The sequence below is a fragment of the Triticum aestivum genome, chromosome 3B, assembly GCF_018294505.1.
Source record: "Triticum aestivum cultivar Chinese Spring chromosome 3B, IWGSC CS RefSeq v2.1, whole genome shotgun sequence".
Classification (NCBI taxonomy): domain Eukaryota; kingdom Viridiplantae; phylum Streptophyta; class Magnoliopsida; order Poales; family Poaceae; genus Triticum; species Triticum aestivum.
Window position 1 is genome coordinate 597836894 of NC_057801.1, and position 72089 is coordinate 597908982.

At 42.3% G+C, this 72089-nt stretch overlaps 2 protein-coding genes and 1 pseudogene across 2 annotated transcripts; 1 reads left to right on the top strand and 2 right to left on the bottom strand.

Annotated features, from left to right (window-relative positions):
• Positions 1-21763: 21763 nt before the first annotated feature.
• Positions 21764-23600, bottom strand: LOC123065831 (uncharacterized). Its single transcript, XM_044489040.1, has 3 exons — positions 23324-23600; positions 23112-23179; positions 21764-22189 (listed from the first exon to the last, which is right to left on the bottom strand). The coding sequence occupies exons 1-3, from the start codon at positions 23415-23417 to the stop codon at positions 22046-22048; spliced, it is 306 nt and encodes a 101-aa protein (XP_044344975.1). The 5' UTR covers positions 23418-23600; the 3' UTR covers positions 21764-22045.
• Positions 22196-23098, bottom strand: LOC123065832 (uncharacterized; annotated as a pseudogene).
• Positions 23601-59057: 35457 nt separating the features above from the next.
• Positions 59058-61893, top strand: LOC123071183 (E3 ubiquitin-protein ligase At3g02290). Its single transcript, XM_044494694.1, has 5 exons — positions 59058-59364; positions 59555-59906; positions 60502-60874; positions 61342-61451; positions 61572-61893. Exons 2-5 carry the CDS (start codon positions 59778-59780, stop codon positions 61596-61598), a joined length of 639 nt encoding a protein of 212 aa, XP_044350629.1. The 5' UTR covers positions 59058-59364; positions 59555-59777; the 3' UTR covers positions 61599-61893.
• Positions 61894-72089: the final 10196 nt, after the last annotated feature.

The window sequence follows — 72089 nt, forward strand, 5'->3', positions numbered from 1 at the left end:
GAGATTGTTGCTTGGTATGTGACTCCTCCATTGGTCCAATTAGTTTTTGTTTTAGTGCTTTATTCATTGCAAATCCTTGCTGTCTTGGTGACCCTGTTCTTGAGCTTGCATGTTAAATGTTTGAGGTTCCAAGTAATTCTAATGCATGATATGGGCTCTAGGCACTTGTAGGAGTAGTTGCTATCAATCTTGTTTAGTTTTATGCACTTTTATTTTGAAGTTACTAAAATTTCAGAAAATTTCAGAAAATGTTGAGGAAACTTTTGAGGGGCTCTTCTAGCCAAAGCTCCCAAGAAAACAAGCTAAAGAGAAGGAAAAGGCCAAGTATAATCTGCCTCGCTTAACGGAAGTACGACCGTGTGAATGGCCATATGATGATTTCTTGAGAGAGGCTGGAATTTATGAAGACTTGTATGCTTTAATCGAGACTACAGGCCTCACCGGTTTTATCAACGACTGAATCGATCAGTATCTCTTACTCACCAATACTTTCATGCAAAACTTTCATTTTTATCCTAAGAAGTCACCGCCTGAAGTATCATTCTATTTACATGATGAGTTCAAAGAAATGTCTTTACGTCATTTTTGCACAGTATGTAGGATACCTTATGAGGGAGAACTAGAAGAACCCCATCGTGAAGATGTGGCTGGCTTTTTTAATATTATTGTTGTAGAAGAGCCAAAGAAGGGTTCCGAAGCAAAAGTCTCTAGCATACACTTTCCTGTTTTATGCTACTTTGCCATATTTGCTAGTAGATGCTTGATCGGTCGTGGGAATAGTGGAAACTTGAGTGTTCCTGATATTATCATTCTTCAACATGCTTTGCTTGGAGACAATAGTTTTAATATGGGTGCCGTCGTTGCTAAACGGCTAGCCCTTAATTGTACAAAAGGCCCCATATTTGGAGGTATCTATGCTGCACGTCTTGCTAGACATTTTCAGATACCCATTAGGCACCATGAGGAAAAGGAGACAAATTGCCTCCTCACATTTTAGATTACAAGAGCATGGTAGCACATAAGTTTATTGTTGACAACGAAGATAGGATGCTCTTGTATAAACTTAGATTCAATAAGAAACACTTTGAGATTATTATCTTGCCTGCACCTCTGTTGTTTGATTTGCTTGCAGAAAAATTTCTTGTCACACCGGAGGCGGTAAACAATCATCGAGCTCAAGCTTTTACTCCAGAACCTGGACCTGAACCGGAACCTGAGCTGGACTCCTGTCGTGCATCATCTGTCCAGTGGGATCCGGAGATGACCAACCAGTGGTATCCTGATTACACCTCTCATTACACCGGAGAGAGTAGCGGTGGTCCTTGGTATTAAACCAACTTAGGCCAAAAGCCTAAGCTTGGGGGAGTACGTATTTCTCACCGACTTTACATTCATGTTCACACACTAGTCGTCGGTGCTCATACTCTTTCATTGTATTATCCATGCTAGTTTAAATTCCTTTTTCTAGTTTTCTTCTTGTGTGTTTGATAAACCTTGAGAAAAATCAAAAAATTAGTTAGTTTAATTTCCTTGCTTGTAGTAGAAATTAAAATGAAAAACCAAAAAGATTTCTCGTTCTTCTTTTACTTGTTGGGAGCTTTCCCGTATAAATAGTTTTATTTTCTTTTCTTTCCTTTGGGGGTCGAGAAGACCATATTGAAAATGCTTAGTGGCTCTCATATGCATGATTGTTTATTTAATTTAGAGCCCATATTACTTGTCTTCTCTCTTGAGTTGAATGCTTGCAGATTCCAGCTTAGTCCAATGCACGTACACTCTTATTATTATACACATCGTTCGGTCGTGTGAGTGAAAGGCAATAATGACGATATATGATGGACTTATTGGGATGAGAAAAGCTGGTATGAACTTGACCTCTCTTGTTTTTGTAAATACGATGATTCATCGTTCCTGAGTCAGCTATTATGAAGTAAACATATTTGCAATGACATTTAGAGATTATAGTTACTTGTGCCATGCTTGATTAGCTATGAGTTATAATGGTTTACCTTGCGTGCCAACATGCTATTAGAATGATTATGATGTGGTATGATGGGATGGTATCCTCCTTTAAATGAATTGAGTGACTCGACTTGGCACATGTTCACGCATGTAGTTGAATCAAATCAACGCAGCCTTCACGATATTTATGTTCATGGTGGATTATATCCTACTCATGCTTGTACTTGGTGTGAATTAATTTTAATGCATGCTTACGACTGTTGTCGCTCTCTCAGTTGGTCGCTTCCCAGTCTTTTGCTAGCCTTCACCTGTACTAAGCGGGAATACTGCTTGTGCATCCAAACTCCTTAAACCCCAAAGTTGTTCCATATGAGTCCACTATACCTTCCTATATGCGGTATCTACCTGCCGTTCCAAGTAAATTTGTATGTGCCAAACTCCAAACCTTCAAATGAAATTCTGTTTTGTATGCTCGAGCAGCTCATGTAACAACTAGGGCTGCCTATATCTTCCATGCTAGGTGGGTTATTCTCAGAGGAGTGGACTCCGCTCCTCATTCACGAGAAAGGGCCGGTAACCGGGATGCCCAGTCCCATGATCCAAAAAGATCAAAGCAAATCAAAATAATTAAACAAAACTCCCCCAGGGCTGTTGTATGTTGGAGGCACTCGTTGTTTCGAGCAAGCCATGGATTGATGCTTGTTGGTGGTTGGGGGAGTATAAACCTTTACCATTCTGTTTGGGAACTGCCTATAATGCATTTAGTGTGGAAGATACAGCCATCTCATAGGTGTTGCGTTGACAGCAAAAGTATGCCGCTCAAAATGTTATTCAATCTCTATTTTAAAATCGAGCTCTGGCACCTCTACAAATCCCTGCTTCCCTCTGCGAAGGGCCTATCTATTTACTTTTATGTTGAGTCATCACCCTTCTTATTAAAAGCACCCGCTGGAGAGCGCACTGTCATTTGCATTCATTATTATTGGTTTATATTGGGTATGACTTGACTGGATCTCTTTGACCATGAATTACAATGTTTAGTCAGTCCTTGATCTTTAAAGGTGCTCTGCATTTATGTTTTGCGGTCTCAGAAAGGGCTAGCGAGATACCATTTTGTTATATCATGTTATGATTATTTTGAGAAAGTGTTGTCATCCGAGTTTTATTATTATGACTCGCTAGCTGATTATGTTATTGATATGAGTAATTGTGAGACCTATGTGTTATTGTGAGTATGGTTAATTCGTAATATTTTCTGAAACTTGAATGCTGGCTTTTCATGTTTACAACAACAAGAGCAAACAGAGTTTGTAAAAGTTTTTCTTTATCACTTTCAGTTTATCAACTGAATTGCTTGAGGACAAGCAAAGGTTTAAGCTTGGGGGAGTTGATACGTCTCCAACGTATCTACTTTTCCAAACACTTTTGCCCTTGTTTTGGACTCTAACTTGCATGATTTGAATGAAACTAACCCGGACTGACGCTGTTTTCAGCAGAACTACCATGATGTTGTTTTATGTGTAGAAAAGAAAAGTTCTCGGAATGACCTGCAAATCCACGGAGGGACTTTTCAGAATTAATAAGAATTTTTGGCGAAAGAATCAGGGCCAGGGGGCCCAGGGCCTGTCCACGAGACAGGGGGCGCCCCCCCTATGGCGCGCCCCCTATCTCGTGGGGGCCCCCGGACCTCCTCCGACCTCAACTCCAACTCCATATATACCGTCTCGCGGAGAAAAAAATCAGAGAGAAAGTTTCATCGCGTTTTACGATACGGAGCCGCCGCCAAGCCCTAATCTCTCTCGGGAGGGCTGATCTGGAGTCCGTTCGGGGCTCCGGAGAGGGGGATTCATCGCCGTCGTCATCATCAACCATCCTCCATCACCAATTTCATGATGCTCACCGCCGTGTGTGAGTAATTCCATCATAGTCTTGCTGGACGGTGATGAGTTGGATGAGATTTACCATGTAATCAAGTTAGTTTTGTTAGGGTTTGATCCCTAGTATCCAGTATGTTCTGAGATTGATGTTGCTATGACTTTTCTATGCTTAATGCTTGTCACTAGGGCCCGAGTGCCATGATTTCAGATCTGAACCTATTATGTTTTCATCAATATATGTGTGTTCTTGATCCTATCTTGCAAGTCTATAGTCACCTATTATGTGTTATGATCCGACAACCCCGAAGTGACAATAATCGGGATACTTCTCGGTGATGACCGTAGTTTGAGGAGTTCATGTATTCACCATGTGTTAATGCTTTGGTCCGGTTCTCTATTAAAAGGAGGCCTTAATATCCCTTAGTTTCCAGTAGGACCCTGCTGCCACGGGAGGGTAGGACAAAAGATGTCATGCAAGTTCTTTTCTATAAGCACATGTGACTATTTACGGAATACATGCCTACATTACATTGATGAACTGAAGCTAGTTCTATATCACCCTATGTTATAACTATTGCATGAGGAATCGCATCCGGCATAATTATCCATCACTAATCCATTGCCTACGAGCTTTTCATATATTGTTCTTCGCTTATTTACTTTTCCGTTGCTACTGTTACAACTACTACAAAAACCCAAAAACATTTATCTTTATTGTTGCTACTGTTACCATTACTATCATACCACTCTTACTACTAAATACTTTGCTGCAGATAATAAGTTATCCAGGTGTGGTTGAATTGACAACTCAACTGCTAATACTCAAGAATATTCTGTGGCTCCCCTTGTGTCGAATCAATAAATTTGGGTTGTACTTCACCCTCCAAAGCTGTTGCGATCCCCTACACTTGTGGGTTATCAATGGCTTCTTCTCTCTTTTTGGATCTCAAAACAATGTTCTCCCCCTCTCTTGTGGAGATCTATTCGATGTAATCTATTTTTGCAGTGTGTTTGTCGTGATCAGATGAATTGTGGGTTTATGATCAGATTTATCTATGGATATTAATTGAATCTTCTCTGAATTCTTTTATGTATGACTGAGTTATCTTTGCAAGTCTCTTCGAATTATCGGTTTGGTTTGGCCTACTAGATTGATCTTTCTTGCCATGGGAGAAGTGCTTAGCTTTGGGTTCAATCTTGCAGTGTTCTTACCCAGTGGCAGAAAGGGTTGCAAGACACGTATTGTATTGTTGCCATCGAGGATAAAAAGATGGGGTTTATATCATATTGCATGAGTTTATCCCTCTACATCATATCATCTTGCTTAATGCGTTGCTATGTTCTTATGAACTTAATACTCAAGATGCATGCTGGATAGCGGTCGATGTGTGGAGTAATAGTAGTAGATGCAGGCAGGAGTCGGTCTACTTGTTATGGATGTGATGCCAATATACATGATCATGCCTAGATAGCGTCATAATTATTCTCTTTTCTATCAATTGCTCGACAGTAATTTGTTCACCCACCGTAATACTTATGCTCTCGAGAGAAGCCTCTAGTGAAACCTATGGCCCCCGGGTCTATCTCTTATCATATTTGCTTTCAATCTACTTTTATTTGCATCTTTACTTTCTTGCATCTATATCATAAAATACCAAAAATATATTTTATCTTATCATACTATCTCTTTTAGATCTCACTTTCGCAAGTGGCCGTGAAGGGATTGACAACCCCTTTATTGCGTTGGTTGCGAGTTCTCAGTTTGTTTGTGTAGGCGCGTGGGACTTTTGAGGAGCCTCCTACTGGATTGATACCTTGGTTCTCAAAAACTGAGGGAAATACTTACGCTACACTTGCTGCATGACCCTCTCCTCTTCGGAGAAATCCAACGCTAGCTCAAGACGTAGCACCCCATATCTCGTGGGCCCCTCGGGCATCCACCGACGTACTTCTTCCTCCTATGTATACCCACGTACCCCAAAAACATTAGGGGCGACCATGAAAAGCTATTTCCACCACCGTAACCTTCTGTATCTGCGAGATCCCATCTTGGAGCCTTCCCCGGCGCTCCGCCGGAGGGGGAGTCGACCACCGAGGGCTTCTACATCAACACCATAGCCTCTCTGATGAGTTTTCAGTAGTTTACCACAGACCTTCGGGTCCATAGTTATTAGCTAGATGGCTTCTTCTCTCTCTTTGAATCTCAATACCATGTTCTCCTCGATCTTCTTGGAGATCTATTCGATGTAACTCTTTTTGCGGTGTGTTTGTTGAGATCCGATGAATTGTGGGTTTATGATCAAGTTTATCTATGAGAAATATTTGAATGTCCTCTAAAATTCTTTTATGTATGATTAAGTTATTTTTGCATGTATCTTCGAATTATCAGTTTCGTTTGGCCTACTAGATTGATCTTTCTTGTAATGGGAGAAGTGCTTAGCTTTGGGTTCAATCTTGCGGTGTCCTTTCCCAGTGACAGCAGGGGCAGCAAGGCACGTATTGTATTGTTGCCATCGAGGATAAAAAGATGGGGTTTATATCATATTGCATGAATTTATCCCTCTACATCATGTCATCTTTCTTAATGTGTTACTCTGTTCTTATGAACTTAATACTCTAGATGCATGCTGGATAACGGTCAATGTGTGGAGTAATGTGGTAGATGCAGGCAGGAGTCAGTCTACTTGTCACGGACGTGATGCCTATATACATGATCATGCCTAGATAATCTCTTAATTATTTGCTTTTCTATCAATTGCTTGACAGTAATTTGTTCGCCCACCATAATACTTATGCTATCTTGAGAGAAGCCACTAGTGAAATTTATGGCCCCCGGGTCTATCTTTTATCATATAAGCGCTCAATCTACTTTTATTTGCATCTTTACTTTTCCAATCTACATTATAAAATACTAAAAATATATTTATCTTATCATACTATCTCTATCAGATCTCACTTTCGCAAGTGGTCGTGAAGGGATTGACAACCCCTTTATTGTGTTGGTTGCGAGTTCCTTGTTTGTTATTGTAGGTGTGTGGGACTTTTGATGAGCCTCCTACTGGATTGATATCTTGGTTCTCAAAAACAGAGGGAAATACTTACGCTACTATTGCTGCATCACCCTTTCCTCTTCAAGGAAAACCAATGCAAGCTCAAGTCGTAGCAAGAAGGATTTCTGGCGCCGTTGCAGGGGAGGTCTTCGCTCAAGTCAAGACATACCAAGTACACATCACAAACTCATCTCCCTCGCATTTACATTATTTTCCATTTGCCTCTCGTTTTCCCCTCCCCCACTTCACCTTTGCCGTTTTATTCGCCCTCTCTTTCCCAATCTTCTCTCTCTTTCGCTTGCCTTTTTCTGTTTGCTTGTGTGTAGGATTACTTATCGCCATGGCGCAAGATAATACCAAATTGTGTGATTTCTCTAATACCAATAATAATGATTTCCTTATTACTCCGATTGCTCCTCTTAATGATGTTGAGTCTTGTGAAATCAATGCTGCTTTGCTGAATCTTGTTATGAAAGATCAATTCTTCGGCCTTCCTAGTGAAGATGCCGCTACCCATCTAAACAACTTTGTTGATTTGTGTGAGATGCAAAAGAAAAAAGATACGGATAATGATATTGTTAAATTGAAGTTATTTTCGTTTTCACTTAGAGATCGTGCTAAAGTTTGGTTTTCGTCTTTGCCTAAAAATAGTATTGATTCTTGGAACAAGTGCAAAGATGCTTTTATCTCTAAGTATTTTCCTCCCGCTAAGATCATCACTCTTAGGAACGATATGAATTTTAAACAACTTGATCATGAGCATGTTTCCCAATCTTGGGAAAGAATGAAATTGATGGTTCACAATTTCCCTACTCATGGTTTGAATTTATGGATGATCATACAAAATTTTTATGCCGGATTGAATTTTGCTTCTAGAAATCTTTTAGATTCGGCCGCGGGAGGCACGTTTATGGAAATCACCTTAGGAGAAGCTACAAAACTCCTTGATAATATCATGGCTAATTATTCTCAATGGCACACTGAACGGTCTACTAGTAAAAAAGTGCATGCTATAGAAGAAATTAATGTTTTGAGTGGAAAGATGGATGAACTTATGAGATTGTTTGCTACTAAGAGTGCTTCTATTGATCCCAATGATATGCCTTTATCTACCTTGATTGAGAATAATAATGAATCTATGGATGTAAATTTTGTTGGTAGGAATAATTTTGGCAACAGTGCTTAGAGGAAACTTTAATCCTAGACCGTTCCCTAGTAATTCCTCTAATAATTATGGAAATTCCTACAATAATTCTTATGGTAATTTTAATAGATTGCCCTCTGATTTTGAGAATAGCGTGAAATAATTTATGATCTCTCAAAAGAATTTTAATGCCTTGCTTGAAGAAAAATTACTTAAAGTTGATTATTTGACTTGGAACGTTGATAGACTCTCACTTGATGTTGATTCTTTGAAACTTAAATCTACTCCTCCTAAGCATGATATCAATGAGTCTCTCAAAGCTATGAGAAGTTCAATTGACAAGTGCAAATAAAGAACCGCTAGATTGCGTGCTAAGAAAGATTGCTTTATAAAGGCGTGTTCTTCTAGTTTCCATGAAAATAATGATGAAGATATTAAAGTTATTAATGTGTCCCCTATTAGATCTCTGTTTTGCAATATGAATCTTAATAATGATGGGACTAGAGATGAGTCAACTTTAGTTAAACGGTGTCCCAATAATTCGTAGTTTTTAGATCTTGATGCTAAATTTGGTAAATGTGAGATTGGAGAGGTCAAGACTTTAAATAGCATTGAACCCACTATCTTGGATTTCAAGGAATTTGATTATGATAATTGTTCTTTAGAAGGTTGTATTTCCTTGTTACTATTCGTTGTGAATTTTCCTCATGCTTATAGTCAAAATAAAGCTTTTACCAAACATATTGTTGATGCCTTGATGCAATCTTCTGATGAAAAACTTAATTTGGAAGTTTCTATACCTATAAAACTTAATGATGAGTGGGAACCTACTATAAAGATTAAAATTAAAGAACGTGAGTGTTATGCTTTATGTGATTTTGGTGCTAGTGTTTCCACGATTCGCAAAACTTTTATGTGATATTCTAGGTTTCCATGATCTTGATGATTGCTCTTCAAATTTGCACCTTGCGGATTCCACCATTAAAAAGCCAATGGGAAGGATCAATGATGTTCTCATTGTTGCAAATACAAATTTGGTGCCCGTAGATTTGATCGTTCTTGATATAGATTGCAATCTTTCTTGTCCTATTATTCTTGGTAGACCTTTCTTTAGAACAATTGGTGCGATTATTGATATGAAGGAAGGGAATATTAGATTCCAATTTCCATTAAGGAAAGGCATGGAGCACTTTCAAAGAAATAAAATTAAATTACCTTATGAATCTATCATGCGAGCTACTTATGAATCAAGTGTCAAATATGGCATTACTTAGATCTATCCTCGCTTTTATGCCTAGCTAGGGGCGTTAAACGATAGCGCTAATTGGGAGGCAACCCAATTTTATTTGTGTTTTTTGTTTTTGTTTATGCTTAGTAATAAATTTTGCATCTACCTTCTGTTTAGATGTGTTTTCTTGTTTTATTTAGTGTTTGTGCCAAGTAGAACCTATAGGATAACCTATGGTGATAGTTAATTTGATTCTGCTGAAAAACAGAAACTTTGCGCTCACGAGAAAACAATCAATAAATCACAGAAACGTGCTTTTGTGCTGATTCTTTTTGCTGTAGATCAATAGATAAATTTTCTAAGACGTCCTATTTTTGTAGGATTTTTAGAGTTCCAGAAGTATTCGAAAGTTACAGATTACTACACTGTTCTGTTTTTGACAGATTCTGCCTTTCGTGTGTTGTTTGCTTATTTTGATGCATCTATGGCTAGTATGTAAGGGTAAGGACCATATAGAACTTGGAATACAGTAGGTTTAACACCAATATAAATAAAGAATGAGTTCATTACAGTACCTTATGTGGTGGTCTTTCTTTCTTTCACTAACGGAGCTTATGAGATTTCCTGTTGAGTTTTGTGTTGTGAAGTTTCAAGTTTTGGGTAAAGATTTGATGGACTATGAAATAAGGAGTGGCAAGAGCCTAAGCTTGGGTATGCCCATGGCACCCGAAGATATTCAAGAATAGCCAAAAGCCTAAGCTTGGGGATGCCCCGGGAAGGCATCCCCTCTTTCATCTTCGTTCATTGGTAACTTTACTTGGAGCTATATTTTTATTCGCCACATGATATGTGTTTTGCTTGGAGCGTCTTGTATGATATTAGCCTTTGCTTTTTAGTTTACCACAACCACCCTTGATTTACACACCTTTTGGGAGAAGCCCACTTGATTGGAATTTATTAGAATACTCTATGTGCTTCACTTATATCTTTTGAGCTAGATAATTTTTGCTCTAGTGCTTCACTTATATCTTTTAGAGCACGGAGGTGGCTTAATTTTGAAGAAATTGTTGATCTACCATGCTTCACTTATACTATTTTGATAGTCTCTTAGAACATCATGGTATTTTCTATGGTTATAAAATTGGTCCTAGAATGGTAGGCATCCAAGTTGGGTATAATAAAAACTATCATAGGAAGTGCCTTGGATGCTATGATCAATTTGATACTTGATAATTGTTTTGAGATATGGAGGTAGTGATATTGGAGTCATGCTAGTTGGGTGATTATGAATTTAAAGAATGCTTGTGTTGAAGTTAGCAAGTCCCGTAGCATGCACGTATGGTTAAAGTTGTGTAACAAATTTGAAACATGAGGTGTTCTTAGATTGTGCATCCTTATGAGTGGCGGTTGGGGACGAGCGATGGTCTTTTCCTACCAATCTATTCTCCTAGGAGCATGCGCGTAGTGCTTGTTTTGGATGACTTGTAGATTTTGCAATAAGTATATGAGTTCTTTTGACTAATGTTGAGTCCATGGATTATACGCACTTTTATCTTTCCATTATTGCTAGCCTCTTCGGTACCGTGCATTGCCCTTTCTCACCTTGAGAGTTGGTGCAAACTTCGCTAGTGCATCCAAACCCCGTGATACGAGACGCTCTATCACACATAAACCTCCTTCTTTCTTCCTCAAAACAGCCACCATACCTACCTATTATGGCATTTCCATAGCCATTCCGAGATATATTGCGATGCAACTTTCCACCGTTCCGTTTATCATCGTGACATACATTACTATTGTTATATTGCCTTGCAAGATCATGTAGTTGACATTGTATTTGTGGCAAAGCCACCATGCACAAATTTTCATACATGTCACTCTTGATTCATTGCCCATCCCGGTACACCGCCGGAGGCATTCATATAGAGTCATATCTTGTTCTAGTTTCGAGTTCTAATTCATGAGTTGTAAATATATAGAAGTGTGATGATTATCATTATTAGAGCATTGTCCCTAAAGAAAAAAAGGAAATGCCAAAAAAAAGGAAAGGCCAAAGAAAAAAAAGAAAGGCCAAAAAGAAAAAAAGGAGAGGCCCAAAAAAAAGAAAAAAAAGGGGGCAATGTTACTATATATTTTTCCACACTTGTGCTTCAAGGTAGCACCATGTTCTTCATATAGCAAGTCTCATATGTTGTCACTTTCATATACTAGTGGGAATTTTTCATTATAGAACTTGGCTTGTATATTCCTACGATGGGCTTCCTCAAATGCCCTAGGTCTTCGTGAGCAAGCAAGTTGGGTGCACACCCACTAGTTTATTTTGTTGATCTTTCACACATTTATAGCTCTAGTGCATCCGTTTCATGCCAATCCCTACTCCTCATGTTGACATCAATTGATGGGCATATCCATAGCCCGTTGATTATCCTCGTCAATGTGAGACTTTCTCCTTTTTTGTCTTCTCCACACAATCCCCATTATTATATTCTATTCCACCTATAGTGCTATATCCATGGCTCATGCTCATGTATTGCGTGAAAGTTGAAAAAGTTTGAGATTATTTAAGTACGAAACAATTGCTTGGCTTGTCATCGGGGGTGTATAAGATGGGAGCATTTTTGTGTGACGAAAATGAAGCATAGCCTAACTATATGATTTTATAGGGATGAACTTTCTTTAGCCATGTTATTTTGAGAAGACATGATTACTTTGATTAGTATGCTTAAAGTATTAGTATTTATTATGTCAATATGAACTTTTATTTTGAATCATTTGGATCTGAACATTCATGCCACAGTAAAGAAAATTACATTGAGAAATATGCTAGGTAGCATTCCACATCAAAAATTCTGTTTTTATCATTTACCTACTCGAGGACGAGCAGGAATTAAGCTTGGGGATGCTTGATACGTCTCCAACATATCTATGATTTTTGATTATTCCATGCTATTATATTACCTGTTTTGGATGTTTATGGGCTTTACTTTACACTTTTATATCATTTTTGGGACTAACCTACTAACCAGAGGCCCAGCCCGTATTGCTGTTTTTTTTGCCAATTTCAGTGTTTCGAAGAAAAGGAATATCAAACAGAGTCCAAACGGAATGAAACCTTTGGGAGCGTGATTTTTGGAACGAGCTTGATCCATAGGACTTGGAGTGCAAGTCAAGAAGCTGCCAAGGTGGCCACAAGGGTGGAGGGCGCGCCCCCCTACTGGGCGCGCCCCTATCTCGTGGGCCCCTCGGACGTCCACCGACGTCCTTCTTCCTCCTATATATACCCACGTACCCCGAAAACATCAGGGGCGACCATGAAAAGCTATTTCCACCACCGTAACCTTCTGTATCCGCGAGATCCCATCTTGGAGCCTTCGCGGGCGCTCCGCCGGAGGGGGAATCGACCACAGAGGGCTTCTACATCAACACCATAGCCTCTCCGATGAGTTGTGAGTAGTTTACCACAGACCTTCGGGTCCATAGTTATTAGCTAGATGGCTTCTTCTCTCTCTTTGAATCTCAGTACCATGTTCTCCTCGATCTTCTTGGAGATATATTTGATGTAACTCTTTTTGCGGTGTGTTTGTCGAGATCCGATGAATTGTGGGTTTATGATCAAGTTTATCCATGAGAAATATTTGAATCTCCTCTGAATTCTTTTATGTATGATTAAGTTATCTTTGCAGGTGTCTTCGAATTATCAGTTTGGTTTGGCCTACTAGATTGATATTTCTTGCAATGGGAGAAGTGCTTAGCTTTGGGTTCAATCTTGCGGTGTCCTTTCCCAGTGACAGCAGGGGAAGCAAGGCACGTATTGTATTGTTGCCATCGAGGATAAAAAGATGGGTTTTATATCATATTGCATTAATTTATCCCTCTACATCATGTCATCTTTCTTAATGTGTTACTCTGTTCTTATGAACTTAATACTCTAGATGCATGCTGGATAGCGGTCAATGTGTGGAGTAATAGTAGTAGATGCAGGCAGGAGTCGGTCTACTTGTCACGGACGTGATGCCTATATACATGATCATGCCTAGATAATCTCATAATTATTCGCTTTTCTATCAATTGCTCGACAGTAATTTGTTCATCCACCATAATACTTATGCTATCTTGAGAGAAGCCACTAGTGAAACCTATGGCCCCCGGGTCTATCTTTTATCATATAAGCGTTCAATCTACTTTTATTTGCATCTTTACTTTTCCAATCTACATTGCAGAATACCAAAAATATATTTATCTTATCATACCATCTCTATCAGATCTCACTTTCGCAAGTGGCCGTGAAGGGATTGACAACCCCTTTATTGTGTTGGTTGTGAGTTCTTTGTTTGTTTGTGTAGGTGTGTGGGACTTTTGAGGAGCCTCCTACTGGATTGATACCTTGGTTCTCAAAAACTGAGGGAAATACTTACGCTACTATTGCTGCATCACCCTTTCCTCTTCAAGGAAAACCAACGCAAGCTCATGACGTAGCAGCGCTCTGCTCGCGTCCCTTCGCGCGCGCTCTGCCAGTGGTTGGGCCTGCGCACGATCACGTCGGGGGGCCCATATGCATGTGGTTGCGCCGCGCGCGTTGCCATGCGATGCAGTTACATGCGACATGATGTTGTTACGCGATGCGAATCACAACTGCCATCAGGGCATGCCGATCGATATTCCAGGCCGTCCGGCTTCCCCTTTAATTCCCGCGGCCATTATAACCTTAGTCTCTTCAACCTTTTGATCACACCCCACAACACAACAAGCATACCCACGACGACACATAGAGAGGGGATGTCTAGCGGTGCTCCAATGGAGTTCGACGAGCATAAAGTGGAGACCCACGCGAGGGAGACAGATCTTTCGGTGGTGTACACCATCGACCCTGCCATGATGGACGACTACATCAACACCGTTGAGCAGTTGCTTGCTGGAGACAAGTAAAAGGTGGTTGGCATCGACCTCTAGTACACCGCCGGTCTTCCTGGCAAAGATCAGAAGGTTGTCATCGCCCAGTTGTGCGTGTGCCATCATGTCCTCATCTACCACTACTGCATGTCCACAGAGCCTTGCGTCTGTTTCGTCAGGTTTGTCAACACACGGACTACAAGTTTGCTATGGTGGAAACCACCGATGATGTAAAAGCACTCAGTGTTACGAGCTTGGCCTACAAGAACCTTGTCGAAATCCGTGAGCACTAGAGGGTCTGGGGCAGCACGAAGAAGGACTCCCTAGTTGAACTCGCCTCGGCCATCATTGACCCCTACTACGAAAAGATGAAGAAGGATGCCCAGAGAACAAGTCCCGTATCCTGGCACAGGGCCTGGATGTGGCAACTAGATGAACCGCACCTCAGGTTCGCGGCCAAGAGCGTGTACACATGCTACGAGATGCACAGGCGGATCGTTGACATGAGGAAGTGCCTCGTTATCCAAATCGACGAGTCCAGATCAAGCCACAAGTAGAGCAAGTGTCACAAGCAGTAGATTATGACCAGATGATCGTTTATACTAGTTAATCATGCATGTAATATATACTTTACTTTGGTGTGTGGAAACGTCATGTGTGTAGTAGCCACCTATGTAATTATGCATGTAATAGTTTACTTTGTTGTGTGCAAATGCCATGGTTGTAGTATCCACCTACGTAAGTGGATGTGTAATTTGGTTATGCAACCATGTCTATATATATATATATATATATATATACTAGCAAAAGAACCCGTGCGTTGCAACGGGAGAGAAAACATAACACACACTATTAACTCAACAACCATCACTCAAGACCACAATAGGTCCATCTCCTTTATTTTTACGAGGCATCATATTTGTGTTGCCGCTTATCCTCCTTCTCACCCTCTCCGGCGATGGCCTCGGTGTTCACACAAAACAATAAAAAACGTGTGTTGAATATGGTTAAACCTAAGGCGTCTATCTCTCCCTCTCTCCTTCCTCTCCCTCTCTCTCTCTCTCCCCCTATCTCTCCCCCCTATCTCTCTCTCTTTCTCGCTTTCTCTCACTCTCGCGATGAGAAATCTGTTGTTGTCCCTTGCGACATTTTTCAAAGGTATGCACGTGTAGTTATCGATTTTTTTGTATATGGTTATAGTGGGGTATTTATTTGCAATCCGGATCGCCACCGGTATGAAAAAAAACGGATCTTGCACTATAAATTATAAGTTTGCTTCCATAACAATATTTTAAAAATATTTAACAGGTAAAATTAACATCATATTTAGATTCCACACATTTTTCTAATAAAATTTCATATATAATATGTTAAAAATCGGAGTTATAGTTTAAAAGATACAGATAATTTACAAAATCATTTGGTTTGACTCAAATATATTCCAAAATAATATTTAAAAATACTTCACAGGTAAAAATAATCTCATATTCATATTCTACATATTTTTCTAATTAAATTTCATATATAACATGTTCAAATCGGAGTTACGGTTTAAAAGATATGAATGATTTTAAAAAGCATTTGTTTGACTTAAATATGATCCGCGGATGAATTACCTAAAACATCAGGGGGGTTTTGAAAAATGTAAAATAACGGTTCGGGTGTGACTTAAATCCGGACGGCGGGTTGATTTCAAGAAAAGATAGGGACTTTTGTGTAAAATACGAAAATAACGCTTCGTTTTAACTTAAAACAGGACCGCGGGTTGAATTCTCTGAAATAGAGGAACTTTTCTGAAAAATGCCATGACGGACGAAAGAAACCCAATTTTCTTTATTATTACTAGCAAAAGAGCCCGTGCGTTGCAACGGGACAGAAAAAATACACGCTCTTAGCCCAATGACCACGACTCGAGACCCTGATAGGTAGACGTTCTTTATTTAAAATGGCATCACATTTGTGTTTCCGACGGTGGTCTCACTGCTCACACAATGAATATGCATTTGAATGTGGTCAGTCCTAAGGCGTCTCTCTCTCACACACACACGCGGGCGCTTGCACGCACACAATCGCTCAGAATAAGATGAGAAAAGTGTTGTTTTTTTCCGCGAGATTTTTCAGAGTTGTGTATGCGTGGTTATCAATGTTTTTTTCCACTCAATCTGGTTTTAATGTGTGTTTATTTGCAATTTGGATCGCCGCCCGTGCGAAAGAAAAATGGACCATGCACTATAGATTAAGTTTGCACCCAAATTAATAGTTTAGAAATATTTAACAGCTAAAAGTAACATCATATTTAGATTCTACACATTTTTCTAATCAAATTTCATATATAATATGTTAAAATCGGAGTTACGGTTTAAAAGATATGGATAATTTTGTTTTAGATAAACTACGGATTGATTAACTGAAAGGTTAGGGGGTTTTCTGTTAAAATACAAAAAAACGATTTGTATGACTTAAATATGGACGGCGGGTTGATTACCTGAAATCTCAAGGGGTTTTCTAAAAAAGTTAAAAAACGGTTCGTCATGACTTATAGATGGACTGCGGGTTGATTTCAACAAACTATAGGGACTTTTTTGCAAATAGGGGTGACGGACGATGGAAACCCACGGCGCCTTATTATTAGGTAGAGATATATATATGTTGTTGTTCTCTATGCAATCCCATCGCACAACACACACGTCTTATTAGCAGCAATCGTCTGTGTTATTATCGGTCTTCGAACACATTTCTGATTACAGACCTGTTTGCCGCGTATCACACACATCTTGTTATATTGAACCGTTTATGTTCTTTTATCTCAACACAAACAGTTCATCCGAGTGAACCGCATGTCGTATATCGCACACATCTTGATCTGGCTGACCATTTTTTTGTTGCCTAATCACAAACAGCTCATCCTAGTGAATCGTATGTTGTATATCGTACACACATTCACTTGGCTGCTTGTTTCTTTTGTTGCTCCTCATCGCAAACAGTTAGTTGCCCTGAACCGTATGCCCTGCATCATACACGAAACTAAAATCTGAACCGTGTTTGATGCATCCGTCATCGCAAACGTTTTGCACCTTTTTTGACGGTTTTTTACCCCATCGTTTGCGATTAATGCATCACACACAGTTTCGTCAAAGGGTCTCTGATCATAGTGTCGCGTTAGCAGCATCCTACACTAGTGACACCTACACAGTATGCAACGGAAAATAAACTGTGCTAGACAGGTCATAGTCAAATGAACATTGCAAGGTAAGCACGATGACAAATAGCTGCTAGGTAGAATAGAATAGAACATGAAGACAGTGTGAAGCCCAATATGAATCAGAGAGAATATATTCACACGGTGAAGTCAAACAGGACAAGCAAGCAATGACTTCATGAAGCTAAACTGAAAGTAAAGGGTGAAGGGATAGGACCAGTAGTTTGACGAAGACAAGGATTTGGTAGACTAGTTCTAGTTGTTGTGACAAATGTACGTCTGGTTAGGGAGGCTGAGATTGAACTCAGAAGACCATGTCTTCACCTTATTCCCCTTGAGCTAAGGACACTTAGTCCTCACCCAATCACTCTGGCAAGTCTTCAAGGTAGACTTACAAACCTTCACAGACTTTGTTCACCGGCGATCCACAATGACTCTTGGATCCTCAGAACGTGATGCCTAACCAACTGGAAGATACACAATCTTCAAGTGTAATAGGTCTTCAGATCATGCGGATAGAAATACTTCAGTGATGCCAAATAGTCTTTGGGATCTGGGTGTTTTGGGTTTTGTCCTCGCAAGGATTCCCTCTCAAAGGCTTCAAAGGTGGGTTGCTCTCAAATGACAAAAGCCATACACTAACTCTGAGCAACCACCAATTATGGTGTAGGGGTGGGCTATTTATAGCCAGGAGGCAACCCGACATGATATGTCCGAAATGACCATGGGTCACTAAGGTACTGACACGCGTCCAACGGTCAGATTTCAAACACATGCGACAACTTGACTTGGGCTACAAGCCAAGGTGACTCATCCAACTATGGATAATATTTTCTCTCATTGTCTTCACTCAAAGATATAGGATTTGGGTTGAGCATCACACTAGTTTCTCTGACTTTGTTTACTTGGACCCTACTTAACAGTTCGATGATTCCTATGACTCAAGAAGAAGAAAATGAAACTACGAAAGAAACTATGTCTTCGCACCCGTTGTATTCAAACGAATGTCTTCACACGTCATTATCTTCGAAGTGAGTGTCTTCGCGAACCACCATTGTTTTTAATGTCTTCATACATTTCTAGGGGTCATCTCTGGTAGGTAAACCGAATCAATCAGGGACTTCTACCTGTGTTTTCCTGCGAATCTCACAAACACATTAGTCCCTCAACCACGTTTGTCGTCAATACTCCAAAACCAACTAGGGGTTGCACTAGATGCACTTACACCAACACTTAGAGAAGGCACAATGAACAAATTCAGAAATGTGACTCCAAGTCAAAATAATGCTCTTGTTTTTTTTCTTCCCAACCAAGTTATTTTAGGTTTATGTCATAGAATAAGAGAGTGAACAGATTATAATTCCAAAATGACAGATCTTGTCCACCTATCGGGTCCACGACCTTGTGCAGTTAACTAACCAATGTCTATTTTTATACGTTGAAGCATTAGAAATGTTGTGCTTGTCAAATGACGTACTATGATTTCTTGAGATTCTCTAACGCATGAGGAGTGATATTTTGTTGTATTTTTATTCTTTTTAATAGTGTACAACGCACAAAGGTTGCATGATGCCAACGTATTTCGATGATTTCCTAAGCCAATGACCTAATCCTCATATTTATAGTTTCGTAGCAACACGCGAATTGTGCTCGTAGGAGTAAATCCATACTTGTGGGATTCTAGATACACCTTGTAATGATTCCACCACATCAGAAAATTGCAGCCATTTGGGTTGTCCTATAACGAAAAACAAAACTAAGAAGAAACAAAATCTCAAATATTTCAACATGACACAAAAAAGTAAAAGAGTTAGCACTAATTGGGTTGTGATTCAGACATTGATTGAGGTTGTGAAGGAAGTTGTTGTTTGTCAATGAAATCACCATCTTCGCCACTCTCCACTTGCAGCTATGGAAGTTCATAAAACGTACGCGAGGGGATGTCCGCCGTTTCCTGCTGCTCAATCCTATGAACGGACACCAGAATCAGCTGTCAAATCGAGGGAGATGAGATTCATGGTGATCAACTTGGGTGAGCAGTGAGCTTATTGAGAGATTTAGGGGAGAGCAACCAATGTAGGATTTGGGCAAGAGGGTCATGGCTGGAAATTTCAAGAGAGAGGAATGCTTCTCAACTTTGGGAATGTGATAGAGAACGTAATTGGATCATTAATTTTGGAGGAAAATGTGGGGAGGATTGGATAGCCAAACACGACATCTAGGATCTAAGGTAGTCACCATATGGGGGAGTCTATGAGCCTCCTCAATACAAGTGTGCCGCTCATGGCCAAATTCACAGGCCTAAAAATGTCGAGCGAGTAAGGATGTTCAGAATCATGCAATTGTCTCCTAGTTGCCCCATGGCGTGAAGATTTTGAATCACTCTCGGATAGTCAGAAAGTAATTCTCACCTCTCTCAACAAAAGATCTTATGCAAGCATGAGTAAGGGTTTGGGCCTGTCACCCCTTCAAACACACCTGTTAATGCACCAATGTAGCAGCCCTGCATGACATAATAGACCACCCTATAGCTCCCTTGTTTGTGGACTTGGCAATAGTTCCATCGACATTCATCTTGGCCACTCTAGCCTCAGGTAGGATCCATCTAGGAGGAGTTGTCGTCGTGGGCGCATCCCTGTCGACTCATCATTCACTCAACGCTACATGCACGAACTCGTTGTTAGTAAGCACGAAACCCGAAAGCTTGGCCCAAGCGTTTATTTTCGGTAAGAATTCACCCAATAAGCCTAAAAGCCTGACTTCAAACCGAAATCTCATCCCGAAAGCCTCAAACTAGAAGTGTGTGGCCCCACTTGGTTTTTACGGGCAGGACATGAGGTGCATGCCCGGGTTTACCTTTTGTGCATATGGAATCGACCACCGAAGTACTGAGAATGCCAAATTCGCAAGTCAACGGCGCAGCCGGATGTAGGGTGGGACGGGCCCCAATGTAAGATTTTGACCCAGCCCATATATCCCGTAAATAAGAATAAAAGCCCAGCCCAACTCCCATCCGCCAACCTAGCAAATCAGGCTAGATCTAGGGACCTCCTATTTGACGCCCTTTGCGTGAAATAGATTGACGTTTTTTTGCGTCAAATAGGATGATGGCTGCACAGTGGGCGTCCTGGTGGGCCGACCCATGGCGTACACAGCAAAGAGACGCATGTGCATAGTCTGGTGAAATGTAGTGGCTATCCACTGGAGTTGTCGAGCTTTGGTGTCTATTAGGCATCACAGAGATATAAGACTATCAGCAGCAACATAGCTATGCATATTTTTTTTGAAAATTTGAATATTTTGTTAACTGAAATATTTTTTGAAATTCGAAAATGCCCAAATTTGTGAACATTTAAAAAAAACTTGATCATTTTTTGGAAATCTCGTACGTTTCTTAACCTATGAATAATTTTTTAAATGAGATTGTTTTGAAATTTTGAACAGAATTTGAAAATGTGAACATTTTTTGAGACTCCAAACATAATTTTTAAAAATTGAACAGTTTTCTGGATCTGTTCACAATTTTTGAAAATGCGAACTTTTTTGAAACACCGAATAAATTTTGACAACGTGATTTTTTTCTTCCAAATTTTATTAAAAACACGTTTTTCAAATAGTGAACATTTTAAAAAGACAGTAGCAAAATTTGAATCCTTATTTTTTGTTAAATTTTAACTTTTTTGGAAACTGTGATTTATTTTAAAAAGAAAAAACAGGAGAAACAAAAATAAAAATAAAATAAAAACGAGAAAAATCCATTTTCATATAAACTAAAAAATAAAAGGAAAAGGAATCCAGTTAAGAATAAAAAAGAAAAAGAAAAAATGGAAACCCCGTGGAAAGAAAAAACAGATCTTAGCTACTTGGACTGACCCATCCCCGGTTTGCTCGCTGCTCGCAGGGGCAATTTGCCACAGTTAGCGGTATATAGGATTTCTCGTCCATGCTTATCACTCTGCTTATCTCCAAAGGAACGCCCGCAGCGATCCAGATTTATTTAGCTTCTAATCGTCCGACCCCTCTGTTCCCATATCAAACCGTACACCCCTTACAGATCTGTTGATATATGTTGACACCGCACTACTGTTCATTCTTAACTTCATTAGCTATCGGCCGACTTGTGCCATGTTGAACTCTACACCCGTGGTTGCACAGTTTGCAGCCCTTGTTGAACTGTTGATCACTATCACAGTTGAGAAGGTGCTTCAAGCACGCAACGGAATTAACTGCGGAAGTCGACGTCGGCTGCATGAGAAATGGAGTATCTTCTTTCTTCTTCCTTCAGCTCCTTTCACCTCCCATAAAATCAACTTATCCAAATGCAAATTCAGTCAACTTACAAATAGGTAATGTGTCACTATTGAGGAGCATAGGATTCTCCCGAACTGAAATAGGTAGCCAAAGAAGCAAAGGTAGAATTCTGCCCGCTCGGTCCTGTTCATTTCGTGTCACTGAGTGCAAATTGACAGACACACGTGGCCATACTCAATCAGAAAAAGAAAAGAAAAACATGGGCATAGACCATAGAGGCACACGCATATACTATAGGAGTAGTTAAAATGGCTCCGTCCTTTCTCTCGAGAGTTAGCAGAGACATGTTTAACCCGTTGGACTCACCACCAACAGTGCTATCTAGACTAGACTAGCTAGACCCATTACTAATCTCCCTATACACGGAGGCTCCGCAGGTCGACTTCACCCCCTCCCGGGGCCCCTGGGCGGCTCATGGCGGCCGTTGGCGCTGGATCCAGGGTAGTCGTTGACCTCGATGTCCATCCGCGCCACCACTTCGCCGACGACGCTTCGCTCCTCAGCGGCCGCGGCCACGGTCACCACGCCCTGTATGAACAACAAAAGCCGGGTCAGTGTCACACACTTCAAGCTGAATATACATACAGATGCATGTACTCAGTTTGCAACTTGCAGGCGAACACCACGCCGCACCGGGAATGTTCTTGTTGCACGAGCGAGGTGGACCTTTCGATGGTGTGGGTGGGTGCAATACAACTACTCCCTCCGTTCCTAAATATTTGTCTTTATAGACATTTCAAATGACTACTACATACGGATGTATGTAGATATATTTTAGAGTGTAGATTCACTCATTTTATTTCGTATGTAGTTATTTGTTGAAATGACTAGAAAGACAAGTATTTAGAAACGGAGGGAGTATACAAGTATATAGTACAGCAAATGGTTTGTGGGGAGTACCGGAGTGGCCACGCATGTGGGCTGCACTGCGGCCGGCCGGCCCGGCTTATCTAGCCGTGCGTGCATGTGACTCGACATGGGATCAGTGCACTGGCAACCGGCCGACACAGCTTCGTGAATGCTCTTCCGGGCGTCCAAAGGTCACATGCGATTTTGTGATTTTGTCAAACTGTGGGTGCCGCGTCAGTGAGTGGCTGACTGATGAGTGCTCTATGGTGGACACCAGCTACAGAGAGCACTTGACTTAAACTCTCAGTGTGAGTGCGCTACCTCCCTCCCTAGTCAAATGGTTAACAGAAATATGTTATGCCTTATGCGATAGCTTCGAGCCTCTGAACGACTGAACAGACAAGGGAACAGGCAAGCCATCCATGGTGACGGCTCCGGCCACTGGCAAGCAGGAAGCAGCCAGAGCCAGGTACGTACGTATGACTCTGTACAAGTAACATTCGGCATCTATCATCAAGGCACAACTAATTTAATCCGCTTAAGGAACAGAGATATACATCTACAAGAACGGGAAAGGCATCAGGTAGAGGGAGAGATTGACCTGAACAGGCACCGCCTCCGGAGTCAGACTTGAAGCTGAGGCTTGATGATTTTCCAAGGACACGCTTCCTGCATCCAAGAACAAGGATACATAAATGCATGCACGAAAGTAGTAACATGCATGCACAGACACATGCCAAGAAAGAAGATGAACTGATATTAAGGTCCATGCATGCGTGCATGAATGCATGGGGTTGGGGGTCAAACACTTACTCGACACGGGCACGGAGGAGACCAGCGGAAGAAGAAGATGGCACGACAGCAGCAGCACGAGAGCAAGGACGGGCTTCATCTTCCTGCACTCCATCGCCCTCTTCCCCACAACGAGAACGAAGAGGGAGCACCGTGCGTGCTATGGTCCACCTCCAAGCTCCGCCTCTCTTCCGTCAAGCATCTGGGCTCTCTCGCTGGCCGGCTTCCACACAAGTATACACCGCACTTGGCTACAATCGAGCTGCTGCGCGCGACAATGGTGCCTCGGGTGGTGGGTGCGAGGGGGATTTTATACGGCGGGGAGGGCCGCTCCATCGTCCCTCCCTCTCGCTCAAAAGTCAACTTCACGCGCCATGGTGAGCTTTTGTCTCTGCGTGCGCACTACAGTGCTTGTGATGCTGTGCTGGGCCTTCTCGCTTCTCTGGATTTTTCCGGCTGGATCCGTCCGCGTCCGCGTAGTGCTGTCATCCGTCCGAGCTGGGTGACACTGAGACCTGCGGCGGAGTGCGAGGTGTCGCGTGCGCAGGCCCGGTGCGTCGACGAGTGCGCAATGTGTCCGGCAGAGTGGGGGCGATGCGCGTGCGGAGGCTGAACATCATGCGTGCTCCCGTATGATTGGGCTATGGTGGTCAACGACGCAGCAGAATGCGTCCGGGGTCAGAGAACTCAGCTGCGGTGGATGCTCGGTAGATCGGGCGTCGGCAGTCGGCACCACACATGCTTGGATCCAGGGGAAATATCAGTAGCTAGTAGAGGTATTTTTGAGTGTACGGCATGGGCGAACCTATACCTCGCTCGACGCGAGCTCGATCGTAGCTCACCTGAAGCGAGCGCCATACTGGCCCGGCACAGGCGCGCGGGAGTCCACTGAATCGTTCTTTTTCTGGGTTTTTTCGTTATTTATTTTTTTATTGTTGTTTATACTTTCAAATATTCTAATTATATATATCACAAACATAACCTTTACTTATATTTTTGAATTTTTTTAACATTTTTGAAAATGTTATTCAAATTACATATATATATTTGGTAATTTTAAATATGTATAGAAAAAATGTTTCCAATGTATAAAAATAGGGGCGTGCCATGTGTCCACCGGCCAATCTTTTTAAAAGATCGGCCCGGTCACGACCTGTTGGATTTGGTGCATGGAGCGGTCTGAGTGCGCTTTCACTATTGTAACAGATGTCTTGTTGCATAACTACTTCTGCAATATAGTTATTGATGCAGATTTTTTTTTTTTGCAAAGACAGTTTTGTTGAAAAGAACTGCATTTTTTTGCAACTGAGGTCTTGTAGCAGAAAATTTCTGCAACAAAGGTTTTGCTGCAAAACATAGATCATGTTGTAGACCATTGCAACACCACATATATTTCAAAGACATAGTTCTTGTTGCAGAAAGTGCGTCCGGCTAAGGACGGCATGCGAGCCTTCACTTACACACGTGGAGGCGGCCGTTGCAATCTGTGGGACGATGGTAAACGTTTCCCATTGTTTTTTCATTTATTGTGTTGATGATTACCAACCGGGCGTTGCTATGTTTGAGTGGTCAAGCATCATCGTGTAGCATTGCAACATATGTCGTGTTCTAGAAATTTTTTGCAACACATGTCATGTTGCAGAAAAATTTACAACATAGGTCAAGTTGTAAAATTTTTTTTGCAACAAAGGCCTTGTTACAGTTTCTTTTCCTTGCAACAGAGGTCTTGTCGTAAAACATTTCGTGACAGAAGTCAGGAAATTTGCAGAATTTTTTCGCAACAAAGGTCTTGTTCAGAATTATTCCGCTGCGGAGGTCTTGTTGCAGAAATTTATTGTCTTTTCGCAACCGATCCCATGCGAACCGAGGCACTGCAACTGTTCCTGGGTGAGACGAGAGCGATAGATCGTGATGTTTCTGGGGGAAGGAAACATGGACAACGGGTGGGGCCACATGGACATGTGGTAGACGATAGAGACGGTTGATGTCTGGGAGCAACCCGCCGGTGGATGCTAATCATTTCCCATAAAAATATCCAATGAGTATGAACAAAATTATACATAAACATATAAGTTTTCTAAAATTTTAATTATTTATTGAATTTTTTTAAACTTATATGTCGTTTTTCGTAATGTATACAAAAAATTATAATGTGTATGGAAAAAAGTAGACATAAATATATGTTTAAAAATGTTAATCATCTGTTTATTTTTTCCCCGATGTATAAACAAATGTAGAACATGTATCAAAATAATTGAACCATAAATTTCTAAAAATATTGACCGTGTACAAGAAAATGTTAATCATGTATTTAAAAAATGTTAAACATGCATAAAAAAGTGTTCCTGATGTATACCAAAAAAGTACAATGTGTACAAAAAAGTAGTCATCAAACTCAAATATTTGATAAGAATGTTAGTCCTCTATTTCTCAAAAAATGTTCAACATGTAGAAAAACATGTTCGTGATGTATACGAAAAATGTAGAGCATGTTTTAAATTTTTTGAATACGAATTGTTTTTAGAAAAAAGTTAATAGTGTATAAAAATGTTAATCATATAATTAGAAAATGCTAAACATGTATTAAAAGTGTTCCTTATACCGAAAATGTACAATGTATATGAAAATACTAATAATCAAACATTAAATTTTGTAAAATGTTAGTTATGTATTAAAAAATGTTAAACATGCGCAAAAAATGTTCCTAGTTTATACCTAAAGTTTACAAATGTGTATGAAAAATTTAGACTTGTGTTGAACAAAAAACAATGACAAACAGTGAAAACCAAATAAACGAAAGAAAGAAACAAAAGAATCCCCTGAGAAACGAAGAAAATTTTTAAACCAAAAGAAAATTGTGAAACCCATGAGAAAACAAAGAAAAGCAAAACCAAAGACAAATGATGAAATCTAATGAAACTAAGAAAGAACAAAAAAACAAAGAAAAATAAAGAAAATAGTAAGTAAAAAATCAAAGAAAGAAACAAAAGAAAACCGAAGAGAAAAGGGAAACGAGAAAATTGGAGAAAATTGTGCAAATAAATTAACACCAAGGAAAACACATAAGAAAACCAAAAAAAGAAAAGAAAACAAGAAAAATGATGAAAAATAAAACCCCCAAATAAAATGCAAACAATATATACAAAAACGAAGCCAAAACCAGAGAAAAAATCCACATAGAAAAAAATAGAAGAAAACCAAGAACTAAACCCAACGAATGAAACTCGACGAACCCCAACAAAGCACAACGAATGGAAAAAAACGGAGGAAATGGGCCGACCCAGTAGCTACATTGCAGAGACAAAGCTTGAGGCGAGACAGAAGGATGACTCTGACCAAGAGAGATACCGCTCAGGCGTTCGTAGAGGGGGTATTCTAAAATTGGCCATATGGGTCGTCTCTTGCAAACTGGCCTACATGCACGTAATTTTGGCCCGACATGGGCCTGGCAAGGCACATGATAAAAGGGTCGGGTCACGGAACAAGGCGGATCCCCAAGGCCAGGCCTTAAGAACCGACACGGCCCGACCCTTTTAATCACTACAGGAATCAGGAACTTTGTCGACCTTTGCCGCCCGCCAGCAGACAGCAACATGTCCGGTTGAACAAACTACGGCAAAGGGCACTTTGTCGTCTGCCGGCAGACGGCAAATATGCAAAGGTCTTTGCCGTCTGCCAGTAGACGGCAAGGGGCCTGGACAGCGCACGTGGCAGCTTAGGTCCATTAAGGGGTTAACGACGTGCTTTGCCTTCTGCAGGTAGACGACAAAGACCTTTGCATCTTTGCCGTCTGCCAGTGGACGGCAAAGCAACCATATAGGCTAGCCTAGTGCCCCCTAGGTTGCACAGGTAGATGCCACATGGCAGCTTTGCCGTCTGCTGGCAAAGCTCTTTGTCGTCTGTTGGCAGACGGCAAAAAGCCTGTATAGCACCTGTTTTTTCTTAAATTTAATCAATTTCACAGATATATACACACATTTTAAAATACTTTCAACAAGCATACCAACACATATACATACCAAATCATATCCCTACCATATGGATATGATCATCCAACACATATACCAAAGCAAAAGTCCATATGCAACATATATAGCTAGCTAACATATCCAACTACAAGCATACAATGGTTTCATCCATACATACATATATAGGTAGCCAGTTTCACATTGTTCATCCTACAAAAAATAAAAATGAAGCACAAGGAGAAGAGTAGACTCCATCAATGCAAGCTTCCTCATCTAAAGCAAATCTGCAAATTGGGAAAGAAGAAAGTTAGAAGAAGAAGAAGAAGAAAAAGAAGACTAGCTAGAAGAAGAAGAAGAAGAAGAAGAAGAAGAAGAAGAAGAAGAAGAATTTTTCTTCTCTTTCTTTTTCTCCTCTCCTCTTCTTTATCTTCTTCTTCTAACTAAGGTAGCTAAAATGCCATTTTGTAGCTAAGCTAGGTAAAAAAATGCTAAGTGTGGGTCATTTTAGAGCTAGCTAGGTAAATAGGTCATTTTGGAGCTTAGTAAGGTTATTATGTCATTTTCGAGGAAAATAAGCTAAGTCTATGTCATTTTGGAGGTAACCAATATTATCATGACATTTTTTTACCTAAGTATGCTAAGTATGTCATAAATGAATTGAAGAAGCTAAGTATAGGTCATTTTTAAGCTAACCTAGGTAGTTATGCCATTTTTGAGCTAACTAAGCATATTTATTCGTTTTGGAGGACAAAATGGTAAGTGTAGGTCATTTTAGAGCTATCCTAGTTAAAATCGGTCATTTTGGAGCTAGGTAAGGTTATTTTGTCATTTTGGAGGAAAATAAACTAATAATATGACAGTTTGGAGCTAAACCAAGGTTATTATGCCAATTTTGTTTACCTAAGTATGCTAATTATGTCATAAATGAACTAGGTAAGCTAAGTATAGATCATTATTGGGCTATCCTAGGTAGTTATGCCACTTTTTAGCTAACTAAGCATATTAAGTCATTTAGGAGGAAAAAATGCTAAGTATAGGTCATTTTATAGCTATCCTAGGTAAAGTATGTCATGTTGGAGCTAAGTAAGGTTATTATGTCATTTTCGAGGAAAATAAGCTAAGTATAGGTCATTTTGGAGCTAAACCAAAGTTATTATGCCATTTTTTTACCTAAGGAAGCTAATTATGTCATAAATGAACTAGCTAAGCTAAGTATAGATCATTATTGAGCTATCCTAGGTAGTTTTGCCCTTTTTAGCTAACTAAGCATATCAAGTCATTTTGGAGGAAAAAATGCTAAGTATAGGTCATTTTGGAGCTTAATAGGTCTTCTTAAGCTAAGTATTCATTTGTTAAGCAAAACACTTGGGAAAACTTACTATCATCACGGAGGTGAAGGACCAGTGTGACGCCCCCGATTCAATTGTACACTAATCATGCACGCAAATGTGTACGATCAAGATCAGAGACTCACGGGAAGATATCACAACACAACTCTAAAACATAAATAAGTCATACGAGCATCATAATACAAGCCAGGGGCCGCGAGGGCTCGAATACAAGTGCTCGATCATAGACGAGTCACCGGAAGCAACTATATCTGAGTACAGACATAAGTTAAACAAGTTTGCCTTAAGAAGGCTAGCACAAACTGGGATACAGATAGAAAGAGGCGCAAGCCTCCTGCTTGGGATCCTCCTAAACTACTCCTGGTCGTCGTCAGCGGCCTGCACGTAGTAGTAGGCACCTCCAGTGTAGTAGGAGTCGTCATCGACGGTGACGTCTGGCTACTAGGCTCCAGCATCTGGTTGCGACAACCAGGTAGAATGGAAAGGGGGAAAAGAGCGAGAGAAGCAACCGTGAGTACTCATCCAAAGTACTCGCAAGCAAGGATCTACACTACATATGCATGGGTATATGTGTAAAGAGGCAATATCGGTGGACTGAACTGCAAAATGCAAGAATAAGAGGGGGATAGCTATTCCTATCGAAGACTACGCTTCTGGCAGCCTCCGTCTTGCAGCATGTAGAAGAGAGTAGAATGAAGTCCTCCAAGTAGCATCGCATAGCATAATCCTATCCGGCGATCCTCCCCTCGTCGCCCTATTAGAGAGCGATCACCGGGTTGTATCTGGCACTTGGAAGGGTGTGTTTTATTAAGTATCCGGTTCTAGTTGTCATAAGGTCAAGGTACAACTCCAAGTTGTCCTGTTACCGAAGATCACGGCTATTCGAATAGATTAACTTCCCTGCAGGGGTGCACCACATAACCCAACACGCTTGATCCCATTTGGCCGGACACACTTTACTAGGTCATGCCCGACCTCGGAAGATCAACACGTCGCAGCCCCACCTAGGCATAACAGAGAGGTCAGCACGCCGGTCTAAACCTAAGCGCACAGGGGTCTGGGCCCATCGCCCTTAGCACACCTGCATGTTGCGTACGCGGCCGGAAGCAGAACTAGCCCCCTTAATACAAGAGCAGGCTTATGTTCCAATCCGGCGCGCGCCGCTCAGTTGCTGACGTCACGAAGGCTTCGGCTGATACCACGACGTCGAGTGCCCATAACTGTTCCCGCATAGTTGGTTAGTGCGTATAGGCCAGTAGCCAGACTCAGATCAAATATCAAGATCTCGTTAAATGTGTTAAGAATCCGCGAACGCCGAACAGGGCCAGGTCCACCTCTCTCCTAGGCGGTCTCAACCTGCCCTGTCGCTCCACCACAAAGTAACAGTCGGGGGCCGTCGGGAACCCAGGCCCACCTCTACCGGGATGGAGCCACCTGTCCTTTCAGCCCCCTCATCAGAATCACTTGCGGGTACTCAACGAGCTGACCCGACTTTAGTCACCATCTTTATAGTATGTATGTATGTATAGTATATATCCATGATCACCTCCCGTGTGATCATGGCCCAATAGTATAGCAAGGCAGACTGACAAGAATGTAGGGCCAATGATGATAAACTAGCATCCTATACTAAGTATTTAGGATTGCGGATAAGGTATCAACAGATGTAGCAACAATGTCAGGCTATGCATTAGAATAGGATTAACGGAAAGAAGTAACATGCTACACTACTCTAATGCAAGTAGTATAGAGGAGAATAGGCAATATCTGGTGATCAAGGGGGGGGGGCTTGCCTGTTTGCTCTGGCAAGTAGGAGGGGTCGTCAACTCCGTAGTCGGACTGGGCAGCAGCGACATCGGTCTCGTAGTCTACAGCGGAAAAGAGGGGGGAAGAAACAATAAATATAATGCAAACAAATGCATGACGATGCATGACATGACAAAGCGCGGTGCTAGGTGTTCCCTAACGCGGTAGTAGGTGATACTGGCGAAAGGGGGAAACATCCGGGAAAGTATCCCCGGTGTCTCGCATTTTCGGACAGATGAATCAGAGGGGAAAAGTTGCGAGTTTTCTATGCTAGGGATGTGTGGCGGATGAACAGGCTGCGTATCCGGAATCGTCTCATCGTTCTGAGCAACTTTCATGTACAAAGTTTTTCCATCCTTGCTACGGTTTATTTTATATTAATTTTGAAAGATTTAATCATTTTTAGAATTTATTTAATTATTTACCCCTAACATTATCCAGAATAGTGATTGCTGATGTCAGCATGACGTCAGCAGTTGACCTGGTCAACCTGACATGGGGGTCCCGCATGTCATTGCCTAACTTACTAACTAACTGTTTAGACAGATTTATTAGCTGGTTAATTTGGTTTAATAGTTAGTTAACAGAATTAATTAAGTTATTAATTCTTCAATTAATTGATATTATTTATTTATTTATTTTATCATTATTTTAATTCCTTTTTTTTAAATACATTCTGGGCGGGGCCCGCCTGTCATTGGCCCTGGGGCCTTAGCGGGCGGGCTAACGGGCGCGGTTGCTGGGACGGAGCCCCGTGAGTGTGCAGGCGGTTACGGGCGCCCGATGGGGCGGACCCAGGCGTGGTTCGGGTGGTAGCGGGCGACGGGCGCCAGCCTGTATGGGCGCCTGCCCAGGCCAACGGGGGGGGGGGGGGGGGACGACGAGGCGTCACCGGCCACCACAACGGGCGGCCGCAGTTGCCGGGAAGGAAGGGGGCGGCCATGGCGCAACTAGGCGCGGCCGGGCAGGGGCAGCGGGGGCAAGTGCGGCGACGGCTTCGGCACGCAGTGCATGGCCATAGGGAGCAGGGGATAGGGCGGAACCGGCCACGGTGCGGTGGAGGCAAAGGGCGCCGGCGGGGGCTCGCGTGAGTGAGGGAGGTCCGGGACACAGACGATGCGCGGGTGCCACAGGGGGCACCGACAGTGTCGGGCGCGGGCGCGGTCTGGCGTTACTACGCACACAACGGGGGGGCACGGGGAAGGGAGAATGGAGTGGAGATCGGGGGCCTCACCGCGGGGCCGTAGGGACTATGGCAACGGGCTCGACGGAGGTCGGGGAGGTCCGACGAGGGAGATGACGAGGCGGCGGCAGTCCGGCGAGGGAGGTCCGGCGAGGTGGCTCCGACGACGGGCGGCGTTCCGGGCAGCAGCGAACGACGGAGGGCGGGCGCAGGGCGTCGGGGGCAACGCGGCAAGCGCGGCGAGGGGCGCCGCTGAGGGAGAGGGAACGGGGGTGCGAGGATGCGGGAAGGGGCCGGTGAGGCGGCTACGGGCGTTGGCATCGGTGGCCTCCTCCCTCGATCTCGATCCAATCGGGGGAGGGGGCGAGTGGGGCGAGTGGGCGACTATGGTGGACGGCTAGGGTTTCGGGAGGGGAAGTGGAAAATGAGTAGTGGGGGAGGCCTGACGGCTGGGCCTGGTGGGCTGAGGGTGGGTGGCCAGCTGGGCCAAGGCCCAGCGTAGGGGGGGTGGTCTTTCTTCCTTTTTTGTTTTGTTTTGTTTTTTGTTTTTGTAGTTTCTTTTTTTATTTTTTTTCTTTTCTTTTCTGTTTTAAATCATTTTAAATTATCTAGGTATTTTATAAAAATGTGTTTGCTTTATTATAATTACCCAGGCATTTAACTGCACACCCCGAACATTTTAGTTTAATATTTTGAAAACTTTGTCGTTTGACATTATTTGAATTTGAATTTGAAACATTTTCGAATCAACCCGAGATTAACTATAGTGACCGAGGTGACATGGCACCATTAACGTGAGATTACTGTAGCATGATTATCCGGGCGTCACAATTCTCCTCCACTACAAGAAATCTCGTCCCGACATTTAAGAGGGGAGTAAGGGGGAAGTTCTGGTTACGAAATTTTAACGGGTGTCATCGGTCTTGGTTGCTCTTCTCGAAGAGGTCGATCCATTGTGTTGCTGTCTCCATTCCTCTTCTTCAGGGCATCATGATGAAGTCCTCACCCTTTCTTCGGGGGTTCCATCGTACTTACGAAAAGGATAGTGGGTATCTTCGGAAGAACGGACCTTACAAGGTTGACTATCTAGCAGATAACTCAGGGAATGTGCTAGAAAGTAACTCTCGAACAGATACTTAAGAAAATATCGAGAGTAAAGTAAGAAGGTACCCTGAGAAGTTTCAAACGGATAGACAATCATTTGATGTCTGAAACAACATGTGAAAGGGGTCCAAGCAACGAGATTGAATATTGTGTCTGTTACCAGAATAGATCACTAGGACGGTGGCCCGTGAATTACATACGAGGCCACGCGCGAGGAATAACTTTGGGAACGGGTGGTACAGGAGAGTCAGGTTTCGATCCTGGGACCTGTGGGTTATGGGCCCACCATGTGGGTTCAAAGTAGAAAGAGTGGTGACATCTTGCACGGTTATGATGGCAAGGCATGCTAGAGAATAGCCTGTCAGTTATGTCGGCAACAACGTCGGTACCAAGGGCGAGGGACGAAGTGAACCATTTTTCTGCTCGTTGAACGAGGCGGACCAATAGGCAAAGTTCTCGTCCATCGGTGGTTACCGGAATGTCGTCAACAATAGTAACAGGGTCTGACTGATAAGGTGGTACACCGAGGTGTTTCCGTAAGAAGGATAATTTTACTGCTTAGATCTTATAGATCACCAGAGAGGTTAAACCAAACAATGGAAAGGAATATATCATTATCAGATTAGACAGAACAATGGAAAGGAAAATGTGTTAGAACACATATCCCATGGGTATATCTACCCACGGACAAGTAAGGCATGATATGCATGACATGATATAAAGTAGAAAGCCCTTTATGTAAGGGGAGAGAAACTTCATGAAATTACCCATACAACGGTGTTTGGATAATTGATAAAGAAAATTCAACATTGTGCTTCAAATGTTCTTATTGATGATCAGAGTACCACCGACATGCTTCGAGATAGCATTGACATGGTCAACAGGTAAGGATCGGACTATGGATACATAAGGGATCCATCAGGATCAACTTATAGAATAAGTCTTATAATTTCCTCAGGGAAGAATGTTAACCTTGCTAATAAGGAAACTATAACAGCAGGTCCTCTGGCCAGGTGTGCTAGGCATGACATCACCTTACCAGGTCATATAAAGACCAATTTTATAACTCTTGGAAATATGACCCAACCATCATATCTGACCGAGATTCAGATTTGATTGATGTTAGGAATTAGGATACCTCGGACTCAGGATGCCTGAGAAGAAAAGGTGCAAAACAAATTGACAAGATGACATTGTAAGATTCTCGGGAAATGTACTATGGAAGGGAGTTCCAGAACAATAGCTCATCATTAATCCAATGAAGGGATAAGGAGGTAATTGATGAACTCAGTGACAATTCATCGAGATTTCGAAAGGATGGGTTTCCACATTTATGTGAACAAGGAGATAACATTTGTCAGATCAAATGATATAATGATGTATGCTCGAGGAAAGCATACACAATTGAACATTGATTGAAAGGTGCACCCGAAGATGGGCTTAGGTAGCATGATGAACGTTAGAATGGTGGTTCAACAACCAATAGTCTAAGAACGAACTACCGACCATCAACTTCAAAGCAATAGGGTTGTTAGAGGTAAAAATCCATGCAGTACCATTCACTTGTTGGAATCCCGATTAGAATCAACACGGGAACCAAGAAGGGAAGGTTATGGTGAGAAGTATTACTTGCATCAATAATTCATAAGAGGTGGTGAAAGTCTCATGACATTATTGACAAGACAGATGGTAATACTCCAAGGTAAAAGAAGAACAATTGTTGGTTAGCACGGAACTCAAGGTATACACAAAGCATGAACAAGTTTGTGTTAAACGGAAGGCAATAAAGTGGTCGATGATAGCACCAATCATCGAGGGCAAGGATGTTATTTCTCATCATGAACTCAATTGATATCTTGGAAGACCTCAGAATGTTGATGATGATCACGACACATTTGTCGAGAGGTTTCAAGAAGATGTAACCGATCGGCGATGACATCAAGTCAAACGAATGATGAAGCAAAAGTTATTGAAACCATGGGTACGACACAAACTCGAAATCAAGCTTGTTGTTCAAGGACAAATGATATGATGAGGAAGATCGATGTAAGCTTAGCTCATCGTCGAAAGTTGTGCTCCGGGATTAAGGACCAGGTAGCACAGTTAAAATCGGCACGATAATGATATAGCCGAGCAGGCTAGGAATGACGTGATCGAGTTCAAAGTCGTAGGTAATGAAGGTTCCAAGAGTTGTTTAATCGCGGTGCGGACTCGATTCAGTTATCGGTGTCTTTGAGTGTTCAATAACTCAGAGCCCGTGAAAAATTTGGAATCAGTGAGAATGTAGTACTTGATGAAGAACTCATAAGAAGTTATGCAGTTCCGTGATAATCTCGAGATACCAGGGGGTAATACTCGACGACAGATCAAAGTAGAGGTTGGACTGGGGTAATGATCTGCAGAAGACAAGTACTTACACTTGCACGAGAAATGGTATTTAAAGGGGAACATGGTCGGAATCCACGATCATAAAGGATCGAACCACGGATACAAGATGAACTTATAACAAGGGGGTAATTATTTTTATGAGCAGCTTCCATGATAAGTTATACATCGTGTCCCTAGGCATGAACGCAAGGTTCAAGGTCGACTCCCACTTCTTCAATGTATAACCTTCCATTCACTTTTCGCTTTGATAAAGGCATTAGTGATGAAAGTTTTATCTAGTGAAATACCAGATGAGTATGACTCGTGAAAACTTCCGAGTTCACACATATAAAGGAAGGCATAGGTTCAACCCGTCAGGGTATCGTGGAAACATATACCACAAGCTTCAATAGTAAATACGACCAGCTCGAAAGCAGAGCATGGTTGGCCAAGCAGATGATACAATGTACCAAGGGCATTATGTATCAGGTAAAGAACTCACAAGAATTTTGGTTGTGAAGGACAATGTCGGATAATAACCCAGCAATGGTTATGGCGGTCCACAATGGGGCTGATGTGAGTATCGGAACTCAATCAAAGGAAGAAGGAATGCCAAGGCATCGGATTATAGAAACAACTGACTAATTCAAAGCTTAATGCAAAGAAATTTTATGATTTCCAAATCAAGGGATCAGAAGCAATCGTTCTGATCGAAAATGAATAAGTTCAATAGACTTGGAAGCACAAACGATCAAGGCATTGATTGGTCAAGAACCAGCTCATATCCAAATGACGCCTGAGCCGGAAGGATGAATCCTAGGATTCGACTGAGGAATGCGAGCATCCTCAACATATTGAATCAACGGACTTAAAATGATAGAGACAAGGGATGCCAATAAGATTATGAAACTTATGGGATTATCCATAATGCAAGCAAGCAAGAATTTCAAGAGCAACAGGCTGCTCACGATTTTCGAAAGATCGAATGATATTTTGAAGTGTTTGGTAAAACACATGAACAACGGGGAATGAGCGGATACTTGATAAGTGCGAGAATTATCCGTAGGGGTATTCAGGTGACAAAGAACAGCAAGGCAGTAAGCTCAAAGGATTCTCGAAACAACAGAGAGAATTTCGAGGTATCTTGTAATAACAAGATCAACTGGGAAACATTGCATGAATGGCGAGTATACGTGCTTATCCATAGGGGTTTACTGATGGAAGGGCATTGCATAAGTGACCATAAAGTTTTGAGAGAACATCGGTGAGTATCTTCGGATCCTTCTGGTGCAGCAGACGATCATCTATAACAAGGGGCTCTCCGGGAGAAGGCTGTTACGAGAACCTAAAGTCAGATTTAGTAAAATCATTTAACCCGAATAGCAGAGAGATCAGAGTCCCAGAGTATAGATCGAGGAGTAAAAGATCCTAATACCACCCAATGGCGACGTGGGCCCGTAAGGCACACAACCATGTTAGTAAAAGTTTTGCAATGACTAGACTCAACTTCGGCCAAGGAGTGTGGAAGGGGGATTCCTACAGGCAGTCGGCTCTGATACCAACTTGTGACGCCCCCGATTCAATCGTACACTAATCATGCACGCAAATGTGTACGATCAAGATCAGGGACTCACGGGAAGATATCACAACACAACTCTAAAACATAAATAAGTCATACAAGCATCATAATACAAGCCAGGGGCCTCGAGGGCTCGAATACAAGTGCTCGATCATAGACGAGTCAGCGGAAGCAACAATATCTGAGTACAGACATAAGTTAAACAAGTTTGCCTTAAGAAGGCTAGCACAAACTGGGATACAGATCGAAAGAGGCGCAGGCCTCCTGCCTGGGATCCTCCTAAACTACTCCTGGTCGTCGTCAGCGGCCTGCACGTAGTAGTAGGCACCTCCAGTGTAGTAGGAGTCGTCGTCGACGGTGACGTCTGGCTCCTGGGCTCCAGCATCTGGTTGCGACAACCAGGTAGAATGGAAAGGGGGAAAGAGGGAGAGAAGCAACCGTGAGTACTCATCCAAAGTACTCGCAAGCAAGGATCTACACTACATATGCATGGGTATATGTGTAAAGAGGCAATATCGGTGGACTGAACTGCAGAATGCCAGAATAAGAGGGGGATAGCTAGTCCTATCGAAGACTACGCTTCTGGCAGCCTCCGTCTTGCAGCATGTAGAAGAGAGTAGACTGAAGTCCTCCAAGTAGCATCACATAGCATAATCCTACCCGGCGATCCTCCCCTCGTCGCCCTGTTAGAGAGCGATCACCGGGTTGTATCTGGCACTTGGAAGGGTGTGTTTTATTAAGTATCCGGTTCTAGTTGTCATAAGGTCAAGGTACAACTCCAAGTCATCCTGTTACCGTACATCATGGCTATTCGAACAGATTAACTTCCCTGCAGGGGTGCACCACATAACCCAACACGCTCGATCCTATTTGGCCGGACACACTTTTCTGAGTCATGCCCGGCCTCGGAAGATCAACACGTCGCAGCCCCACCTAGGCACAACAAAGAGGTCAGCATGCCGGTCTAAACCTAAGCGCACAGGGGTCTGGGCCCATCGCCCTTAGCACACCTGCACGTTGCGTACGCGGCCGGAAGCAGAACTAGCCCCCTTAATACAAGAGCAGGCTTATGTTCCAATCCGGCGCGTGCCGCTTAGTCGCTGACGTCACGAAGGCTTCGGCTGATACCACGACGTCGAATGACCATAACTGTTCCCGCGTAGTTGGTTAGTGCGTATAGGCCAGTAGCCAGACTCAGATCAAATACCAAGATCTCGTTAAACGTGTTAAGTATCCGCGAACGCCGAACAGGGCCAGGTCCACCTCTCTCCTAGGCGGTCTCAACCTGCCCTGTCGCTCCGCCACAAAGTAACAGTCGGGGGCCGTCGGGAACCCAGGCCCACCTCTACCGGGATGGAGCCACCTGTCCTTTCAGCCCCCTCATCAGAATCACTTGCGGGTACTCAACGAGCTGACTTGACTTTAGTCACCATCTGTATAGTATGTATGTATGTATAGTATATACCCGTGATCACCTCCCGTGTGATCACGGCCCAATAGTATAGCAAGGCAGACTAACAAGAATGTAGGGCCAATGATGATAAACTAGCATCCTATACTAAGTATTTAGGATTGCAGGTAAGGTATCAACAGATGTAGCAACAATGTCAGGCTATGCATCAGAATAGGATTAATGGAAAGCAGTAACATGCTACATTACTCTAATGCAAGCAGTATAGAGGAGAATAGGAGATATCTGGTGATCAAGGGGGGGGGGGCTTGCCTGGTTGCTCTGGCAAGTAGGAGGGGTCGTCAACTCCGTAGTCGGACTGGGCAGCAGCGGCATCAGTCTCGTAGTCTACCGGAGAAAAGAAAGAAACAATAAATATAATGCAAACAAATGCATGATGATGCATGACATGACAAAGCGCGGTGCTAGGTGTGCCCTAACGCGGTAGTAGGTGATACCGGCGAAAGGGGGAAACATCCGGGAAAGTATCCCCGGTGTCTCGCGTTTTCGAACAGATGAATCGGAAGGGAAAAGCTGCGAGTTTGCTATGCTAGGGATGTGTGGCGGACAAACAGGCTGCGTATCCGGAATCGTCTCACCGTTCTGAGCAACTTTCATGTACAAAGTTTTTCCATCCGAGCTATGGTTTATTTTATATTAATTTTAAAAGATTTAATCATTTTTAGAATTTATGTAATTATTTACCCCTAACATTATCTAGAATAGTGATTGCTGATGTCAGCATGACGTCAGCAGTTGACCTGGTCAACCTGACATGGGGGTCCCGCATGTCATTGCCTAACTAACTAACTAACTGTTTAGACAGATTAATTAGCAGGTTAATTTGGTTTAATAGTTAGTTAACAGAATTAATTAAGTTATTAATTCTTTAATTAATTAGTTAATTAATTGATATTATTTATTTATTTATTTTATCATTATTTTAATTCCTTTTTTTAATACATTCTGGGCGGGGCCCACCTGTCATTGGCCCTGGGGCCTTAGCGGGCGGGCTAACGGGCGCGGTTGCTGGGGCGGAGCCCCGTGAGTGTGCGGGCGGTTACGGGCGCCCGATGGGGCAGACCCAGGCGCGGTTCGGGTGGTAGCGGGCGACGGGCGCCAGCCCGTATGGGCGCCTGCCCAGGCCAACGGGTGGGGAACGACGAGGCGTCGCCGGCCACCACAACGGGCGGCCCCAGCTGCCGGGAAGGAAGGGGGCAGCCATGGCGCAGCCAGGCGCGGCCGGGCAGGGGCAGCGGGGGCAAGTGCGGCGGCGGCCTCGGCACGTAGTGCGTGGCCACAGGGAGCAGGGGATAGGGCGGAACCGGCCACGGTGCGGTGGAGGCAAAGGGCGCCGGCGGGGGCTCGCGTGAGTGAGGGATGTCCGGGACACATGCGATGCGCGGGTGCCGCAGGGGGCACCGACAGCGTCGGGCGCGGGCGTGGTCTGGCGTTACTACGCGCACAACGGGGGGGCACGGGGAAGGGAGAATGGAGTGGAGGTCGGGGGCCTCACCGCGGGGCCGTAGGGACTATGGCAACGGGCTCGACGGAGGTCGAGGAGGTCCGACGAGGGAGATGATGAGGCGGCGGCAGTCCGGCGAGGTAGGTCTGGCGAGGTGGCTCTGACGACGGGCGGTGTTTCGGGCAGCAGCGGACGACGAAGGGCGGGCGCAGGGCGTCGGGCGCGACGCGGCAAGCGCGGCGAGGGGCGCCGCTGAGGGAGAGGGAACGGGGTGCGAGGATGCGGGAAGGGGCCGGCGAGGCGGCTACAGGTGTTGGCGTCGGTGGCCTCCTCCCTCGATCCCGATCCAAACGGGGGAGGGGGCGAGTGGGGTGAGTGGGCGAGTGTGGTGGACGGCTAGGGTTTCGGGAGGGGAAGTGGATAAGGAGTAGTGGGGGAGGCCGGCCGGCTGGGCCTGGTGGGCTGAGGGTGGGTGGCTAGCTGGGCCAAGGCCCAGCGTAGGGGGTGGGGTCTTTCTTCCTTTCTTTTGTTTTCTGTTTTTGTAGTTTCTTTTCTTTTTTTATTTTCTTTTCTGTTTTAAATCATTTTCAATTATCTAGGTATTTTATAAAAATGTGTTTGCTTTATTATAATTACCCAGGCATTTAACTGCACACCCCGAACATTTTAGTTTAATATTTTGAAAACTTTGTCGTTTGACATTATTTGAATTTGAATTTGAAACGTTTTCGAATCAACCCGAGATTAACTATAGTGACCGAGGTGACATGGCACCATTAACGTGAGATTACTATAGCATGATTATCTGGGCGTCACAACCAGTCGTGTTTGCGCCAGTGCCAGACGGAGAAGGACCGGTCGGGGTTGGGCCAGTGCCAGACGGAGAAGGATCAATCGATGCTTGTCGGGATGCATGCTACACCAAAGATCATTTGCAATGTCTCGTTAGCATGATGCAACTCAAATGTGAATACTAGTAACTAATGACCATTCAAATGAAACTCATCGTGGGCGCTACACCAATCTGGGGCATCGGCGGAGGGGTCTGACCGGTCTTCTTGCACACGAACTGCACATTTTGTTTTCACGAGTCAGTCATATTAGTTAGTAATGAAACTAACATTATGTGCATGATTTGGCTAAATATGTAGGAGAAACTTACCACGAGGAGCTCGTATAGGGCCCGGTGAGACGCATCATTCCGGTTCCTCTCCGCCTCCAACAGATTAGCCATCCTCTCCTCCATGTCCCTCTTCCTCTCCGTCGCCTGCTTGTTTGCCTCCGCCAGAATCTCCTGGGCCCTAGCCTCGATGGCGAGCTCCATTGGCCGTGCACGAGGCCTTATCTCAGGATCGGAGCTCGTCTGGCGTTTCTTGATATCCCGAAGAGTTCTAGGACAATGTATCAATCCATCCCCAATGGCTACCGAGCCATGGGACCTCCCGCCACCAGATATCATCACCAACTCTGAATCAAAAGGACTCTGGCTTGGGTTAAAGTCCTCCCCTTTCCTCGTCTTTGTAACTCACGAGCTTGTGGTGGGAGGTGATGTTGGTGAAGCTCTGTGGATGATCGAGGTCAGACTCGGAGAATGCCTTGGCCTTCTTGTGCGGGGCAGAATGGGCCATGGCATAGAGGTCGAACAACGGTGGAACCCCCTTCTTGTTGTGTCGCGCCTAAAAGAGAGGAACAAAATATTAGTTAAGGGCTCAAGCTAGCATGAAGAATGAAATTGCATGAATCATGAAGCAAACCACATACCCAGTTATCCCCGTACTCAAATAGGTTGGAGCTCCCTTTATGGTGTGGCACACCTTGCATGTGGGCATGCTTATCCTTGGCCTTGTTGTGCTCGGCTAGCCATTGGGGAGAGCACCAGTCATCCACCAACGCCTCCCAACAATCCATCGTATCCGCACACCATCTCGGGGGCACCTAAGTTAGTCAAGAGAAATTTCAGCGCTACGCCTACGAATCAAATCAAGGAAAATAAGTACAAGGCCTTAAGAATAGGTAATTACCTTCATGTACTTCTCCTTACTCAGAAACTTGACTTGGTACTTCGCCTTGGACCTCTTAATGTTAGTCGAGGCATAGTAGTCTCGAACGGCCTGCACCCGAGCCTCGTGCCGTAAGTTCTGAAGTAGGCGCTTGCACTCGGCTTCGACAACCATAGCAGCGTCCTCCTTGTGTTCCTCAAGACACATGTAGATGGTATGCAATCAAACAAGACAACACTGATTAGTATACAATCACTAGGTAATTTTGATTTTTAATTCTGTAAAGGAGAAATTACCCAAAACATTCGGATCACAATGTTGGCCACCGTCTCGCACAAGACATCGTCGACCCTCATCTTCGGTGGGGCCGAGGCAGCCTGGTACAGCTCCCAGCTAAGTGCTAGCTGTGGAACCTGACCCTCACCGGGCAACGTGACCCACCCCAGGAAGTTTTGCGGGCAAAGCACACCAAGGACCTATTGGGAACGTAGTAATTTCAAAAAATTTCCTACGCACATGCAAGATCATGGTGATGGCATAGCAACAAGAGGGGAGAGTGTCGTCCATGTACCCTCGTAGACCGTAAGCGGAAGCATTAGCACAACGCGGTTGATGTAGTCGTACGTCTTCACGATCCGACCGATCCAAGCACCGAACGTACGGCACCTCTGAGTTCAGCACACGTTCAGCTCGATGACGATCCCTGGGCTCCGATCCAGCAAAGCTTCGGGGATGAGTTCCGTCAGCACGACGGCGTGGTGACAATGATGATGTTCTACCGGCGCAGGGCTTCGCCTAAACTCCGCGACGATATGACCGAGGTGGAATATGGTGGAGGGGGGCACCGCACACGGCTAAGGAACGATCCGTAGATCAACTTGTGTGTCATGGGGTGCCCCCTGTCCCCGTATATAAAGGAGGGAGGGGGGAGGCCGGCCGGCCCTCGTGGGCGCGCCAAGGAGGAGGAGTCCTCCTCCTAGTAGGAGTAGGACTCCCCCTTTCCTACTCCTACTAGGAGGGGGAAGGAAGGGGGAGAGGGGGAAGGAAAGAGGGCCCCCCCTCCTAGTCCAATTCAGACCAGAGGGAGAGGGGGCGCGCGGCCCACCCTGGCCGCCCCTCTCTCTTTCCACCAAGGCCCATGTGGCCCATTATCTCTCCCGGGGGGGGTCCGGTAACCCTCCGGCACTCCGGTTTTCTCCGAAAACGTCCGGAACACTTCCGGTGTTCGAATATAGTCATCCAATATATCAATCTTTATGTCTCGACCATTTCGAGACTCCTCGTCATGTCCGTGATCACATCCGGGACTCCAAACAAACTTCGGTACATTAAAACTTATAAACTCATAATAAAACTGTCATCGTAACGTTAAGCGTGCGGACCCTATGGGTTCGAGAACTATGTAGACATGACCTAGAACTATTCTCGATCAATAACCAATAGCGGAACCTGGATACCCATATTGGTTCCTACATATTCTACGAAGATCTTTATCGGTCAAACCGCATAATAACATACGTTGTTCCCTTTGTCATTGGTATGTTACTTGCCCGATATTTGATCGTCGGTATCCAATACCTAGCTCAATCTCATCACTGGCAAGTCTCTTTACTCGTTATGTAATGCATCATCCCTTAACCAACTCATTGGTCACATTGCTTGCAAGGCTTATAGTGATGTGCATTACCGAGAGGGCCCAGAGATAACTCTCCGACAATCGGAGTGACAAAACCTAATCTCGAAATACGCCAACTCAACATGTACCTTCGGAGACACCTGTAGTAATCCTTTATAATCACCCAGTTACGTTGTGACGTTTGGTAGTACCCAAAGTGTTCCTCCGGTAAACGGGAGTTGCATAATCTCATAGTTACAGGAACATGTATAAGTCATGAAGAAAGCAATAGCAATATACTAAACGATCAAGTGCTATGCTAACGGAATGGGTCATGTCAATCACATCATTCTCCTAATGATGTGATCCCGTTAATCAAATGACAACACATGTCTATGGTTAGGAAACATAACCATCTTTGATTAATGAGCTAGTCAAGTAGAGGCATACTCGTGACTATATGTTTGTCTATGTATTCACACATGTATCATGTTTCCGATTAATACAATTCTAGCATGAATAATAAACATTTATCATGATATGAGGAAATAAATAATAACTTTATTATTGCCTCTAGGGCATATTTCCTTCAGTCTCCCACTTGCACTAGAGTCAATAATGTAGATTACATAGTAATGATTCTAACACCCATGGAGTCTTGGTGCTGATCATGTTTTGCTCGTGAGAGAGGCTTAGTCAATGGGTCTGCAACATTCAGATCCGTATGTATCTTGCAAATTTCTATGTCTCCCATTTGGACTTGGTCCCGGATGGAATTGAAGCGTCTCTTGATGTGCTTGGTCCTCTTGTGAAATCTGGATTCCTTTGCCAAAGCAATTGCACCAGTATTGTCACAGAAGATCTTCATTGGTCCTGATGCACTAGGTATGACACCTACATCGGAAATGAACTCCTTCATCCAGACTCCTTCATTTGCTGCTTCTGAAGCAGCTATGTATTCCGCTTCACATGTAGATCCCGCCACGACACTTTGTTTAGAACTGCACCAACTTACAGCTCCACCGTTTAATAAAAACACGTATCCGGTTTGCGATTTAGAATCGTCCAGATCAGTGTCAAAGCTTGCATCGACGTAACCATTTACGACTAGCTCTTTGTCACCTCCATATACGAGAAACATATCCTTAGTCCTTTTCAGGTATTTCAGGATGTTCTTGACCGCTGTCCAGTGATCCAGTCCTGGATTACTTTGGTACCTCCCTGCCAAACTTATTGCTAAGCATACGTCAAGTCTGGTACACAGCATTGCATACATGATAGAGCCTATGGCTGAAGCATAGGGAACATCTTTCATTTTCTCTCTATCTTCTGCTGTGGTCAGGCATTGAGTTTGACTCAACTTCACACCTTGAAGCACAGGCAAGAACCCTTTCTTTGCCTGATCCATTTTGAACTTTTTCAAAATTTTATCAAGGTATGTGCTTTGTGAAAGTCCTATTAAGCGTCTTGATCTATCTCTATAAATCTTGATGCCCAATATGTAAGCAGCTTTACCTAGATCTTTCATTGAAAAACTTTTATTCAAGTATCCCTTTATGCTATCCAGAAATTCTATATCATTTCCAATTAATAATATGTCATCTACATATAATATCAGAAATGCTACAGAGCTCCCACTCACTTTCTTGTAAATACAGGCTTCTCCAAAAGTCTGTATAAAACCATATGCTTTGATCACACTATCAAAGCGTTTATTCCAACTCTGAGATGCTTGCACCAGTCCATAAATGGATCGCTGGAGCTTGCACACTTTGTTAGCACCTTTTGGATCAACAAAACCTTCTTGCTGCATCATATACAACTCTTCTTCCAGAAATCCATTCAAGAATGCAGTTTTGACATCCATTTGCCAGATTTCATAATCATGAAATGCAGCAATAGCTAACATGATTTGGACAGACTTAAGCATCGCTACGGGTGAGAAAGTCTCATCGTAGTCAACACCTTGAACTTGTCAAAAACCTTTCGCAACAAGTCGAGCTTTATAGACAGTTACAATACTATCAGTGTCAGTCTTCTTCTTAAAGATCCATTTATTCTCAATGGCTTGCCGATCATCGGGCAAGTTAACCAAAGTCCATACTTTGTTCTCATACATGGATCCCACCTCAGATTTCATGGCCTCTAGCCATTTTGTGAAATCTGGGCTCATCATCGCTTCCTCATAGTTCGTAGGTTCATCATGGTCAAGTAACATGACTTCCAGAATAGGATTACTGTACCACTCTGGTGCGGATCTTACTCTGGTGGACCTACGAGGTTCAGTAGAAACTCGATCTGAAGTTTCATGATCAATATCATTAGCTTCCTCACTAATTGGTGTAGTTGTCACAGGAACCGGTTCTTGTGATGAACTACTTTCCAACAAGGGAGTAGATACAGTTATCTCATCAAGTTCTACTTTCCTCCCACTCACTTCTTTCGAGAGAAACTCCTTCTCTAGAAAGGATCCGATTTTAGCAACAAAAATCTTGCCCTCGGATCTGTGCTAGAAGGTGTACCCAATGGTCTCTTTTGGGTATCCTACGAAGATACATTTCTCCGATTTAGGCTCGAGCTTATCTGGTTGAAGTTTCTTCACATAAGCATCGCAGCCCCAAACTTTAAGAAACGACAACTTTGGTTTCTTGCCAAACCACATCTCATAAGGCGTCGTCTCAACGGATTTTGATGGTGCCCTATTTAACGTGAATGCGGCCGTCTCTAAAGCATAACCCCAAAATGATAGCGGTAAATCAATAAGAGACATCATAGATCGCACCATATCTAGTAAAGTACGATTACGACGTTCGGACACACCATTTCGTTGTGGTGTTCCGGGTGGCGTGAGTTGCGAAACTATTCCGCATTGTTTCAAATGTAAACCAAACTCGTAACTCAAATATTCTCCTCCACGATCAGATCGTAGAAACTTTATTTTCTTGTTACGATGATTTTCCACTTCACTCTGAAATTCTTTGAACTTTTCAAATGTTTCAGACTTGTGTTTTATCAAGTAGATATACCCATATCTGCTCAAGTCATCTGTGAAGGTGACAAAATAACGATACCCGCCGCGAGCCTCAACATTTATTAGACCACAAACATCAGTATGTATGATTTCCAACAAATCAGTTGCTCGCTCCACAGTTCCGGAGAACGGCATTTTAGTCATCTTGCCCATAAGGCACGGTTCGCAAGTACCAAGTGATTCATAATCAAGTGATTCCAAAAGCCCATCAGTATGGAGTTTCTTCATGCGCTTTACACCGATATGACCTAAACGGCAGTGCCACAAATAAGTTGCACTATCATTATCAACTCTGCATCTTTTGGTTTCAACACTATGAATATGTGTATCACTACTATCGAGATTCAATAAAAATAGACCACTCTTCAAGGGTGCATGACCATAAAAGATATTACTCATATAAATAGAACAACCATTATTCTCTGATTTAAATGAATAACCATCTCGCATCAAACAAGATCCAGATATAATGTTCATGCTTAACGCTGGCACCAAATAACAATTATTTAGGTCTAAAACTAATCCCGATGGTAGATGTAGAGGTAGTGTGCCGACCGCGATCACATCGACTTTGGAACCATTTCCCACGCGCATCGTCACCTCGTCCTTAGCCAATCTTCGCTTAATCCGTAGTCCCTGTTTCGAGTTACAAATATTAGCAACAGAACCAGTATCAAATACCCAGGTACTACTGCGAGCATTAGTAAGGTACACATCAATAACATGTATATCACATATACCTTTGTTCACTTTGCCATCCTTCTTATCCGCCAAATACTTGGGGCAGTTCCGCTTCCAGTGTCCAGTCTGCTTGCAGTAGAAGCACTCAGTTTCAGGCTTTGGTCCAGACTTGGGTTTCTTCTCTTGAGCAGCAACTTGTTTGCTGTTCTTCTTGAAGTTCCCCTTCTTCTTCCCTTTGCCCTTTTTCTTGAAACTGGTGGTCTTGTTAATCATCAACACTTGATGCTCCTTCTTGATTTCTACCTCTGCGGTTTTTAGCATTGCGAAGAGCTCGGGAATAGTCTTGTCCATCCTTTGCATATTATAGTTCATCACGAAGCTCTTGTAGCTTGGTGGCAGTGATTGGAGAATTCTGTCAATGACACTATCATCAGGAAGATTAACTCCAAGTTGAATCAAGTGATTATTATACCCAGACATTTTGAGTATGTGTTCACTGACAGAACTATTCTCCTCCATCTTGCAGCTATAGAACTTATTGGAGACTTCATATCTCTCAATCCGGGCATTTGCTTGAAATATTAACTTCAACTCCTGGAACATCTCATATGCTCCATGACGTTCAAAACGTCGTTGAAGACCCGGTTCTAAGCCGTAAAGCATGGCACACTAAACTATCGAGTAGTCATCAGCTTTGCTCTGCCAGACGTTCTTAACATCGTCAGTTGCATCAGAAGCAGGCCTGGCACCCAGCGGTGCTTCCAGGACGTAATTCTTCTGTGCAGCAATGAGGATAATCCTCAGGTTACGGACCCAGTCCGTGTAATTGCTACCATCATCTTTCAACTTTGCTTTCTCAAGGAACGCATTAAAATTCAACGGAACAACAGCACGAGCCATCTATCTACAACAAACATAGGCAAGCAAAATACTATCAGGTACTAAGTTCATGATAAATTTAAGTTCAATTAATCATATTACTTAAGAACTCCCACTTAGACAGACATCTCTCTAGTCATCTAAGTGAACACGTGATCCAAATCAACTAAACCATGTCCGATCATCACGTGAGATGGAGTAGTTTCAATGGTGAACATCATTATGTTGATCATATCTACTATATGATTCACGCTCGACCTTTCGGTCTCCATGCTCCGAGGCCATATCTGTATATGCTAGGCTCGTCAAGTTTAACCCGAGTATTCTGCGTGTGCAACTGTTTTGCACCCGATGTATTTGAACGTAGAGCCTATCACACCCGATCATCACGTGGTGTCTCAGCACGAAGAACTTTCGCAACGATGCATACTCAGGGAGAACACTTCTTGATAATTAGTGAGAGATCATCTTAAAATGCTACCATCAATCAAAGCAAGATAAGATGCATAAAGGATAAACATCACATGCAATCAATATAAGTGATATGATATGGCCATCATCATCTTGTGCTTGTGATCTCCATCTTCGAAGCACCGTCGTGATCACCATCATCACCGGCGCGACACCTTGATCTCCATCGTAGCATCGTTGTCATTACGCCATCTATTGCTTCTACGACTATCGCTACCGCTTAGTGATAAAGTAAAGCAATTACAGGGCGTTTGCATTTCATACAATAAAGCGACAACCATATGGCTCCTGCCAGTTGCCGATAACTTCGGTTACAAAACATGATCATCTCATACAATAAAATATAGCATCACGTCTTGACCATATCACATCACAACATGCCCTGCAAAAACAAGTTAGACATCCTCTACTTTGTTGTTGCAAATTTTACATGGCTGCTACGGGCTTAGCAAGAACCGTTCTTACCTACACATCAAAACCACAACGATAGTTCGTCAAGTTAGTGTTGTTTTAACCTTCACAAGGACCGGGCGTAGCCACACTCGATTCAGCTAAAGTGAGAGAGACAGACACCCGCCAGCCACCTTTAAGCACAAGTGCTCGTAACGGTGAAACCAGTCTCGCGTAAGCGTACGCGTAATGTCGGTCCGGGCCGCTTCATCTCACAATACCGCCGAACCAAAGTATGACATGCTGGTAAGCAGTATGACTTGTATCGCCCACAACTCACTTGTGTTCTACTCGTGCATATAACATCAACGCATAAAACCTAGGCTCGGATGCCACTATTGGGAACGTAGTAATTTCAAAAGATTTCCTACGCACATGCAAGATCATGGTGATGGCATAGCAACAAGAGGGGAGAGTATTGTCCACGTACCCTCGTAGACCGTAAGCGGAAGCGTTAGCACAACGCGGTTGATGTAGTCGTACGTCTTCACGATCCGACTGATCCAAGCACCGAACGTACGGCATCTCCGAGTTCAGCACACGTTCAGCTCGATGACGATCCCCGGGCTCCGATCTAGCAAAGCTTCAGGGATGAGTTCCGTCAGCACGACGGCGTGGTGACGATGATGATGTTCTACCGGCGCAGGGCTTCGCCTAAACTCCGCGATGATATGACCGAGGTGGAATATGGTGGAGGGGGCACCACACACGGCTAAGGAACGATCCGTAGATCAACTTGTGTGTCATGGGGTGCCCCCCTGCCCCCGTATATAAAGGAGGGAGGGGGGAGGCCGGCCGGCCCTTGTGGGCGCGCCAAGGAGGAGGATTCCTCCTCCTAGTAGGAGTAGGACTCCCCCTTTCCTACTCCTACTAGGAGGGGGAAGGAAGGGGGAGAGGGAGAAGGAAAGAGGGGGGCGCCACCCCCCCTCCTAGTCCAATTCAGACCATAGGGAGAGGGGGGGCGCGGCCCACCCTAGCCGCCCCTCTCTCTTTCCACCAAGGCCCATGTGGCCCATTATCTCTCCCGGGGGGTTCCGGTAACCCTCCGGCACTCCAGTTTTCTCCGAAAACGTCCGGAACACTTCCGGTGTCCGAGTATAGTCGTCCAATATATCAATATTTATGTCTCGACCATTTCGAGACTCCTCGTCATGTCCGTGATCACATCCGGGACTCCGAAGAAACTTTGGTACATCAAAACTTATAAACTCATAATAAAACTGTCATCGTAACGTTAAGCGTGCGGACCCTACGGGTTTGAGAACTATGTAGACATGACCTAGAACTATTCCCGGTCAATAACCAACAGCGGAACCTGGATGCCCATATTGGTTCCTACATATTCTACGAAGATCTTTATCGGTCAAACCGCATAACAACATACGTTGTTCCCTTTGTCATCGGTATGTTACTTGCCCGAGATTTGATCGTCGGTATCCAATACCTAGCTCAATCTCGTCACTGGCAAGTCTCTTTACTCATTATGTAATGCATCATCCCTTAACCAACTCATTGGTCACATTGCTTGCAAGGCTTATAGTGATGTGCATTACCGAGAGGGCCCAGAGATACCTCTCCGACAATCGGAGTGACAAAACCTAATCTCGAAATACGCCAACTCAACATGTACCTTCGGAGACACCTGTAGTACTCCTTTATAATCACTCAGTTACGTTGTGACGTTTGGTAGTACCCAAAGTGTTCCTCCGGTAAACGGGAGTTGCATAATCTCATAGTTACAGGAACATGTATAAGTCATGAAGAAAGCAATAGCAATATACTAAATGATCAAGTGCTATGCTAACGGAATGGGTCATGTCAATCACATCATTCTCCTAATGATGTGATCCCATTAATCAAATGACAACACATGTCTATGGTTAGGAAACATAACCATCTTTGATTAATGAGCTAGTCAAGTAGAGGCATACTAGTGACTATATGTTTGTCTATGTATTCACACATGTATCATGTTTCCGGTTAATACAATTCTAGCATGAATAATAAACATTTATCATGATATGAGGAAATAAATAATAACTTTATTGTTGCCTCTAGGGCATATTTCCTTCAGGACCTGGTTGGGCCTGCGGACACCACAGGTGTGTTTCCAACCCCTAAAGTATGACAAGGCCAACACGTTAGAGATTAATCTAAAGAAACGCGAATGCAAAATGTTAAAAAAGAGTAAATGCACTTACTTCTCCCCATTAGGCGCAATCAACCACCTCTGATCGTGGGTCGTCGGCACGGGCGGAAGCTTTGTACCACCACGCTGGTAGACCTTCTTGCCCCCTTCAACCAGATCGCCCTCGCTATAGCTATCATCAGAAAAGGTGTCCTCACCAGCATCAGCATGGCCACTAGCCTCCGGAGCCCCTTGGGACGAAGACTCTGGGACCGGAGTCTCCTGGGGTGAAGGCTCGTCGGCCCGAGTCTCAGGAGACGAAGGCTCAGCGGCCCTAACCTCGTCGGTCCAAGGCTCGTGGACCGAAGTCCGAGACGGGTCCACGTCAGACGGGCCTCCCTCAGACGGAGCAGTCCTGTGGTCGGGGGAATCAGCTGGGGGTGGCAGCAAGGAAGGCGCAACAGCCTTCCTACCTCTCCCGCCGCCACGTCCACCTCTAGCACCCCTCTTTGTCTTCCCCTAACCTCTCCCGGCTGAAGAAGAAGCGCCCGCCGGTGGTGTCTGCATATTGTCTAGCAGCACTCTCCGGAGGTGCTGGGGTGGAATGTAAGCACCCCTCCCAACACACGCCGAGGAGAAGGCTCAGAGCGCTCTCGACCCGCACCCACCATCTGTCAACACCTGCAATGAAAAAAAGTAAATGAAAATTAGTACAACATAAAAAAATTGCATACCTGACATGAATAATATGTATATAATTCAAGTGTATCATCATCATGAACATAAGAAAGAATTGAATACCTAATAACATGAACTAATTAATAATATATCGTGTCGGGGTGCTGTGTCGGGGTCGGGGGTGCCGTGTCGGGGTCGTGGTGCTGTGTCGGGGTCGGCGGTGCCGTGTCTGGGTGTTGTGTCGGGGTCCGGGGTGCCGTGTCGGGGTGTCAGGGGTGTCGTGTCAGGGTTGGGGTGTCGTGTCGGGGTCGGGGGTGCCTTGTCGGGGTCGGGGGTGCCTTGTCGGGGTCGGGGTGTCGGGGTCAGGGGATCGGGGTCGAGATGGAAAATGCTCGACCCCTCGGCGACCCTCAACCCCTAGGCACCTCGATCCCTCGACCCCTTTTCCCCTCGACCCTCAACCCCTCGACACCTCGATCCTCGACCACTAGACCCTCGACTCCTTTTCCCCTTGGTCCTCGACCCCTCAACCACTCGGCGACCCTCGACCATCGACGACCCTCTTTTTCTACTTTTCCTAAAAAAATCATCTTCTTCTTCTACTTTTTTCATCTTCTTCTTCTTTCTTCTTCTTCTTCTTCTTTCTTCGACGTCTTCTTCTTCTTCTTCTTCTTCTTCTTCTTCTTCTTCTTCTTCTTCTTCTTCTTCTTCTTCTTCTTCTTCTTCTTCTTCTTCTTCTTCTTCTTCTTCTTCTTCTTGTTGTTGTTGTTGTTGTTGTTGTTGTTGTTGTTCTTTTTTTCATCATCTTCTTCTTCCTCTTCTTATTTTACTTTTTTTTTTCATATTTCTTGTTTATTCTTAAAAAACAAAAAAAACTAAACTAATTAAACTAAACTAACCTTTTTCCTCTTTCCTTTTCCTTTTCCATAACACACTTCACTTCTTCAACCTAAACTAATTAAACTAAAAACCCTAAACTAATTAAACCTAAACTAACTAAACTAAAACCTAAACTAATTAAACCTAAACTAACTAAACTAAAAAACCTAAACTAATTAAACCTAAATTAATTGAACCTAGGCCTAATCTAATATCTAAAAAAGAAAAGAAAAAACAAAAAAATAAAAGGAGGGGTGGCAGGGGCTCACCATGGGGGGGCGGCGACGGGGTGGGGAGGGGGCGGGGTGGCGACGGGGCGGGGAGAGGGCGGCGACGGGCGGCACTCCTCGGGGCGTCGGTTGGCAACCAACCCGCAGCTGTGGCGGGAGGCGGTGGCGGGGATGCTCGGGGGGAGGCAGGGAGGGGGCGGCGACGGGGCGGAGAGGGTGTGGTGGCGACGACGCGGGGTGGCAGGGAGGAAAGAGGAGAGGAGATAGAGAGAGAGGGTGATGGTTGGGGCGCGACCCTGTTAAGTCATTTTTGAAGCTTTGTCGTCCGCCTCTCCTTTGCCATCTCAGACGGCAAAGAAGGGCCCCGTTAGGGTTTGATAGCCAGTGGGACAAACCCCCTCTTTGTCGTCTGCTAGCAGACGGCAAAAAGTTGGCTGATGGCAAAGCCTACCTTTGTCGTCCGTTGCCTCTTTGTCGTATGCTTTCTGGTGGCTAATGGCAAACCATTCTTTGCCATCCACTAGCGGATGACAAAGAGGGGGCATACGGCAGATTTGCTGATTCCAGTAGGGAATTATGGGGCCTTTTTAGGCCTGTTTGTTTTGCTCTTCTGACGACCATGGTGTTTTGGACTTTTTAGGTTTGTTTTAGCTTTTTAACGCAAGCCAACCGACAACCATGAAGTGTCGAGCAGGTCATTTTAACTTGCGTGTCGGGTTGTTCTTCAAACCCAGGCTTTTGGGTTGGCACAACACAACTCTTTTATAAAAAGGCCAACACAGGACGTGTCATGCTAGGTCTTATATAATCAGGCCGGTCCATATGGAATATGTCAATAGTCAACAATTTAGGTTTGAAGCCGATACTCAATAATTCTCGTGGATTGTTTTTAGATAGCATACATGATTGGAAGAATTTCCTTGCAACATTGCAATCGCGAGGCTAATTATGTGGCGCACAATGGATAACATATTCATTTATTTCCAAATGTATCTTCTAGATGATGATAATGTATTATGGGTCATGATGATCTAGTGAGGGATCACTTTCGTCGAATGCATTATATCATGCTTCCTATTATAGGCGCAAATTCTGGATGCACCGAGATCTTTTCAACACCATTGCAAAAGCTAAGGAGAAACATGATCCTTTGTTTCAATCAAGAATAAATACAAGGTAAAAAGCAAGTACAAGTCCATTATTGAAGATTACCCAGCCGTGCGAGTCTTTGCTTTATGGATGCCTCGCCGATGCCATTGATGACTATGTTTGCATTGGGGAAGATCTCGTCCTGGAATGTTTGAGACGATTCTGTGATGCTGAGATCGTAATCTATGGAGTGTAGTACTTGAGGGCCCCCAATGATGAAGATACTGAGAGGCCCATGGCAGAAAATAAAGATATGGGTTGCCCCCTGGATGCTTGAATCAATTAACTGTATGCGTTGGACATGGACAATTTGTCCCGTGGCATGGCAAGGTTAGTACAGAGTGTATTTTCATGATCCAACTAGCATTCTTAAGTCATTTTGCATCACATGATCTCTGGATTTAGTACACATAATTGGATGCCTAGCTCTCACAATGATCTCAATGTCCTCTCACGATTTCCTCTTTTTGCAAGGCTTGTTACTGGTGACATATCCACCTTGCAACTATGTTGTCAATGACAATGAGTACAACAAGGTATACTACCTAGCCGATGACATCTATCATCCATGGGACACTTTTTGTGAAGACAAGCCACCATCTTAAAGGCAACAAAAAATCTCACTTTGCAACTATGCAAGAATTTGATAGAGAGCTTTTGGTGTGTTTGGATGGCGCTTTGTGATTGTCAGTGGGTCTGCTGAGTATTGGAAGTCTGAAACCTTGTGCAAGATCATGACAATATGTGTTATCTTGCACAATAAGATCATCGATGATGAGATATAGGACCCACAGGACTTTCGGTATATTTTCAATGGAAACTCATGGAGCTGGAACATAACCCAAACAGGATTTAAGTGTTCCTCCAATCACATAAACTGGTCGAGAATAGTCAAGCTCACAACCGACTTCAAGAAAATCTTATTGAGCACCATTGGCACCTCATAACACTTGATTCTTGTGATGAATCTTTCGGATTCTTATTAGTTCATTTCGACCATTTATTGTGTTCATATTTGCATGATTATGTTTGAGAACATAAACTTTGTTATGTATTTCAATTGTGTGTACTTGAATTCTGAAGTATTGAACTAATATGTTGTGATAATTTTTAAAAGGGTTGGATGAATTAGAAAATAGTTTTTTAAGGGATTAAGTTTTAGTGGATCTGCTAGTTGAGAAAAAGTTTAACGACCTTTTTTATCTTTCTAGGACAGAAGAGGATGAATTTTGGACTCTTAGGACATGGAATCTGCGAGAGATGCTCCAAATGACGTGAAACTTGTCTGTAGGGCAGCTCCAATAACACCCTTAGGGTTTAGTGCAGTCATAGCAGTACCGAGGCCTTCGTTTCAATAAGAAAACTAGAGCCATAGATTTAAGATATCAATAGGGAGCTCACATTTGCTCCAGGGGTGTTCCTGGCATTCGTAAGCGCTAGAAGGACAACTGGCAAATGAAATTGTTCACTCTAGGAAGCCCTTTTGCATGAAGAGTTCTCCAGCCCCCCGAGTCACAAACACCCCACTCCTGACCTTCTGCATCGGCAAGAAGGTCCTGATACCGGCAAAATGAGATCGTTCCTCTATGCATTGCCACCTCCATGAATCAAATGGTAAAACCGTAGTAGAAAAGCTTCACTAATCCACCTATATGAAATTCACTCCCCTTCTCCTTCTAGCCACTACAAAAATATTTTTAGATTACCTACAATCTGGATTGATTTCTTCAGGGAAAATCACAAAACAATTTTGGGGGGAAATTGTCGTGTGGAAGCTACTTGATATTCACGCAAAAATCAGGGTGATTTGCATGGGCAAGAACACCCGGTTTGCGGCTGTTAGGACAACAAAAAAAGAATGCAATGATGGAATATCTCCTAAACAAAGATCCGTTTCCATGGGAAATAAAGGGGATTTACCTAGGGATGTTAGTAGTGGTAGAAATAATAAAATTTCACATCAATGAACTAGTTGTCCGGTTGAGAAGATGCCATGACACTATGTGCAAATAAACTACTAATAGTTGACATTCACTTGCTGAGAGATTTAGTTGTTATGCTACCAATGGAGTACCCCTATAATGGGTGAAACTGCGAAAGGCAAAACATGTGGATTTTTCCATGGGGAAGGGGGTGGAAGTTGCCATGCTCTAGTTAATGAGACTGCCACAAGATTTGAAACTAATGTGTATATATGTAGTGCTATTTAAGTTTGCCATGGAAAAAAGCATATTAAGTTTGCCATGGCATGTATATAGATGTAGTAAACTTTAAGTTTCCATGGTAAAAACATCTTAAGTTTTGCCATGAAAAAATAAAACTTTGCCATGGCATGTATATATATGCAGTGCGAAAAATAAATTGCCATGGCATGTTTGAAGCTGTAAAATAAATAGATAAATATAGACAATAATATTTGGCATGCTATATGAAATGCAATGGTGTGTATAAAATACAAAATAATTGCCATGGTGTAGATTTTAGTGTGTTACCGAAAAAGAACATGCAAAGTAAAATTTGCCATACAAAGTAAAGAATGTATGTCAGCATGATTTTAAAAGTTGCCATCATTCTGTGGTCAGAACACCCCCTTCAACAAAGGTTAGCACTATCAGAAAATAAGTGATATTCTTTTGATGATAAATTTACCATCTTATGCAAACTAAAATTGCCACCAATCTAATAGACTCATACATAGAGAAGAACACACAAAAACATACATAAAAAGTTGTCATGTGTTCATTAGGAAAAATGGTGTATAGTTTTCTATGTGCCAATTCCAAAAATATAAAAAAACAAAAGTAACCCTTTGAACATGGCAAAAATAGAGGATTTTTGTCCTACACTTGCCATGTGTCAAGAACAGAATTATTATCTATAAAAAGCCAATGTCGAAGTATGTGATATGCATTTTGCCATGGTATATGAAGACTTTTTTGGGCATATTTTAAATAAAATTGCCATAGTATATATAATAGATTTTCCATAGGCAGACGACAAGATTGGCATGGGTACATAAAATAAAATTTACCATGGTGTTTTTATTTGTCCGAATCAATGTGACATTTAAAAGTAAAACTAAAAGAAATAGACATGGAAAATTTAGGGGGAAATGTATTATCGGAAAAGGCATGGAAAATTGTTGCGAAATTTCTAAACTTCGGATGGCAAATTAATAAAAGTTTGAAGTTATCACATGGAAATTTACAAAAATAAAATACATTTTTTGTACCAGTTACATGCCAGATTTACAAAATAAATGTTAAAAAATGGTCACCATGGCAATTTTATGAATTTGATTTGTGTAAAACAACATGACAACTTTTGGAAAAATATTGTAATAATCATTTGGCAAAAATTACAAAAAAAACAAACCACACACAGACAAAAGAAACACAAAAAGTTGCCATGGTCCTAGTACTTTAATTTTGAAACTTGGTTTATCAGAGTTGCCATCAGTGTGCGCTTGGATTTTTCTACGTACGGGGTATCTAGACATGTTTTAGTGTTGGATATATCCGTGTCTAGAAAAATGTAAGACAAGCAATTTGAGATGGAGGTAATAAATGATATGAAAAAACAAATTTGAAAAATGCCATGGCAAAACACATCTCAATTAAGCACACCAATATGATTTAAGTTGCCATAGCGAAACTCATTATCAAGTTAGTATGTCCAACATGATACTCTACTTGCCATGGCAACAAGAAATATGTATGAAAAATATTGTGGCAAGACATCTTAATCTATACCTACTGATAAAGTACGAAACACTTCTACCTTCCAACGTCGCGTCTTTTTTTGCAGACCCCCCCCCCCCCCAACTCTTACTTAAAATCAACCCGCAGTCCCGGTTTACGTGATTCTAGAGATAATGTTTCACTATTTTTGGAAAGTCCCTTGCATTTCCCTCAAAACAACCCGCAGGTTTAAGTGACTCCAGAAAAATTGTGTGTTGTTTGCGGAAAACATCCTGACATTTGGTTTAATTAACCAGTAGTACATACCATATGTTTTTTAAAATAGTCATACCTTTTAAACCGTAACTCTGATTTTAACATATTATATATAAAATTTGATTAAAAACATTGTAGAATCTGAATATGATGTTATTTTACCCGTTAACCCGAACCAACCTGTGGTTGGATGGTTAGAGGAACCGTGGTATCCCCAACCCACCAGGGTTCAAATCCTGGTGCTCGCAGAGACGTTCCCGTCGATGATGAGGTGCTTACGATGACTTCGTAAATTTCAAGATGATATGCCGGTTCAATCTTTCAGAGGTGCTCATAGGGGTAGGGTGTGGGTGTGTGTTCATAGGGATGAGTGTATGCGCGTGTATATGAGCGCTTGCTGTACTGTGTTTAAAAAACCATTTAAAAATGTTATTTAGGGCGATGCCTTAATCATAGTGTAGTCCCGGTTTAAGTGATTCCAGAGATAATGTTTCACTATATGTGAAAAAACCCTTGTAGTTTCCTCAAATTAACCCGCAGTCGAGGTTTGAGTGACTCCAGAAAAACCGTTCGTTGTTTGCGAAAAACACCCTAACATTTGGTTTAATTAAGCCGCAATACATATCATACATTAAAAAAAATAGTTCATATCTTTTAAACTGCAACTTCAATTGTAAAATATTATATATGAAATTTGATTATTTTTTATAGAATTCAAATATGATGTTATTTTACGTGTTAGCAATTAAAAAATGTTATTTTAGGGTGATCCCTTAACCAATAGTGCACGATCCGCCTCTCTTTTGTATTGGTGTAGATCCGGATTGTAAATGAACACCATAGTAATTTTAGATCGGATACAAAAGAAATCATTTGTAACAACACATGGATGCGTCGGCAAAACCTCGCACGGGAAAAAGGAAAGCAAATTTCTCATGTTATGTGAAGAGAAACATTTTAGAATTGACCACATTCAAACACACTGTGAGTGTGTGAGCATTGATGCCACCATCGACGATGATGGAAGGAGGATAAGCGGCAACACAAATGGGATGCTGTTTTCGAATAAATAACATGGATCTATTGGAGTCTTGAGTCACGGTTATTAGATAGGCCCATCTGAACTTCGTGTAGATTTACAATCTTCCGGATCAAAGCCTATGTAAGAGTATTCGCAAAAAAAAAAAATAGCCTATGCAAGAGTACACCATTAGACGGGGCCGAAATCTCTGGAACAAAAGCAGAGTATCCAGAGATAGATAAAAAGCAGGGACTTTGCAAAAGGTAGCGAGGGTGGCCAGGGAAAAATCATAGTCAGCTTCCACCCCCACTTATAACCAGCCGGCAGCGCTAATCTCGTAACAAAATCCACCAATAGGATTCTAAACTTTATTCCGGGAGATTTTTATTCTATCTCTCTCTTTCCGCCGCTCCGCCCGTGCGTTCGGCGCAACAGCAAACCGATCGCAATGCCTTGCGTGCCAGCTCCAATCTCCTAGCCCCGCCGCTGCTCGCTCTCCAACCGCAATCCTCCCCCGATTCTTCCGAGTTCAGTTACCACTGCCCGTACCACCACCACTACTTGAACCCGCCGCCGTCAATCTGCGTCGGGGGTTTAGCAGCTCCGCCCGTCCGTCCCCAAAGGTCCGCCTTTTCTCCTTCACCAACTCGCAGTGAAAAGGAAATTCCGGTTCCATCTTGGGTAGCAGAATTTAACTGGCGCCGCATGCTCGCCGTCGCCGACGATGTGACCCTGTTTTTTTTCTTCTATCGATCCTCTCGCCGGCGGCGCAGGGCCTAAATTTGCGGCGTAGTAACTTGGGTTGTTTCGCAGGTCCAGCGGCGAAGAGTAAAGGAGCCTGCCCGGATTCTAAGCGGCGGGATCGGATTCCATCCCTTGGATAAATTGCCACCGATCGGCTTTTTTCCTTCCTTCCTTCCGCCGGTGTGCCGGTGCGACGGCCGGGTAGCGAGAGGGGAGGTCCGAGGATAGGTGGAACTAGAAGGCCGGTACTACTGGCTCCTCCGTTTGGTTTGCAGGGGAGGGGTTCAGTCAGATGGGGGCCATCATGTGCTGCTTACGCGGCCGCGGCCCCGGCGACGACGCGCCTGGCTGCTGCTGCCTGCCATGGCCTTTCCTGAACAACGATCGCAACAACGACAACAACAACACCAATCACAACTCGGTATGCTTTTACCTATCTGTTTGTTTTGCCCGTCTTGTCTGGAGATATTTGGTGCAGTTGCGGTGATATAGACATGTGATGGATTTAGTCATGGTGTTGGTGAAATGCACGGAACTTGTGTTGCGGAGTGGCAGTTGGTGGGTGGATTTTCCATGTTCGTGATCCTCGCATTCGGCAGTCATGTCCCAGGATCGCATTGCCGTGATCTCAGAATAGCAAATGTTCATTATTGTGTTCATTTAATTGCGTAACTTGTAGCGGCTAACTGTAAATTAGTAGATATAAACCATGAACGGATATTAGTAGTTTGCATGGAGCCTATCCAGTTTTATTACCCTGAGACTTGTTTGACAGTCAGTTCAGAGGTGCTATTCTCAGAAGTTGGAACTGGACAACTCGGTACTGAATAAGTAAGATACTAACACCCAACTACAAATGGTCTGTCCGTGTAGCTTCAAAATTATTACAGTACTAAACAATTTGGTATACTTAATGATGTCACATTTGTCCAGAATAATTGCATGTTCTGTCTGGACCTTCTGTTTCAGTCAGCTGCTATGCACTAGTACCATCTAAATGTTTTATCCCCCCACAGGGCCCTCCTGCTCGTCAAAGAGCGAATACACGGGTTGCGCCTGTTCAGGGAAGGGTTCCTCCTGCGGGTTCACGGCAGGATGATTCAATGAACACCTTCCGCTGCCCTCCTAGGCCTTTGCCTTATGATGATCCTCAATTCAGACATCAAACGGAGCGCCACCCGCTGGTGGCAGGACGTGACAAGGCTTCAACACAATCCCAGAAATCTAATCTACTTGAAGAAAGCAATGATGCTGATACCAGATCAACTTGTGCCGATGAGAAGGCTGATGGATCGTCCCTGAAAGCTGAGTCGGGAGGTAAAAAACTCGGGGGAGCTAAGGTCTGTGTTCCTTCTGATTGTGAGGATGACTGTCCAATATGCCTAGAAGGTCAGTGAAAACAATTACCTGTTTTACAACTCCTTCAATATTCAGAATTGCAGCATCTTGTAGCTCAGTGGGATTTAAAATTTACACTTCGCATATAAAGTACTCCCTCTGTAAACTAATATAAGAGCATTTAGATTACTAAAATAGTGATCTAAACGCTCTTATATTAGTTTACGGAGGGAGTACACGAGAAAGAGAGCATCTGAAACATTCTTGTGTCAGTTGCAAAAATATACGTATTTGTTCATTTTAATCATTATTGTTAATGAATATGTCTTAATTAATCAGTTCTCATTGATAGCTAGTTTGTTACCCTTTTATCAAATTGCTGCCACGTACGTGAATACATCTACTCTGGCAATGGTAAAGGAAAACAAATGTAGCATTCCATAACCCTGATATTATATCCTTGTACTTTGTGCACAGTTGTTCGCTCTTCTTGTCTTCTGATTGTTTCTTATTTGCAGAGTATGATTACGAGAATCCAAAGGTAGTGCTTCAGTGCAACCATAATTTCCATCTTAGTTGCATTTACGAGTGGATGGAAAGAAGTCAATCTTGTGCTGTCTGTGCCAAGGTATTAAACTTCTACCTAAAACCCCTTCTTTCACCTGAGAAGGGAAGCATTAGTTGGTATTTGATCTAATCTGGCAAAAATCATGTCAAACATTTTGACTGCTGAACTGCTCCATTGTAGGTAATGTTGTTTAAAGAGGACCAATAACCATGCTGGCTGCAATTCTTTACACATACTGAAGACCCAGGACTGAATCGCTTAGGTTGTGTACATAGCACGGTGAAATCATGTCGCTAGATTGTTTGCTGAAACCTCTAGCGGTGCGAAGATTCGGCATTTCCTTCTAGAGCAGACAATTCATGTTTCTCTTTTCTCCACGAATTTGATGATTTCTGCCAACGCACACCTGGCATTTTTCAAACTGATGTTACTTTGGTGAACGGTGGGTGATCGCATTGGCTTGACATGCTCAAGTATAATACTCTGGAAACTTCACAAGTTACATCCACTTCTTTGCCAATAGCTATTTTGACATCATTTCAACAGCTTCCATCTAGAACCATGTAGTTCGAGAATCAAGATGCAGTGTATGCTCACCCCTAACATATCGTTATTATTGAATGAGTAGTACATGATTTATCACAAGTTTAGGAAGTTCAAATTCAGCATGATTTATCAAGTAGAAACAGAACTGAGGTTTCTGAGACTTGAAATCACTAATTAATTAGGGGATACCCCTTGGAAAGGTCAATACCACCTCCTCTGGTGGTGACAAGTGGGCATGTGCACCACTTATCGCAACCACGGAGTTTTGGTGGGTTTTCTCACCTCGCGCTCGAGGATGTGAGGTTTTCTGTTTGTGTTTTTTTCTTAGATTTGTTTTTTTCAAAATGATTTATCACTCGAACCGCGTGTCCAAATCATCAACCGCTTTCACCGCTGTGCTTCTCGCGTCTAGGTTTTCAAAACTCGATCCATGTTGATAGTTTTCGATGAACATTTTTTTCTGCAAAATCTATGCTCCAAGCTGTACTAGTCCGTGCTTCAAAACTGACTAAAATGTGCTTCAAACAATACTAAGGTGTACTTCACTTTTTTTGTGACCCACAGTCGCTTTTTCACACGAGTAGCACAATGGGTGCTTCACATGAAAAACCAAAATAAAAGAGCCGGAGATAGAAAAAACTGCAAATAGAAAATACATAAATAAAAAACAAAGATATTGTCGAAAGTATTAAACTTCTACCTAAAACCCCTTCTTTCACCTGAGAATGGAAGCATTAGTTGATATTTGATCTGATCTGGCAAAAATCATGTCAAACATTTTGACTGTTGAACTGCTCCATTGTAGCCTGTAGGTAATGTTGTTTAAAGAGGACCAATAACCATGCTGGCTGCAATTCTTTACACATGCTGAAGACCCAGGAGTGAATCGCTTTAGTCAGTGAAATCATGTCACTAGATTGTTTGTTGAAACCTCTAGCAGTGCGAAGATTCGGCTTTTCCTTCTAGAGTAGACAGTTCATGTTTCTCTTTTCTCCACGAATTTGATGATTTCTGCCAACACACACCTAATATTTCAATTACTTTTGTGAACAGTGGGTGATCGCACTGGCTTGACATGCTCAACTATGATACTCTGGAAACTTCACAACTTGCATCCACTTCTTTGCCAATAGCTATTTTGACATCATTTCAATAGTTTCCATCTAGAACCATGTAGTTTTAGAATCAAGATGCAGCGTATGCTCACCCCCAATCGTATACTAATGGAAAATTACGGTTGTAATGCGTCATTCGAGGTCTCGCAAGAAGCTGTAAATCATGATTGGGAAAAAATTTGTATCACAAGTTCACAACCTGACGATAATGCTTGTGAGCAAACCAGAATCTGAACAGGTGCACAAATTGCAGTTTCTCAACCAATGCCGGCCCATAGGCCGGGCAAAGAGGGGTGGCCGCCCTGGATCCCAAAAGAGGAGGGCCCAAATATTGAACATGATACTAACCACTATACTATATCTGTAAGTTCAAAAGGATGCTACATACAACAACAACAACAACAACAACAACAACAACAACAACAACAACAACAACAACAACAAGAAGAAGAAGAAGAAGAAGAAGAAGAAGAAGAAGAAGAAGAAGAAGAAGAAGGAGAAGAAGAAGAAGAAGAAGAAGAAGAAGAAGAAGAAGAAGAAGAAGAAGAAGAAGAAGAAGAAGAAGAAAGCATTTAGTCCCAAACAAGTTGGGGTAGGCTAGAGGTGAAACCCATAAGATGATGCCTATATAATGATCACTGCATGGATATCGTCATGACTATTTGAAGTTTTATCAATTGCCCAACAGTAATTTGTTCACCCACCGTTTGCTATTTTTCTCGAGAGAAGCCACTAGTGAAATCTACGGCCCCCGAGTCTCTTCTTTAATATATTTGCCTTTGCGATCTATTTTCCTTTGCTTTTTATTTTCAGATCTGTTAAACCAAAAATACAAAAATACAAGATTTCTATATTTAATCCATATAGAACCTTTGATTTTAGAAATTGGCAAGAGCTCTTGTATACACGAGATGAAACCAAACATCAAGATGAGCATACCAAATAAATAAACTTTATGTAAGGATAACTGAATTGGCGATATGTTTATGTTCATCGATGATTGGTGATATTTATCATGCATATGTTTAACTTATTATGGAATCTAACTTGTGACACATTTCCAGATGATACATTTTATACTCAAACATTCTATAAATATGAATATATAATAATACACTAGAAACCGCTATTATTAAGATATTAGTTGAATATTATTCTTTTGAAACCTCTAATATGATATTTAATGAAATTAACCTATATATGAAGCTATACAAATATTTAAAGATGACTTATGCTACATCACTTGATTCTTAAACAAAGTGATCAATGACAAACGTTACAGCCGATAACCAAAAAAATTCATTAACTATACAAACTAAGTTCTATGGTTAATTAAACCAACTAAATAATAAAATTTAACTCCTTAATATTGCAGTATAATAAAAAAGTATAAAAGTTTGGTAAATAAAAATTATTTATTTGATTTCACCCTGGGTCATAATATGTTGACTAACAAAGATCGCACGATCAAAGATTAATAAAGATTAAGAAAGATCACACAAAACTCCGTGTACACGCTTCCCACGATTCCAATCCATAGGACAAGCGGAAAATAAATCGCACAAGCGAATGCATGCGAGCCATCGACCTTGCCTTCCCGCATTCACGCGTCATTGAGGATCTTCTCCTAATCAACGACCATGCACCGTCTGCAGTCAGAGAGGGTGCGCGCTCTAGGCCCTGCACTCTCACATCGTTGACGGGCCCGGTCGTCTTCTTGTCATTGGACTCAGTGCGGTCGAAGAAGGGGTTTTTGGTGCGCCGCTCCAGGTGTAGCTCCACCTCTGCGTTCTCCCTGTCCCCTATCTTCGGACTAGGGCTGAAATGGAGGAGGCTGATACGTCTCCAACGTATCTATAATTTTTGATTGTTCCATGCAGTTATATTATCATTCTTGGATGTTTTATAATCATTTTATAGTTATTTTATATCATTTTTTGGTACTAACCTATTGACATAGTGCCAAGTGCCAGTTGTTGTTTCTGCATTGTTGTTTACATCGCAGAAAATCAATACCAAACGAAGCCAAATGCAACGTAACTTTTTGTGAATTTTTTTGACCAGAAGATATCCAGTGGGCCAAAGAAGTACCAAGGAGGGGCCCCGAGGTGAGCACAAGACACCTGGGCGCACCTGGAGGCCTTGGCGCGCCCTGGTGGGTTGTGCCCACCTCGGTGCCTCCCGCACTGCCTCTTTGCTCTATAAATACCCCAATATTCTAGAAACCCTAGGGGAGTCGACGAAAATCAATTCCAGCCACTTCAGAGTCCAAAACCACCAGATCCAATCTAGACACCATCACGGAGGGGTGCATCATGTCCATTGGTGTCTCTCCGATAATGCGTGAGTAGTTCTTTATAGACCCATGGGTCCGTAGTTATTAGCTAGATGGCTTCCTCTCTCTTGTTTGATTCTCAATATAATGGTCTCTTGGAGATTCATATGATGATGTAACTCTTTTTGCTGTGTTTGTTGGGATCCGATGAACTTTGAGTTTATGATCAGATCTATCTTTATTATCCATGAAAGTTATTTGAGTCTTCTTTGATCTCTTATATGCATGATTGCTTATAGCCTCGTATTTATTCTCCGATATTTGGCTTTTGTTTGGCCAACTTGATCTATTTATCTTACAATGGGAAGAGGTGCTTTGTAGTGGGTTCGATCTTACAGTGCTTGATCCCAGTGACACAAGGGGAACCAACACGTATGTATCATTGCTACTAAGGATAAAACGATGGGGTCTATTTCTACATAAATAGATCTTGTCTACATCATGTCATCATTTTTATTGCATTACTCCGTTTCTCCATGAACTTAATGCACCAGATGCATGCTGGATAGCAATCGATGTGTGGAGTAATAGTAGTAGATGCAGACAAGAGTCGGTCTACTAATCTTGGACGTGATGCCTATATAATGATCATTGCCTGGATATCGTCATGATTATTTGAGGTTCTATCAATTTCCCAACAATAATTTGTTCACCCACCATTTGCTATTTTTCTCGAGAGAAGCCACTAGTGAAAAATCTACGGCCCCCGAGTCTCTTCTTTAATATATTTGCCTTTGCGATCTATTTGCCTTTGCTTTCATTTTCAGATGTATTAAACCAAAAATACAAAAATACAAGATTTCTATGTTTAATCCATATAGAACCTTTTATTTTAGAAATTGGCAAGAGCTCTTGTATACATGAGATGAAACCAAACATCAAGATGAGCATACCAAATAAATAAATTTTATGTAAGGATAACTAAATTGGCGATATGTTTATGTTCATCGATGATTGGTGATATTTATCATGCATATGTTTAACTTATTATGGAATCTAACTTGTGACACATTTCCAGATGATACATTTTATACTCAAACATTCTATAAGTATGAACATCTAATAATACACTAGAAACCGCTATTATTAAGATATTAGTTGAATATTATTCTTTTGAAACCTCTAATATGATATTTAATGAAATTAACCTATATATGAAGCTACACAAATATTTAAAGATGACTTATGCTACATGACTTAATTCATAAACAAAGTGATCAATGACACACGTTATAGCCGATAACAAAAAAAATCATTAACTATACCAACTAAGTTATGTGGTTAACTAGACCAACTAAATAATAAAATTTAACTCCTTAATATTGTAGTATAATAAAAAAGTATAAAAGTTTGGTATATAAAAATTATTTATATGATTTCACCCTGGGTCATAATATGCTGACTAACAAAGATCGCAAGATCAAAGATTAATAAAGATTAAGAAAGATCGCACAAAACTCTATGTACATGTTTCCCACAATTCCAATCTATAGGACAAGCGGAAAATAAATAGCACAAGCAAATGCATGTGAGACATCGACCTTGCCTTCCCACATTCACGCGTCATTGAGGATCTTCTCCTAATCAACAACCATGCGCCGTCTGCGGTCAGAGAGGGTGCACGCTCCAGGCCCTGCACTCTCACATCATCACTGGGCCCTGTCGTCTTCTTGTCATCGAACTCAGTGCGGTCGAAGAAGGGGTTTTCAGTGCGCCGCTCCAGGCGTAGCTCCACCTCTGCGTTCTCCCCGCCCCTATCTTCGGACTAGGGTCGAAATGGAGGAGGCTGATACATCTCCAATGTATCTATAATTTTTGATTGTTCCATGCTGTTATAATATCATTCTTGGAGTTTTATAACCATTATATATATTTTTTGTACTAACCTATTGACATAGTGCCAAGTGCCAGTTGCTGTTTCTGCATGTTTTTTACATCGTAGAAAATCAATACCAAACAGAGTCCAAACACAGCGTAACTTTTTGTGGATGTTTTTGACCAGAAGACATCCAATGGGCTAAAGAAGTACCAAGGAGGGGGCCCGAGGTGAGCATAAGACACCTGGGCGCACCCTGGTGGGTTGTGCAGACCTCGGTGCCTCCCGCACCGCCTCTTTGCTCTATAAATACCCCAATATTCCAGAAACCCTAGGGGAGTCGACGAAAATCAATTCCAGCAGCCACAGAGTCCAGAACCACTAGATCCAATCTAGACACCATCACAAAGGGGTGCATCATGTCCATTGGTGCCTCTTCGATGATGCGTGAGTAATTCTCTATAGACCTACGGCTCCGTAGTTTGTAGCTAGATGGCTTCCTCTCTCTTGTTTGATTCTCAATACAATGGTCTCTTGGAGATCCATATGATGTAACTCATTTTGCTGTGTTTGTTGGGATCCGATGAACTTTGAGTTTATGATTAGATCTATCTTTTTATCCATGAAAGTTATCTAAGTCTTCTTTGATCTCTTATATGCATGATTGATTATAGCGTCGTATTTCTTCTCTGATATTTGGCTTTTGTTTGGCCAACTTGATCTATTTATCTTGCAATGGAAGAGGTGCTTTGTAGTGGGTTCGATCTTATAGTGCTTGATCCCAGTGACAGAAGGGAATCGAGACGTTTGTAGCATTGCTACTAAGGATAAAACAATGGGGGTCTATTTCTACATAAATAGATCTTGTCTACATCATGTCATCATTCTTATTGCCTTACTCCATTTCTCCATGAACTTAATACACCAGATGCATGCTGGATAGCGATCGATGTGTGGAGTAATAGTAGTAGATGCAGGCAGGAGTCGGTCTACTAATCTTGGATGTGATTCCTATATAATGATCATTTCTTGGATATCCTCATGATTATTTGAAGTTCTATCAATTGCCCAACAGTAATTTGTTCACCCACCGTTTGCTATTTTTCTCGAGAGAAGCCACTAGTGAAATCTACGACCCCTGAGTCTCTTCTTGAATATATTTACCTTTGCGGTCTATTTTCCTCTATTTTTATTTTCAGATCTATTAAACCAAAAATACAAAATACCTTGCTGCACTTTACTTTATTTGGTGTTTGATCTATCAATATTTACAACTCTCTCATGTCCGTTTGCCAATTTCTAGCGTCGTTGCCCGAAAGGGATTGGCGACCCCTTTAACACGTCGGGTTGCGAGTATTTGTTATTTGTGTGCAGGTGCTGTTTACGTAGTGTTGCTTGGTTCTCCTACTGGTTCGATAACCTTGGTCTTAGCACTGAGGGAAATACCTACCGTCGTTGTGCTGCATCATCCCTTCCTCTTTGGGGAAATACCGACGTAGTCTAGCAGATATCAAAAGGAGTTTCTGGCGCCGTTGCCGGGGAGACATCATCAACATCTACCAGGTTCTTGATCACAAATCTCATCTCCTCGCAATTTGCATTATTTGCCATTTGCCTCTCGTTTTCCTCTCCTCCACTTCAAAAAAATTTGCCATTTTATTCGCCCCTTTTTTCTTCGCCGTTTTCTGTCAGATCTATCCTTTGCTTGCAATCATGAGTGATTTCGGTATGGCAGCAACAGATGATGTCCTAACTCCTAAGGTTGGACGTACGGGAAATTTGGATACTAAAACTTTTATCTTGGGGCAAGGGAATGTTATGGGAAAGGAACGTATCCAAGATTTTTTTCAATTGTGTGGGAAATCTAAGTCTTGATGATGCTCCTATACTTAGAACTACTAGATCTTATTAGGATGCTATTTCAGCATTAGTCCTGAAACTTGAAAGTAAATTTATCCATACTCATTGTACTTTGCAAAGATTGTTTTTTGTGCTTCCCGCTATTAAGAATCCTAAGGCAAAAAAATTGGCCACTCTTGTTCTTATGAATGAGTTTGACTACATCATATGAGAAGCTAGGGAAATCTTTGATTTTTATGATATGAATCGTGAAAAACCTGTGATAGATGAAATTCTCTACAATAGTGATTATGCGCTAAGACATTTGATTGGGGATAATCAAATCTTTGATGAGAATCTTAAAAAGGAAGTCCCCATTAGACATAATCCAACAAGTTTTCAATAATGTCAATCAACATTACTCTTGGATTGTTGCAGGAAATCAAAAGGGTTATGATGTTAAGCAACTTAATAATGCTAAGGTTTCTATGGATAATATGTTTTATGTTGTTTTTACAAAACCCCATGATGAAAACACCTCTAAGAAAATTAAGAAGAAAGATGACAACACGTAGATCTTTGCTTTATGCCTACCTAAGGGCGTAAAACGATAGCTCTTGTTGGGAGGCAACCCAATGAATAAAATTTATTTTTGCTTTTTTCTTTCTGTTCTTGAGTGTTTACACAATTATTCTACTGTTATGATTGTGTTTTTTGTGTTTTATTTAGTGTTTGTGCCAAGCAATGCCTTTAGGATCTTCTTGGGTGCTAGTTGTTTGATCTTGCTGAAAAACAGAAACTTTTGCACTCACGAAAAGAATTTTCATAAATCACAGAAATGTGCTATTGCTCTGATTATTTTCGCAGAAGATTAATATACAAATTTCTAAGGTCTTCCTAATTTTTCAGAATTTTTGGAGTTACAGAAGTATTCGAAGTATCCAGATTGCTGCAGACTGTTCTGTTTTTGACAGATTCTGTTTTCTTTGCGTTGTGTGCTTGTTTTGATGATTCTATGGTTTTCTTTGATGAGTTTTTGCCATAGAAAAGTTGGAATACAGTAGATATAATGCAAAAATAAAATATGAATTGTTTTGCTACAGTACTTATAGTAGTGATTTTCTTTCTTATACCAACGGATCTCACGAAGGTTTTGTTGAGTTTTGTGTGATTAAAGTTTTCAAGTTTTGGGTGATGTTATGATGGATGAAGGAATAAGGACTAAGAAGAGCCTAAGCTTGGGGTTGCCCATGGTATCCCTAGCTATTATCCAAAGAGAAGCAAGCAACTAAGCTTGGGGATGCCCCGAGTGGCATCCCCTCTTTCTTCTAACGACCATCTGTATTTTACTCGAAGCTATATTTTTATTCGTCACATACTATGAGTTTTGCTTGGAGAGTCTTGTATGATATGAGTCTTTGCTTGTTTTGCTTTCTGTTTTAAGTCATTAATCCTTGCTGGACACACCTATTTGAGAGAGCCAAAAGTATGCTATGACTTGTTAGAATTGCTCTCTATGCTTCACTTAAATTTTTTATGAGCTATGAAATCGCTCTAGTGCTTCACTTACATCTTTTTGAACACGGTGTGCTTTGCTACTTTTGAGGAAATACTCTCTTGCTTCACTAGATTTATTTGAGAGTTAGTAAAATTTTGAAGAAATTCTCTCTTGCTCCACTTAAATTAATTTGGGAGAAAGAAAAATTATGCTCATGATCTGCACTTATATTTGTTTGAGCTTATCAAAAGAAACACATGAAAATTAGTTACAAAGTGATAGATATCCAAGAAGGATATAATAAAAACTTTCATGAAGATCATTGGACAAAACAAACTTGATTCCTTGTAATATTTTTGAGATATGATGATGTGATATGTGAGTCATGTTGATGAGTAATTATGCTTTAGTAAGAATATTGGTGTTAAGGTTTGTGATTCCCTATGCAAGCACGAAAGTCAATAGTCATGCAATGAAATTACATCCTACTTGTGGTGCACTATTCGGTGTTAATTATGCTCAATGCTCGCTTATGAGTTTATTCATTTCTTGGTTGGTCGCTTCTCAATCTTTTTCTAGCCTTCATTTTGCACTAAGTATGATCACTACTTGTGTATCCAAAATCCTTTGAACCAGTTTTGCCACATGAGTCCACCATATCTACCTATATGCGGTATTCTTTTGCTGTTCTAAGCAAATTTGTATGTGCCATCTCTAATATTCAAAATAAATTTCTCTTTTGTGTGCTCGTACCGCTCGCGAGGCGGTGAGGGGTGGCCAATATTTTCCATGCTAGATGTGTTATTCTCACGATGAGTGTTTATTCACTTGTCCTTGCACGAGAGTAAGGCAAAGGTATTAGGGATGCCGAGTCCCAAATTGAAAAATGAATTTACTTTATGTTGTCAAAAAATAAATTCCTTGGAAAGTGTTGGTATGGAGGGCAACCGTGGATACGGCTAGCCATGGAAAGTGAAAGAGTATGGTTGAAAAACGAATAAACTTTATTTTTTGTTTGGGAACCACCTATGATATATCTAGCATGGAAAGTGTTGGAATCTCTAAGTCGTTTTCGTTGGTGGGAAAAGTATGCCTCTCAAAATGTTTTTATCTCTCAATTTTCGCTTTGAGGTCTAGCACCTCTACAAATCCCTACTTCCCTATGCGAAGAGCCTATCTTTCACTTTATGCAATTTTTATTTTGAGTCTCCATCTTCTCTTATAAAGCACCAACTAGGGGGCACTATGATCGTACTTGAGCATTGGGTGTAGCTAATATGCGAGTGTGTTTCATGAATGGATCAATGTTTGAGCGTGATGGGCTAGGGATAACTTATTTTAGCGTTGATATTTTGAAAGACATAGTTGCTTGTTGATATGCTTGAGTATTTAAGTCTCATGTCAAAACTAGACTATTGCTTTGAACCATATAAAAGTCCAAATGTCCATGCTACAAAGAAAAGAATATGAGATGACATGTTAGGAAGCATTCCACATCAAAAATTCTGTTTTTATCATTCATCTACTTGAGGACGAGCAGGAATTAAGC

Coding starts and splice junctions, on each gene's coding strand:
- LOC123065831 (XM_044489040.1), bottom strand. CDS start 23,417: ATGGAGTGCAGGAAGATGAAGCCCGTCCTTGCTCTCGTGCTGCTGCTG. Junction 23,180..23,323: donor CTCCTCCGTGCCCGTGTCGA/GTAAGTGTTTGA, acceptor TCTTGGATGCAG/GAAGCGTGTCCTTGGAAAAT. Junction 22,190..23,111: donor CGGAGGCGGTGCCTGTTCAG/GTCAATCTCTCC, acceptor TTGTTCATACAG/GGCGTGGTGACCGTGGCCGC.
- LOC123071183 (XM_044494694.1), top strand. CDS start 59,778: ATGGGGGCCATCATGTGCTGCTTACGCGGCCGCGGCCCCGGCGACGAC. Junction 60,875..61,341: donor CTGTCCAATATGCCTAGAAG/GTCAGTGAAAAC, acceptor TCTTATTTGCAG/AGTATGATTACGAGAATCCA. Junction 61,452..61,571: donor CTTGTGCTGTCTGTGCCAAG/GTATTAAACTTC, acceptor GCTCCATTGTAG/GTAATGTTGTTTAAAGAGGA.